This window comes from Cygnus olor, chromosome 20, assembly GCF_009769625.2.
Source record: "Cygnus olor isolate bCygOlo1 chromosome 20, bCygOlo1.pri.v2, whole genome shotgun sequence".
Lineage (NCBI taxonomy): Eukaryota > Metazoa > Chordata > Aves > Anseriformes > Anatidae > Cygnus > Cygnus olor.
In genome coordinates this window covers 5,665,063-5,731,823 of record NC_049188.1, presented here as the reverse complement: position 1 = coordinate 5,731,823, position 66,761 = coordinate 5,665,063, and the positions used below count along the sequence as shown (strand labels likewise).

General features: G+C 57.4%; 3 protein-coding genes across 3 annotated transcripts; 1 reads left to right on the top strand and 2 right to left on the bottom strand.

Moving 5' to 3' along the window:
• Window positions 1-1,203: 1,203 nt before the first annotated feature.
• On the bottom strand, window positions 1,204-2,645 carry LOC121057891 (C-C motif chemokine 3-like). The gene is made up of 3 exons (XM_040532616.1): window positions 2,275-2,645; window positions 1,824-1,941; window positions 1,204-1,477 (listed from the first exon to the last, which is right to left on the bottom strand). The coding sequence occupies exons 1-3, from the start codon at window positions 2,345-2,347 to the stop codon at window positions 1,378-1,380; spliced, it is 291 nt and encodes a 96-aa protein (XP_040388550.1). The 5' UTR covers window positions 2,348-2,645; the 3' UTR covers window positions 1,204-1,377.
• A 562-nt stretch (window positions 2,646-3,207) lies between these two features.
• Window positions 3,208-4,470, bottom strand: LOC121057890 (C-C motif chemokine 3-like). Its single transcript, XM_040532615.1, has 3 exons — window positions 4,314-4,470; window positions 4,045-4,159; window positions 3,208-3,852 (listed from the first exon to the last, which is right to left on the bottom strand). The coding sequence occupies exons 1-3, from the start codon at window positions 4,384-4,386 to the stop codon at window positions 3,747-3,749; spliced, it is 294 nt and encodes a 97-aa protein (XP_040388549.1). The 5' UTR covers window positions 4,387-4,470; the 3' UTR covers window positions 3,208-3,746.
• A 20,718-nt stretch (window positions 4,471-25,188) lies between these two features.
• On the top strand, window positions 25,189-48,263 carry TMEM132E (transmembrane protein 132E). Its single transcript, XM_040532568.1, has 9 exons — window positions 25,189-25,703; window positions 35,578-36,490; window positions 37,343-37,483; window positions 39,219-39,411; window positions 39,723-39,866; window positions 43,218-43,423; window positions 43,680-43,959; window positions 44,042-44,233; window positions 44,972-48,263. The coding sequence occupies exons 1-9, from the start codon at window positions 25,640-25,642 to the stop codon at window positions 45,998-46,000; spliced, it is 3,162 nt and encodes a 1,053-aa protein (XP_040388502.1). The 5' UTR covers window positions 25,189-25,639; the 3' UTR covers window positions 46,001-48,263.
• The last annotated feature ends 18,498 nt before the right edge of the window (window positions 48,264-66,761 follow it).

Here is a 66,761-nt window from a genome sequence, read left to right as displayed (position 1 = left end):
GAGATGCCATCCCTGAGGCTGAGCCCCAGCACTGGTGGCAATCACCCGCACCCCACCACAAGGGTCCCATCCATGGGGAGAGGGACTGGGCTCTCCACCTGCCCCTTACAGGGATGGGGCACCCAGCCCCAGGGAACACTGTGACATCCAGACTCACCAAGATGGGGAGCAGAGGGCCAGGAGGAGGAGAGCGGCCAGGGCGGCTGCAGAGACCTTCATGGTGCTGCGGGGACCGAGTGGACGGCAAGCAGGGCTGGAGGTGGCTGCAAGGCTCTCCTCTGCACGATGCTCAGCCCCTGCTGCCGTCTTTTATCCTCCGGCCACTGGGCAGGCATGGAAATTGATGGGTGCATCGTTCCTAGGAAGTTATGTCAGGATACCCGATTTTTGCTGAGCTGGAGAAGGCGAGGAAGCCGCAAAAGGGGAAGCTCCAGCCACAAGACCACTGCTTTCGGATTCCATTTTGGTGCTCGTTGGGGACAAAATGGAGCCCAAAGCCCCATGATGAGAGCCAGGCTGGGACACAGGGCTCCACATATGGAGCTCTGATGGGAATCGGGTGGATCAAAGCTGCTCCATCCTCCCTGTGCTCAACCTGCTCTAAAGCATCCGTGGTTTCCATCACTTGGAGCGTAAGGACTTTGGTGACATCAGTGCCCACCACCCCCCAGTCCCATTTCCTTCGTCCTTGCAGCAGCCTGCTGACCGTCCGATGTCCCTGTTGCCGCCTTGGTGTGGCGGAGGGGCTCTGGTGGGAAGGGAAGGATTGTCCCCGCCTGATGCTGGTGTCTCCCAGGCTCCAGCGGGAGTGGGGCCACCCCGGGGTGCCCATCTGCAGGGGCCCAGCTGGGGCTAAGGGACAGTGCCAAGCCCCCAGGCCCCCTCCTTCTGCAGCCACCAGCGTTTAACTCCCGGCTCCTCTCTGGGGAAAGCAACAACCCCCCACAGATCCTCAAAATCCAGCATTTCTCCTGTGTCTGCCTAAATTAACATCCCACGGGGCATCCTCACCATCCTTAAACCCACAATGGGGCAGAGGCTGCTCAATGTGGGGGGGGCTTTGGGGCCAGCCTTCATCTCCACCTTCACCCCCCTGGTTTCACAGCCCCACCGACACCTTCTGGGCTGTTCCCCAGTCCCTTTGGGGATGCCAGCCTCTCCCAACCCCTCTCTCCTCGAGCAGGATTTAAGTCTCACTCCAGGTCAGGACATGGCTCTTTATTAAGGCCACCAAGGGCTGTACACGGGTGTGGAGAGGAACAGAGGGGGGACAAAGGGGGCAGGGGCTGGGGCTGGCCCCATAGGTTAACGAAGCACGACGGACACGGGCAGGTGGCGGCGAGGCACAAATAAATAGGGCGTGTGGCGGCGGCAGCTTCACACCAAGGCATTGCTCAGCTTCTGTCTCTGCAGGTACTGCTGGAACCAGCGCTCCGTGGGGTCCACGCAGAGCTTCTTGCCCTTCAGCAGCTCCACTCTGGGGGCAGAGGGGTGGTGTTAGATGGGGTGACCCCCCCTCCAGCCCCAGCACCCCCCTGAAACTGCTGACTTTGAGCAATCTTAAATTTCTTTTAAACCCCGGCTTCCTTCCCATTTTTATTGGTGAAACAGGGGGTTGGGGTTGCAGGGACATTCGGAACAAAGCAGTGTGGGGGGGGCACATCTCACACAGCACCCGGGGGGGGGGGGATTACTCATTTTGGGGTATCCCTGATGGCAGGTGAAGCTGCAGGGAGGGTGGGCAAGCGAGGGCGAGGAGCATGGTGGGGAGAAAGGCTGGGGGAGGGAGACTGGGGGAGGAAGACGGAGACCTGGGCACTCACATCACGGCTCTGTGGGAGCAGTGTGGGGACGTCTCCTGGTAGCTCCGGATGAAAGAGGCAGGGATTTCCTTCTTGATGAACATCTTCTTGTAGCAACATTTGGTGTAGGAGCTGCGGACTGAGAGCAGGCAGGGCTTGGTGCTGTCCCCAGGGGTGTCGCTGCTCCAGGCACCTTCCTGCTCCCCCTGCTCCAAGGGTTCCTGGCGTGTACCCAGCTCTGTGGCTTTGCCCCGGGGATGGACCCCCCTGTTTCTGCCCATCAGGAAAGCCCTAGGAACAAGCCCCTTCCCCTGGGGCATGGCCAGACCCCTCGGCACCTGCTGAAGCTTTGCCTGAGCCTATTTTGGCTCCATTTAACAGGAATGTGACACCTCCAGCACCCCAACTCCCCAACAGGAGCAGGGGCCGAAGCTGTGCCCCCGATCCCAAATAGCTCTGTGTCGGTACTTACAGGACATGCCCCAGCTTTCAGTCCAGACAGCAGCGAGCAGCAGGGCGACCAGGGTCAGGGAGAAAAGTTTCATGTCCAACCTGGCTTTGTCAGCTCCAGCGACCTGTAGCTCTTGCTTGTTTTGTGGCTATGGTGAGCTACCTGCCTCTCCTGCCTGCACCTCGGCGTTATAAAGCCCCCGGGCAGCATTTCCATGACACCCCCGGACTCTCCCCGGTGGAAGAACCGCTCGTCGGTGTTCATAAAGGGCAAGTGGTGAATGGAAATTCCTCCCTCTGGCTGGTGCTGCTCCATCCCCTCCTCGCACCCAGCCTACGGCCTGGGAGGACGGCTGGAAATTCTGGTGAGGAGCCACAGCTCTGCGCCGCCGGTGATGCGCAGGGGCCAGCAATCTATTTTGGGTTCGGCTGCTGCCACCGCGACAAACCACACAGGATGATGCTTGCGCTCAGTGAAGCCCTGGGAGAGCTTCTTTTCAAAAGCCATCCCAGCTGCGATGCTGCTCTTGTGGTTCTTCACGGGGGCGAGTGGCTCCCACCAACCCACTCGAGACCCCATGGCCGAGTGCTGGCTGCCCACAGCGGTGGCCGTGCTACCCGTGGTGCCACCTGTGGTGGTGGCTGTGCCCATTGCATCTCCTCGTGGCAGCCCTGGTGTGCGGGCTGGCACCGGGGCCGGATCCTGCACCCCCGAGGGGCAGCTCTGGTTGAATTTTGGCCGGGGTCTCCATGGGGACAGCTGGTGGAGGAGCACGGGGAGCCCCCTCCTAGCAGGTTGGCACCGACCCAGTGCTGTGCCCGCCTCTCGCCCCTTTTGCTGGTGGCTTCCCCAAAGCCCACGTGGACACTTCTTGACCCCGTGCACCCCCTGGATCCCTCTCCCCCCTTCTCCCACCCCCAGGACACATCAGGAATGGCCAGGACTTCATCTCTTCCCAGTGCTTTAGCGAGTCCAACGCTCACAGATGTTCTTTCACACACAGAGAAAGCCAAGAGGAGGACCTTGCCTGCTCCCCAGACACTCGCACAGCCAGTTGTTTGCATGCATAAAGTTCCCTTTAATTCCATCACCGTGCCGTACAAAAAACAAGGATGAAGCTATTCCCTCTTAACCCCTATGCTGCAGGAAGCCTGGTGAGCGCCGTGCCACCGAAACGCCAGTGCTGCCACCCGCAAAGCAGTTGTCCCCCGCCTGAGACCCCGTCCTGCCTTGGTCCCAGGGTGAGGGACAGCGAGAGATACAGGAGGTACAGAGCTGCCTGCGTGCAGAGCTCCAGGGTTTGGACGCCCCAGTGGGACTCTGGATCCAGGGATGGAAAAAACCCAAAGAGGTGATTGCTGGTCAGCCTGGAGCCGGGCATGGGGCTGCGATGGGAAGGACAGCCTCGATGTGCCACGTTGCCCCTCATGTCCCCATGGCCACCTCTGCGACGGGGTCACCCTGGAGGGCCCTGCGGGGTTCCCACAGCCACGCTAGCTGGGGATGGAGAAGGAGCTGACTGGGAAGCTCTGCTGGTACCTCTTCACCCAGGCCCTGCCCGCCTGGGCACAGATCTCCTTGCCGCTCTTCACCTTGAAGCTGGGCAGAGAGAAGCAGAGGGCTTAGTGGGGATGCACTACGGGGCTGCAGGGCTCAGTTTTGGGGGGGCTCGGAGACGCCTCATGCCCCATCCCACACCTGGGCAGCAGAGGAGCAAGTCTGGTCACCAAAAGGAAAGAAGCAGCAACGCCTGTGTCCCTTGGTGCCACCCGAGGGGCAGGGGGTACTCACATCACTGCCTGGTGCGGGCACTCAGGGCTGGTGGCGTAGCAGGAGACGACGTTGTCCCTCTTGATTCGTCTCGTCTGGAAGTTGAAGCAGCACTTGTCGGGCACGGCCGGGGCTCCTGGGGAGACAGCGAGAGCTCATCTCAGCCTGGAGGCCCCCATCTCCCTTCCAACCCCCCTGCATGAAGCAAACCCACCCCCATGCACCCCCTCCCTCTTCCCTGGGGTCCCTGTGCTGTCCCTGTCCCCAGTCCCGCGGATGTCTGCGCTCACTTTGGGCCAGGCTCTGGCAGCACAGCACGACGAGGAGGAGGAGGACGCAGAAGGCCCCGGCTGCCTTGGCCATGGTGGGCTGCAGGAGGGCTGCGGGCTGCTTCGTGCTCCCTCCTGCTTGGGATGGGGCTGCTTTTATGGGGCTGCTTCCAATGGGGCCAGCGGTTGCGTAGACAGGGGGAGGACCTGGTCCCTGGCCATGTCCCAAAGCACAGAGGGTGGGGGATATCCTTCCTCTCCCAGAACAGCCCAAGGAGGAAAAACTGCTCCTAGAACCCAATGGGGTTGGGATTTTCCAAGCTACTGCCTCCAGCATTGGGGCTAACGGGTGGGTTGCTGCCCGAATTTGGCTCCGCACACCAATTCCCAGGCGGGTTGCAGGGCATGTAGGGCAGGACGGTGTCTAGGAGCTCTGCAGGGTGCTGGCAGCCGGATCCGCTCCCTGCGGCCATCACAGCTGGGAGCAGCAGCCCCGTGTCCATGGGAGCAGAGCAGAGGTCTGCATCCCATCACTGTACATCCCAGCATGGGGGCCGATGGCCAACCCCCGTGCCAGAATCCCAGAAAGCCGTAGGGAAACAGCCTCTGTCCAGCTGCAGAAGGAACATACGTGGCTCCTGCTGTTTTTTTGGGGGGTTCTTGGCTGTGACAAGCTGGGAAACAGCAGAGGCCAGACTGGGGCCTCCCTGGGGGTTTTTGCCTGTCCCAGCTGTCCGACCCCTCCCCCCCCCCCCAGCCTGGAAAAATCCCAGGGCTCCTGTTCCAGCTGATGACAGCCGGTGGGTGGTGGGCTGCAACCCACCTCCGCATGTCCCCGTGGCTCGGGACATCTGCAGCGGGCTGCAGGCACTGGGGTGGGTCCAGGCTGCCCCCATCCCCAGGGGAACCGGGCCCCTCCATGGCAGGACCACACCACCCTCCTGCCTCCCTCCGGTGGCTCTTCTCCAGAGCTGTTTCCCAAGGAACCAGTCTTGAGTTTTTGGCTCCCAGGTTCCCTTGATGGGGCACATGCATTTGGGGTGTGGCGAGGGGGCTGCAAGGTGCCCCGGTGTGCAAGGAAGGGGGCGTTTCATGTCTCTGCCTGGCAGCAGCCCCTTCCCATCACCAGTTTAATTTCTTCCAGCTTGAGTTGACCCCCGGGAGTGGAGGAAAAGGGATGCCTGGCTCCACTTTCCCTTCCCAGATCCGTCCTTTCCCCTCTCTTAGCCCCATGGCCTGAGGTCTCCTGGCCCTGCAGCCCCTACAAGGATGGGCTGAAACCCCACTAAGCCTGGCTCCTTCCCCGGTGAGAGCATGGCGTGGCTCTGAAATGATGACCTGCTCTCGGCAGCGTGGCTTGTGCTGGACGTGGCCACGGGAAGTCTGGGCTGGATCCTTGCAAGCACCAGCTGCTTCCACACAGGGAATGTTCAGCCCCCAAATTACGGTGTTTTCCCGGCAATGAGAACAAGAAACAGAAACGCAAGGAAAAGTTGTTAGACTGGGAAAAAACCCTTCTCAGGACTCCCATGCATCAGGCCGGGGAAGTCCAAGGATGATGCTCCCAGCACCTGCGGCCGCCTCCGCCCCGAGCCCCAATAGCAGGCACCAGGGTGGGCGATTTTGGAGCCCAGTGAATTTTCAGCCCCTATCGGGCCCTGAGGATGGGAGCACCCCACGCACTAGGTGACTCCGTGCAATTAATCCCCAGCAATGTCACCATTTACCGTCTGTCTCGGCTTTTTCCGGCCTTCCTGGTGCCTCCGGGGTCGCTTGGCCTCGGGACAGAGGCAGACCTCCAGCCTCCGCCACGTGGAGGGGGGATGTGGGCACCACGGAGCGGGTCCAGCAGCCTCTCCTTCCCTCCTGCGTGGGGCTTTTGTCCCTCTCCTTCATTGGGAGGTCCTATGGGACGCAGAGAAAGGCAGATTTGGGGACTGCAGAGGGGTTTGGGATCCCTGATGGTGCTGAGCTCCTGCTGCAATCCCCCTGCCAGATCGCGGCGTGCTCCCTCAGCCCTGCGCCGAGCAGAATTCATCCTTTAGAGATGCAGAGCAGTGAAAGCTGCTGGGGCAGGCCGGCTTTCCTCCGCGGTGACAGCTGCTTTTTCAGCTGTGTTTCCACAGGCGTTATTGATGCCGCGGCTCGCTACTCGTCCCAGCTGATCGATAAACCTGGGGGACGAAGATCTAAGCGCAGCACCTGTGGGACGGGATGGCTGCTGCCGCCGGGGCAGCCAAAATAATGACTGTAATCAAAGCAACTTCACCAGGTCGGGGCTGCTTTCCATAAAGCTGGAAGGATTTGTTTGATTGATTCCTCTCCCTTTTACCTCTCTGTCGCGGTTGGAACAGATCAGCATTTCCATTACCTTGCCAGGGCTGATGGTGAGATAAGCACTTAATGCACACCCCACTCGTGAGATTTCCTTTCTAAAGGCTGACACGGACCCTGCTGTCCCTGGCCACCCTTGGGACTTCCCCAGCCACCGGGGGAGATGGTTTTGCTGAGCCTGGCATGAGACCCGTCCACCTTCCCCTGGGATGAGGTGGCTTTTAGTCGCCACAACCTACACCCCTGCAGAGAGCATGGCTGGAAACCTGGAGAGGTGCCATCATCTCCCCCAAAAAGTGGTGGAGGGTTTTTTGGTCTGAGGCTGGAAAACCCTATGGAGGCTCACTCCGAAACCCGGAGCCTGGCACTGGGAGCTGCCCCGAGGCTGCGGGGGTGGGCTCATCCCCTGCTCCCAAATGCTGCTGCGAGGTGGAATCGTAAAGAAATGGGATGGAGCAGATGGCTTCACCCTTGTAGGGGGGGAATTCATTCACTGAGTCATGGCTGAGTCCGTCAGGAGCGAAGGCACATCCCAGCTGAGGAAACTGAAAACTGGGCAAAGCCAAGGGAGCTGGGTTGAATTCCTGTAAATCCCTGGTGTTCTGGGCACACCTCTTGATTTTGGGGTCAATGGCTGGTGGCTGGACTGGGGCATTCCCCCTTCCCAGTGCTGGACTGGGGGTGTGGGTCCCCTCATCCCACAGTGGGGAAAACAGCCCCAAAGGGAGAGGTTTTCCACCCAAAGCAGCAGCTGGGTGGCCTCGGGGGGTGCAGTGAGTTGCAGGCTCGGGGATCCCAAAGCAGTTCCCGAAGCCCCTAAAATAAAGACAAAAACCTTTTGTCTAGGATGATGGCTTCTCTCTGGACAGCTTGGGGAAGGGTCTTTGCTGCTTCCCCCCTTGGGATGCTCTTCCCCCAGAGCTCTCCTCCCCAAACTGTCCCTGGCTGAAGTCCCTGCTCGCCCCGGGCATCCCCACGGGTGTGTGACTCATTTCCGTGTCCTTTGGTCCCCAACATCCTGGCTGTCACCGAGCAGCCCTGGCTGAAAAGCTGATTTCACACCAAACTCCTCTGCTGGAGATAACGATCAGGGCTGGGCTGCCTGAGGTGGGTGTTAGCTTCCCCCTCCCTAACCTTGGCCTTTCAAAAACCAAGAGCTGAAAACTCAGAGAAACCCAAGGCACTCCCTGCCTCTATCTGCACCCTGACTTCTGAGCCTGCAGGCTGCACGTGCATCATTTCCCAGCAACCCGAAAGGCAAGAAGCAGCATTTATTGGTGGAAAAAAAATAATAATAGAGAAACCCCAAAAGATAAAGTAAGATGCTCATGAAATGCTCTGCACTGGGAGCTGGGGTAAAAAAAAGAGTCAACAGCCTGGGGACTTGTTGGGATCTCCGTGTGCCTCCAGTATTGCTTCTGGGTGAAGACTGCTGGTGCCGTTTAAAGATCTCGATGTTTTTTTGCTTTGGGTGGATTTTCTGCAGGCACAAGAGCCCAGGCTGGGCAGCACTGGAGGGATGCAGGGAGGTGGTGGTGGGGAGCAGAGAACGGCATTGATGGGGAGCTCGGCTGGGTCGTGTCCTCGGTGTCCTCTTGTGTCCCCCGGGAGCTTTCCCATAAATGCTTCTGCAAGTGTTTTGGGGGAAGGTGGTGGGAAAAACCTTCCTCCCCTTCGCTCCTTTGGCTAGGCATGTCGTGCATTGAAAAATTAAAGCCAAGGGTTGGTGTGCTAATTTTTTGAATTATTTTCCAGTTTTGGGGCTGCCCGTGCAAGGCTGGGGAGAAGCGTGCTTTGGTGGGAGCCTTGCTCTCGGGCTGGAAATCTCCCCGAGCTTCGGCTGCTGTTTTCCCTCGGTCTGGCAGAAGATGTCAGTGCTGCCCAAGGAACAGCTCGCTCCGTGCCCGCTCCTCCTGCCCATCACCCGCCTCGGGCCCTGCTGGGGACCCTTTGGGGTTTTTGGGGGGCTGGAGAAGATGGGAGGCTCCAGCCAGCCCCACAGCCTCATGGCCCTGTCCTTTGGAGACCCCAGGGGGCTCCCAACCCCATGGGAACCATCCGGGAGTTTCTTGGGATGGAGGAGGTGGAAGGGATACGTCCTGACCCCGCATCCCATTGGGTCCCACCAGCACAGGAGCAGCCCTGCTGGGGATGCTCAGCACAGGGGAAAGCTGCTCCGTCCTGGGGAGAGAGAGATGAAAAGGGATACGGGGGTAAAAGAAGCAGGGGATCCAAAATGAAAGCTTCTATCAGGCACACGCGGAAAGGGGGAGAAAATCCTCAAAAGAGTGTTGACAAGTCTGGAGGCTTCTGGGACCTCGGGTGACCAGAAAAATAACACATCAAAGACCCCGCGTATGCCTGAAGACAGATAAAAACTCGGAGCCAAAATGTTCCATGAATATTTAACTGCCATCAATATTTAATTAGGAGATAGAGAGAGAGATTAAGAGCAAGGATACCCATCCCCTGCGCGCGTGCCAGTGCTGCTGGGCTCGGGGCAGAAGTTGGGGTGCAGACACCCTGAGGGAAGGGGAGAAAAGTCCCAAAGGGAGAGAAGAGGCTCAGACACAGCCCTTCCTGCAGCCTGGCTGGGGCATAGCAGGGTGAAGGATGCTGCCAGGGGACACAGCTGGCCCTGGTCCACCCCATTCAGGTGCCAGCTGTGCTGGTGGCGGCGCCAGGCTGTCTGCGGAGGTGCTTTAATTTGATAACAGCCCCTGGTGGCGCGGAGATGGGTGCTGCGGGCCCCAGGGGGATGCAGGGTGCTTCCCCCCTCCCCAGCCTTCATCCCTTTGAAGTCTCCTGCATGCTGTCACAGCAGTTCAGAGGAGCGAGGAGATGAACTGCCCCAGAGCTCGTGGGAAAGGGTGAAGGCTGGGGTGGGCATCCTCCATCGCTGTCATCCCCTCTGCCTGCTTGGGTGGGCAGAAAGAGCGTGCACTGGGGTCTCCATCCTGCCCAGGTGACAGTGACAAGGTGTGGTGGGGCAATGACCCCCCTCCCTGCCCCTCTTTTCCTTTGTGGGACATTAAACCAGGGCCACTGAGGTCCCCAGGACAGGGTCAAGGAGGGGGACACTTATGGGGTGCATCCCCCCTGCACCCCACAGGCTCGCCTTGGGGCTGCAGCAAGAGCTGGGGTCCCAGCACAGATCAGCCCTGGGCTGTGGGGACCCCCTCAGTGCTCTGGGCTTGGTTCCTTCTTGAGGACCTCCCCAGCACCTTCCTTGCCCAGTGGCTCCATGTGCAAGCCGTGAGGGGGTCCAGACCCAGTACCTTTGGGGATGAGGGTTTGGGGCTGGGACCAGACCAGGGACACACCGCACTGCCCCATCCCTGCTGTCTGTCCCGCTGCCGGTCCCCATGCCCCATCCTGCTGGGTGCTGAGCCGTGGCAGCACATCCTCATGCAGCTAGTGGCATCCCTAGGGCTTCAACCTGAGCTTTGTGCCCACCGTGGTCCTCGAGCATCTCTTGAATACCGCCAAGCATGGGGCTACTCCACCTCCGCTGGATGCCACCACCTGAACAAACCCACCCACTAAGCATGACGAAGGCTCCTGGACCTTGCCCTTGTCCCCACCGACCCTGAGCGGTACCCGCAGTGTGCAACCAGCACCGTTCCACCAAGCCCCACCGCCTCCACCCACCGCACGCCCTGCCGCCACCCGCCACGGCACCCAGGGAGGACGGATGGATGCAGAAGCGCTGGGCTATAAAATTGCTTCTCGTGCAGTCCGTCAGACAGGGGAAGCTGCCAGCAGCTCTCCTCGCCTCCTCGGGACCTGCCAGGCCGGTGATGCAGCGGTGACGGCTGCTGCTCCCCCGTATCTGGGCCATTCACCACTCGAGACTTTTAGCGCCCCGAGCAACGGCATGTACTGCTGATGAGTTCTTTCTGCTCCAGTAATTACAGTGAGGAATTTGTCGGAACGAGCTTTCTAAAACCTTCTTGTCTTGTTCTGATTTTACCTGGAGTGTAAAAAGTCATTAGTATGGTAAAACGGAGGCTGTGCTCAGCCAGCAAGCCATCCAGATAACGCGGTTTACATCCACTACACTCTCAATATGCAAAATAATAATAATAATATAAAAAAAAAGCTGGCTTTATGTTTTACCCAGATAGAGTTTTCCTCAATTGAAATTAGCAGGATGGGAAGGAAAGTAGAGAAGGAGGCAGGGCTGGGGGTGTGCGGGGTGTGCTGCTCTGGCTGGCCACACACTGTAATTTTGGGGCAGTTTGGGTTTCATCTGCCTCATTCCCTCCAGGAGCCTTCTGGTGCATGTGGCATGGTCGGAGCGGTTCCTACAGCCCCAAACCCCTGCCTGGCCCACTCTGTCCCCATGACACATTCGTGGCACTGAGCCCATTGCAGCCAGACTCCAAAATGCATCTCCTACACCGCTACAACCACCAAAACCTCACCCAGGTGATGCCGGAGCCACCGAGCATCCCCCAGCCTGCAGGGAGCAGGGAGCAAAAACCCCTCCTGGCCCCACCACAGCCCAAAAGCCTCCTCGTGTGTGGCTCCCGGTCCTCCCAGCCCCTTTTGGCTCCCGTGCCGGTGTACGGGATTTAAGCAGATGTCAGGGAGCGTCTGGGGCTGAGCGCCTGGGGAGCTCAGGCTTGAAATGAGCCAGGAAAAATAAATAAACAAATAAAAAATCATCTCTGTAGGGAAAAAAAAAGGAGCTGAGGTCAGGCGGAGTTGCGGGGCGTGTGCCTGCAGCCTGCCTGATACTTTCAGCCGGCAGCTGCTGAAAAATTAAAAAATAAATAAAAAAAAATATATTCCAGCCAAAAAAATAATAACCAAAATTTAACACGATAGAAAAAGTGGTGAAGGGGATTGTACTGAGTGGGTTTTTAGTGGGAAGAGGTGGGTTTGTGAGGCAGAGCTGCTTTGGGAGAAGAGGGACGCGTGATTTCTCCCATATCCCTCCTCAGTCTCCAGCCAGAGGGTGCCACCCGGCCAGGTCCCGCCTCTGTCCCCACTGCTGTGTCACCTCTGCTCAGCTGGGAGCCCCATGGGAGCCCCCACCCCTGTGGTCCCTGGGGTTTTGGCTGCTAGGAGTGTTGGGAAAAAAGAGATGCTTCTGTCTTGGGCTCTAATCAAAGCGTTTGGGTTTGGATTTAATTAAATGATAAGGTTTTGGGGGCTGAAAGGAAACCCTTTGGTGGGAGCCGCTTGGATTTCAGGGTATTTCCAGCCTCCCCAAAGGCTGCTTCAAAGAGAAAAGTGATTGAAAGGCAGAGCATCCATCTGCCCATGCAAAACCCAAAGCATTCTGATTTCCTCAGCTTTTATTTTCTTTAATGAACTACTTGACAGAACTCAAACAAGTTTGTGATTTTTTTTTTGGTATATCCAGATCCATCTTGTGGGCCCAGAAAACCCAGGGAAAGGGAGAAGGTTGGACACCAGCATTATTTACGGGGGAAACAGCAGTTCCCCTGCCGGTGTGCCAGGCTGGTATTTCGGTGCTCAGATGGGTATCAGGGAAATGATGTTTATAAGCCAAGAAACAGACTTATCCTCTTGCACAACAAAGCTCAGCTTTTGCTTTTCCCCTTCCCTTTTCTCCCACGAGCTGTTATAGGGTGGGCAGACCCCAAATTGACAGGTGGATAAAACCAGGAGCTCTCTGCGCCGGGAGCACGTGCGGCGTAAAAGCCTTAACTGGCGATTCCCAGAAAGAGCAATGAAATAATTCAATGTGATTTGTGTGAGGCCGGTACGTTGGAGCCAGGCTGGCACCAGGGCTTGCCACAGCAGGGGGATTTGGGTTTTGGGGTGCTGCCAGACCCAGCTTCAGCTTTGGTGGTGGGGAACAGCAGCGCTCATCCGGCTGCTGGCTTTAGTAAGCTGAAAAAAATGTGGGGTTGGTGGGGGAAACAAGACACCAACCCAAGGTTGAGCTCCAGAGGGTTTGGCCAAAAAAAAAAAAGAAATCAGAAAAAAGTAACCCTGTGCGGATGGCTCTGTGCTCCCGGGGCGGGGGGATTCGCTTTGGGCTCCACCTCCCCCCCCCAAATCTCCCCCAGCCGGGGGGCGAACGCCGACGAGCCCCATGCCTCCTTTCTGCAGAGCCTGCGAAGAAATGCAGCGTCATAACAGCGGCGACCGCAGCGCAGGGGAGGTGTGAAGAGACGATAAAGGAAGGAGCACCTGCCCGGCAGGAAGCGGTTTGCAGAAGAAAGCACAGCACCGTGACGTGGGGGTGGCTTGAAGCTCCGCTGACAGCGTTTTTCCTCTCCCCGCCATCTCTGGGTGGCTCTAGGGAATTTTGGGTGGTTTTACGGGGCTGGGATGGGATTTCTTTTCCCCCCCGACACCCTCCGAGACCCTTCTGCACCCTCTGGGCAGTGTTAGGGCTCTGGGAGTGGGAGAAGGGAACTGAAGTGGCTGGAGAATGCTTCCAGCTAGACACCGAGACACTTTGCATTCTCGCATTGTTTCCAGTAATAAAGTCAGGTTATTACAAAAATCTATTACCATCAAAAGATGCCGATAAACCTCCAATCCTTCTGCGGCGAGGTTTTAATATTCCTCCTGGAGAGCTTTCCGCTCTCCGTGGCACCGGGTCCTTATCTTCCATCAGCCCACCTGAGCGGGCTGCGCCGCTATCAGATCCTATTTGGCATTTGTTGGGGTTGGTTTTTCATTTTAATCCCCAGTTGATTTCTTTTTTAGCGTTCCTCACTTTCTGGCTCCCGCTGGACATCGGGGCACAAAGGGCCATGGGTTGTGTGCATTGGGAAACCAAACCCACAACCTGAACCCCATTAATTACGGAGATTTTATTAATAGAGAAATTATCTGCTGCATTGGGAAAACAAACCCACAACCCAAACCCCACTAATTATGGAGATTTTATTAATAGAGGAATTATCTGCTGGCAAAGTGCAGGACTCCAGCCCTGGGGCGCGGGGGCTCCTGCAAAGAGCAATGGTTTTGGGGGGGACACTGCACCTTGAGCAGGGCTGGAAGCAGAGCGATAGGAAATGGGATTTGTCACCAGTTTCTGACAGTGTTTAAAAAGGGAGAAGAGGAATTTGTTTTGGGGTAGTTGGAAACTGCTGCTGGTCCCCCCCCCCACCCCCCCCAAATTGCCAGCAGGTTGAAGGGAGGTAGAGAGCGGCTCAGCTCGGTGCCTGCAGACACTGCAAATGCTGAGTTATGTGGATTGGGTGGGGATCATCAGGACAAGGCAATCTCCCGAATTTCCCACTTCCAGACACACAGTTTCACATTTGGAGGGAGGAGGGATCCTCTCCCCACAGCAAAATCCAGACAAATGCCCCCAGCTACACTGTTGGTGCCAACTGCCCATCCTTCAGCAGGGAAACCATGGTCCCCTGCACGAAATGGGAAAATATTCATCCTGGGGAAAAAAAAAAATCATTTGTTGTTATATACTGGGGCTTGGTGGGAGTTTATTTCCTTCTACATGAGACTGTCTGTCCTTCTGACATGGGGAAGCACTTGTGGACATGATGGGCTCCCAGCCAGCAGCAGGAGAAGGGTAAGTGCAGGGCACCAGGGCAGGGTTTCTCAGCCTTTTCCATTTCCAAGCCTTCATTTTCCAGCACAGGGGAAAAAAACCCTAGTCAATATATTTGTGAGACCTATGAAACCTGCGGGCCGCAGGGTCAGGACGGGCACGCAGCGCTGCGTTAATGCGTTGCTGTTCCTCCTCTTAATGCTCTCCGTGCCTGTGCCTCCCTGTGGGCATCCCAAAGCCAGCCCGCAGCGAGGGGAGGGCTCGGGGCTGCCGGGAAGCACGGAGCTGCTCCTACCGCCCGCACCAAAGCATCGGCAGGTGCTGAAGTGGCAGAAGATGCTGAAGGAGCAGAAGCTGCTGAAATCCCAAGCCGCCTACAACATCACCCGTTGCATGCAGGGGAAGACAAACCCCGTGTCTCCCTGCTATGGGATCAGCTAGGGTCAGCCTTAGGGGTGGTGTCCCTACCAGAATATGACCCCCTCAGCTGGCCCCAAAATTTCTCTTGGGGAGATGCTCCCAAGGCTTTCCCTTGGCTTTCCCAGGGCCTTTTCCCTGGATAACAGCACCCAGAATATTCCTGGTCTCCAAAGTGAGCTTGGAGCAGAGCATCTCCATGTGCAGAATGATGGAGATGAGGAGTAAGGACATGAAGAAATAAGGAGATAAGGAGTAAGGAAATAAATAAGGAATAAGGTATAAGGAAATAAAGAAATAGGGAAATAAGGAATAAGGAATAAGAATAAAACGTTAAGAGTAAAGCATTAAGAATAAGGAATAAGGAAGGAATAAGGGACAAGGGATAAGGGATAAAGGATAAGGAATAGGGAATAAGGGATAAAGGATAAGGAATAGGGAACAAGGGATAAAGGATAAGGAATAGGGAACAGGGAATAGGGAATAAGGAATATGGAACAGGGAATAAGGAGTAAGATAGACCCATTCCCAGCCTCACGGACAGGCACTGCCCTGCTGCTGGACAGCCTGAGCCCAGCAAATCCTCCTGTAGCCAGGTCTCGGGGTGCTGCAGGCGCAGCGCAGGGTGCTGGGGGCTGCCAGAGCCACTGCTCACTTCCAACCCAGGTAAATGGGAGGCTGGGATGGAAGCTTAAGTGAAAAATTGCCTGCTTTTTAGTGGCATTAAAAATAGCCGGCTGGCTCCTGGGATGGCACTAACGCTCTGCCAGGTCTGGCTTGTGGTCGCACTGATAACTGCGGCGCCGGCGAGTTCTCCGGAGGGCTCAGCGCCGGCAGACGGGGAGTCAGTGAGCCCCCAGGGCTGCCGCGGTGGGAGACGGTGGGGGGGGGGGAGCCCGGGCCAGCGTCAGACCCCGTCGGACCCGGGGGTGCATCCCCATCAGGGGCTGCTGCTAATTACTGCTAATTGCAGGGCCCCGCAGACGCGCCGGGGCAGCTGTTTGGTACCTCTAGGAGACGTCTCCGGTGCTTTTGGAATATCAGATTGCCAATAAAAGCTGTGCACAGTGCTGGAAGCAGCTCCTTGGCTTGATGCCGTGTTTTTATGCCCCGATTCGGGTGCTGGGTCCAGCTTGGGGCTGCGATAGCTTCGGTGCCACGACCCTGAGCAGCCAGCAGCAAGTGCTGGGCACAGCAAAGGCTTCACAGGCAGCGGGGCTGGAAATCTTCCTGCCCCTCGGTTAGTGGGAGAGACAGCTCAGGGCTCGCGTCTTGCACCAGCTTTAGGTTTTCCTTTCAGAACACCAAGAAAAAAAATAAATAAATAAAGCAACGCTGTGAGCCGCCTAAGGGGGAACCCCTGCATTACTCCTCCCAGCTTTTTGGGGAGAAAGATGCTCAAAGGGGTGAGAAAAGGGTTGGACCCCCCTAACCCTGTTCTTTCCACCCTCCTGATCACCATCCAGTGCACAAATTAGGTTTTGAAGCTTCTCCCTCTGGTGGCCAGGGGCTGCTCCCAGTTAGGCGGGTGCTGGTCCCAGTTTGGGGGGCTGCAGCCCCCGAGGAGGATGGAGACCCGTGGGGCTGGGCAGGTCCGTTTTGGGGGATTTCTCTTGGGATTTACCCAGAGCTGACTCAAATCGCCGCTGTGCACTGGACACAGCTGGTTTTGGGATCCCCTTGCTCGGGGCTCAGACACAGCCCTAGCATCTCAGAGGCAAGTTATGAAGAGGGGTAGTGCAAGGGGGTGCCACCTGAATTAATTGGGATGATAATTAATTAAGATCACTAACGGGTGGGGCTGGGCAGGTGCTTTCCCTGCAGAATAACACTGCTGGGGGGGGATTTCTGCCCCCAGCCCCTGGCCCAGCTCTGTGTCTCCCCCTGCCTTGTGTCCCCGCACCCTGGGAAGGGCTCTGGGGACCATCCTGGTGGTGCTCAGCACCTGCACCGAGCCGACCTGGGGCCTCTTGACAGCTTCTGGAGGGGGAACATAAATCTTTCAAGGCTGCAAATGTCTTTTTTTTTTTTTCTCCATTCTGGGTGAGGAAAATGGATTTTTTTTGCAACTCCCTTCAATGTCACTGGTAGCAGGACACGCTGTTGGTACACCGCAGACCCCCTTGCTGCCCAGCCGAGCGGAAACTTGCTGCCTTCCCCTGCATGGCCTTTGGATGCTTTTTCTTTTCCTTGCTGCCTCGTTTGTTTGGGAGCATTTGCAGCACCCCCACTTCAGGGCTGCCCTGAGCTCGGGGAAAACCAGGGGTTACGGGCAGCTCCGGGGTGGGGAGAGATGGACCCTGGTTGCTGCATTGTGTTTTTTGGGTTGTTCTCTGCATGCTCTGATGTTGTAAAGTTGATAACTTCACCCTGGGTGATGCCTGGTGATGTGGAGAGGGAATTGTGCAGCTTTGGTGCCACGCCGTCCCCTGGGACAGCCCTGGGCTCCTGCACTGCAGCCCGCAGCGGCCACCAAGCACAGCTCCTCTGCTCCGAGAAGTGCATTAAAAAGATGCTGCAAAGTTAAAATTAAATCATCTGCTGCCGGGCTCGCAGATGGGGGCTGAAACCCAGGAAGGCACCAGGGAAAGGGCAGAGGAAAGCTGGCAAAGGGGGTGCACCCGTGCTGATTTGGGCATCCCCCACAGACTGTGAGCAGGGCTGAGGCAAAAAGAGGTGATAAAGGTCACCCTGCCTGCCGGTGGCAGGGTCTCAGCCCCTTCGCCTGCCACTCGCAGAGCCCTCAGGGCTGTTGGAGCCTGCAAAGCGTGGGCACGGGGCGCTGGAGCAGGCGGGGAGCAGGCAGCGGGCAGCAGCTCGCGGTGGAGCTGAGTGCAGGGAGCCTGCGGTCTTCAGCTGAGTTATGGGAACGCATAAAGGGAGATGTTATTTGAAAGCTCTGGATCACCGTGCTTTTTTTTTTTTTTCCTTTTTCCTTTTGGCCTGTGGCTCAAAGCTGCAGTGAAATGTGGATATGGATCTGGCAGCCGCCAACATGTGAGAGGAGGTGGTGCTGGGTGCATTGCTCAGACGGCCTCTGGGAGGGTGGAGGAGCCTCTCCCTCCGTGCCCAGCTCCAAGAAGGGATGTGATTGCCCATCAGACCTCAGCTTGGTCCAAAAAGGCTGTGTTGGGCCCCCCCAGGATGAATTTTCCCCACCCCAGAAGGTGTTGGGGCCCCTCCTGCTGCAGACCAGCCCCATGTCCAGCCCTGTTTGTAGGGTGGATGCAAAGGGCGCATCAGGCACGGCACTGAAGACATCGGGGGCTTAATTGAGATGTGAACACCTTTTAGCCAAATACTGAATCATCTTTGGCCAGATACTGTCAAGGTCACAAGTGCTCTGCTCAGAAACCGCTGAGCTCTGAAAGAAACTGTTGCCAGAAGTCTGAACCGCCGGCTTTTTCCATGAAACCATTAGCCTTTCCCTCCTGGCCCCTAAGAGACAGCCTGTAACGGGTCCCAGCAGAAAACAGACCCTTTCTCCTGATTGTTTCCCATCTTTTCTACTACACCCTGGCTTTCTGGGGGCTTTATTTGCTTTTCAACAGCTGCTGCACATTGAGCAGTGAAGGATGCTCTGCTGAGCCCAGCTCTGTCACCGTGCCGGACCCCAGCGCCATGCGGGCAGCTCCAGCTCCTTTTTCCTGACACCCCCAGCCCCAAACCTGGCTGGGCAGGAGGGTGGATAAAACCCCACCTTTCACACACCCCCCAGTCCAAAATCACAGCCTCCCCTGAGCCCAGCAGGGCTGCCGAAGGGGTTAATCCTCTTTGCGCACAAACAGATGGGAAAATGTTTCCCTCTAATGCTGCTAAATAGGCTCCTGAAAAATGCATGGCCCTAAGTGGTCTTGTAGGGCTTTTACCCCCCTGGGGAGGGTCGGGACAAGCTGCAGAAGCGGAGCTGGGGAGGGGAACAGCCCAAATCCCTAAGGGGGGGCTGCTAATGGCACCAAGCAAGGGGTTTCGTGGGGTTCGGCTCCAGATGGGACCAGGTGCCCCCGGGACAGCGGCGTGGCCATTAGCGGGGTGGCCATGGATGAGTTAGCAGCTGCTCCATCCTGATCCCGCTGGACACACAAGCTGGGCAGGCACTGGGGGGGCTTGGGGAGATTTTGAGGGGAAGAACTGGGCTGTGGTGCCCTCCGGGGCTGTGTTGGATGGCTCATTGCTCACAATTAGCAGCTCCAACACCCCCATTTATTGAGGTCCCCAGGAACAAACACCTCTGTGGTCACTGGTCAAAGACCCTTTGCATGGGATGGGTGGTGGCAGTGGGGAGATCCCACGAGGCTGCGGGTGCTGAGCTGGTCTCCATCCTTCTCCTAGCACTTCCCCATCCCCGCCGAGCACAGTTGTGACAGGTCCAGTGAAGGGGAAAGGGAAGCCCTGCTCACTGCCGGGGCCTCTGCTGCTCAGCTGGCGACCGCCCCGTCCCCAAACCTGTCCACATCCCCATGAGGCCGGGCAGGTGGCAGAGGGGGGACACCAAGCCGTGGGTACAGGGTCCTCACCCGGAGAGGGCACAGTGGCTGCAGGGAGGGAGCAGGCATGGGATGGGGAGCATCGGGGTTGTGGGGTGGTGGAGGAAGGGGGGGATGGAGGAGAGGTGGGGAGTGGGGTGAAGGGAGGGATGGAGGGGATAGAGGGCCCTTTTTAATCTTCATCCCCACCAAGCATCCTTCTTCTTGCAGTTCCTAGCTGAACCCATCCTAATGATGGCCACAATTCCCTGGGGGGGGCATGTGGAGAAGCAGGGCTGGGGGCGCTGTGACACGGGCAGGTACGGATTTGGGGGACACAGGGTGGCACCCCCGAGGTGGGACAGCCAGCAGTGGGTGCTCGGTGCTTTGGGGACAGGTTGGAACTGGCGGAGCTGTGAGCTTGTCCCTGCAGCACCAAGGACCGCCCCCCCCAGCCCTGCCCCGCAGCCCTTATCTGATTAGGGACCGGGGGAGCCTCCGGAAAATTGACCTGCCTGAGCTGAGCCAGCGAGGGGGGACTGGGAAACCAGAGCAAATGGGCTCTTCTCCTCCTCTTAAGTGCTTTTCGCTGTCTGTCTTTCCTGCTTGGCCAGAGAGGCAGGGAAAGGGGGGGGAGAGAGGGGGCAATGCGGGTTGTGATGGGCTGGAGTGCCCCGGTGGGAGCATGGGGACGGGTGATGGGGACAGTGCCCTGTCCTGGGGACACACTGCCACCCTCCTGCAGCCTGCATGGTCCCGAACAGGACCACATTCCCGGACAATATATGGGGAAAGAGGCTGGAAAAGAAGGGACCCTGTATTTGTTTCCTATATGTAATATATGTATGTATGGTGATGGGGTCTGGGTGGCCAGAGGTAGTAATTACCCTACAGCGGGTCCCTTTGTGGGCTGGGGTCGCTCACACCCGCCCCAAATCCCCGCTGATTGCAGCTTCTGAGCTATTTGGAGATGATGAACACCCCCCTTGCCCCAGTGATTGTGCTTATGTTCCCCGGGGCTATAGGTCTGTCTCCTGGGTGCCGTGGCTCTGTGTGCTGGACTTCGCTCCGAGGTCTCCTGCGGGCTCTCCTGCACCCCAGGCACAGCAGGCACCTGGGCAGAGGGGTGCTAAGCCCCCGGGGGGGCCTCGGGATGAGGCTTTGGTGATCGGCAGGACTCAGATGTCACAAAATCAGGCTTTCTGGATGCCAAATTTCCTTTTCCTTAAGGCTGATTGTGTTGCCTCTGATTTTCTGGCCTCTGCCGATTCCGTCGAAGACTTGTTATTTGATTTAGGTGATGCAAATCCCCTTTCCCTCTCCGAGGTGACAACAAAATGACACCAAACACGGGCTGGTCCCCACCTGGGGATGTCCCTGGTATCCAGCACCACCCCGCACCGTGCCTCCCCCCATCGCTCAGCGATGATTTCGGCCGAATCTGCGCCAGGGTTTGTCTTTGGGGGAAAAAATAAATAAAAAAAAACAAAGAGCAAGGAAAGAAAAGAAAATCTATTGCTGGCCTTGCCGGCTGCCAAGATAACCGCCCCCTCCTCTGTAGCTGCTGTAATTAGGTGCGTGAATCCCCGGCGCGGGGAAATGCGTCACTCGTGGGTTTTCTGTGCGGATGCAGGGCTGCCTCCATCCATACGGGGCATTGCACCGTGTGCTGGTGGCTTGCCCATGCCAGAGTTGCCCCATGGGGTGAAAATTTGGGGAAGGAAAGAGGAATAAATCAATGCCAGTCTATTGAAATGTTCCCTTTCAAAGCAGTCACTCTGCGGGGTTTTTTGCTCATGAGGCCGCTTCGTTCCCCCATGCGGAGCCCCAACAACTTTGGTAATGCTGACTTGTTATGGCAGATGAAATATTAAAGGGCTATGATACAGCCCGAAATTAATATTTCAACAGAATGTAAAAGGAGAGGCAAAGACGAATCCAAACAGTAAAGCTGAAATGAAATGTTTTTATCTCACAAGACCAAAATGGCTTGGCACTCCAGCTTTGATTCACCCTTCCCTTACTTTTATATGCTATTAAAATATTTATTGGAATAGTATAAATAGTGCTTCTGATGCCCCGTGTGCCACTACGCTGTTTGGGGTAAAACCTAAGCAATTTGTGGGCCATGGGGCGAGCTCTGGGCTCAGCAGCCCTCGTGCCATAACCAGATGGAAGCAAGGCTTTGGGGACGGCCACCAGCACTGCCTTGTCCCGTAGCATCCAGACGTGACTCTTCTCCCTGTTATCCCATGTTCTGGGACTGGTCATGTACTGTTTTAGGGTTTCTACCTCCTGTTGCCCTCCCTCTTCCCCTCAACTGTATCTCCAGTAAGAGAATAAACCCATCTCTGCCCATTTTCCGCTTTACCCACCCATTTTGCTCTGTGAGCATCACCCCAGCGAGACGGAGAGCTGTGGGGTGGCCATGGGGACTGGTGACGGGGACGGTCCCCGAGCCGATCCCATTGCTGGTCATCCCAGCAGGCTCCTTTCCCATTCTCCATCCCTTCATGGCTGAAGCCTGCAAGAACCTCGTGCCCTTTGCTTAATTTGTATGGGATCGGCCAAAGCTCACCCCGACCTGGGGAAGAAGAAGGGGACAGAGCCATGGATGCCCATAGGGAGCCACAGCCACATGGTGACACAAACCAGGGGGGGAACCAGCTGGACAACGAGTTACAATAAAATCCTCCTTTTTCTTTAGAAATAATAACATAAAATGAATTTATGGCGATTACGGGATTTCTATACTTATGTCATTATCAGAACTATATAAGGAAAGTTGGCTGATATGAATGTATTTCGGGCCCTGCTTCCAAGGGGAGGGCATTGATATATATATTTTTAATCACGTTCCGGGCTCATTAATTCCCCGCCCGCACAGAATCAGCTGTGGGGCCGGCTCTGAGCGCTCCGGCTGCTACCAGGGCAGCTGCTTTTAGGGTGAGGAACTCCCCTGCCTGCAGTAATCCTGGCTGAAAAATAGTCACAAAGCAGGAGGTTTTGGCTGAGGCTTTCACCTTCCTGGGGTGTTCCCCCCCCCCTTTTTTTTAAAAAAATTTGATTGTTTTTTCTCTTTTGTAGGCAATCTATCAGTTTTGGAGGCTCCTTGGGGTCAGAGCATGAAAAATAGCAGCCCGTGGTGTCCCCCCAGGTGCAAACCCTATCCCTGGCCCTTTCCTTTTCTGTTAAATCCCTACAAAAGGACGGGGTTGGCATCCCTGTGCCTCGGCCCCGTGCAACACCTCTGCAGCTCCCACAGGGATTAGGGCTGGATTAGTGTCTGCTGGCTGCTGTTATGCTGGCGATTAGTGCTGCCCCGGGATTAACAGCAGGTGAAATGCAGGCCGGGGATTAACGAGGCCGTCCCGTGTAGATGCTTTCAGAAATGCTTTCGCTTGGCGTTTGCTCCTGCTGCTGGCTGGGTTTGGGATCTGGGAGCATGGCCGGGATGTCCCCATGCCCTGGGAGCAGCGGGGCCACGATGCCCCCCGACATGATGCAACCTCAGCCCAATGCTTTGGTCCTCGTCCAAGACACAAGGATCACAGCCACCTGCCCTTGCCCACCCCAGCCCCTCCACCTGCCAAACCGGAGCCATAAATAAAAGCCAGGCGGGGTGAAAATACTGATTTCTGTAACAGCTGAAAAATATCCCGGCGGCGGTTCCAAGAACCTGCCAGAAGCAGGGAGCATGGGAGCACCCTGCTTTCAAAGCCCTCATCTAGCAACAGGGAAAGGCTCCTGAGATGGATATTATGGGATGCGTGGTGCTGACACCGGCCCTGATTCCCTGCCCCGGGGCCAGAGTGGGGAAACTGAGGCTGTGCCCCACTGCCCTGGGGACAGGCTGCGAGGGATGAATCACGGCCGTGCCACCGCCTCTCCCTGCTGCTTCGGTGTCCCCGGGGACTGCAGCCCGTGAGTCAGCCCTCCCCTCCTCAAAGCAATTGGGAGAGTGGCTTATAAATCACGGGATTTTTCTGAAAACCTGCGGCCGTCGCCTGCCTGCTGGGGCTGGACCCGTCGCTGCAGCCACCGGGAATTTTGGGGACTCTGGACACCATGCTCTGCCCTCCCAGAGGGGTCCAGGGGGTGGGTTTTGGGGCAGACCTTACCAACCCATGGTCCCAGCAAGGGGTGGCCCTCTCCTGTCACCCAGCATGGCTTGCAAAGCCTCCTGGCAGCACCCAAAGGTGCTGGGTGCTCGGGGGATGGCTTGGGGTCCCTCCTCCCCCCGTGGTGCTGCTGCTCGCCATCACAACCAGCGGGCCCTTCTCAGGGGCTTCTTCGGCTTCTGTCACTGCTCAAGGTCAATCCCATTAATTGCTGTGAATTATTTTGGCATTAATGGAGATGTCTTACGCACTTCCCCTATAAATGAGGCTTCCAGGATGAACGCGCTGGCCAATATTTCCTGGTGAAGGCAGAAAGGAAAATATATGGCAGGGGAGCAGGAAGGGCTATGGGGCTTGGGGAGGTGGCAGGGGCAGGAAAACGTGGGGAGGGGGTGTGGGAGCCGCGTGGGGGGTCTCGGGATGGGGACGTGATGGACGGACATGGCCTGGCCTGCTCTGTGCTGCTCCAGCCCCGTGCCATCGGGATGGGGCAGGGGGAAAGCGTTGGGGTCCCCTGGGTGCAACCTCGGCATCGCGTCCCTCTGCTGCTCGGGGTCTGGGGGTGCCGGACCTGCTCCCTGCCCTCATTTTTGGTGGAAGCACAACTTGGTGTGGTGCTGGGGGACCAGGGCCTGGACATTGCTGCTTGGCACCATGAGGGGAGCGTGGCATTCCCCAGGTGTGCTGGTGGTGGTGTTCCCCAAAATCTCATTCCCCCCCCAAGGCTGATGGGGATCCCTGTGGATCTGTGACCCTGTGCCGTGAGTGTCTGGGTGCCCCATGGGAGCTGCTTGGGGTGCATGAGGCAGAAGGGAGCAGGGTGAGCCCCTGGGTGATTCCCCAGCCCTGGGGAGCACGGGGGGGCCCCCAGCTGACCCCAGCCCATGTGGGGGCTGCAGCCGGGCCCTGTCTGCACCCCCCCCCCCCCCCCCGAGCAGCACAGAGAGGGGTCTGGGGAGGAAGGGGACCCCCCAGCCACAACAGGGATGGGGAAGGACCCCCAAACCCCCCAGATGGCAGCGGGGGGGTGTGAAGCGGCCAGACCCAACTGCCCCTCTCCACCCTAGGGTGCTGACGTGTGCCCCCCCTGCACTCTGCGCCCTCCACCCCTCTCCCCGTGCCCTCCTCCCCCAACCCGCAGCTTGCCCTATTCTTTTCTCCCATTGCAGGAGGGAAGGGAGGGCAAGGCTGGCCCCGCAGCCCCCCCCAGGCTGCACCCATGGGTGCTGGGGGGGGGATGGAGGCCGGCTGGGAGGCTGCTTGGGGGGGGGGAGGGGGGAGGGAAAAAAGGGGCTGCATTGCATCCGCTCTGCTCCCAGCTCCTCGCCCGAGGAGGGGGAGGAGGAAGAGGAGGAAGGCGCCTCCCCCTGCCGCCCTCCCCGCTCTGACCCCCCCCGGAGCCCGATGCGGCTCCAGCCGGGCGAGCGGCCACGGGAGCGCCCAGCAGCGGGGCCCCCCCCCGGCACCGGGGGGTCCAGAGGCGGGGGGGAGGGGGGGACAAGGAGCAGAACCCCCCCATTCCCACCTCCTCCCGCCCCCCCCTTTTTGCTTTTATTTACAAACAGCAGCGGGGCACCCCCCTCTTTAAGCCGGGGGGGGGGGCGGAGGAGGCGGGGACCCCCCCTCCTTGCCGTGCTCATGGCGGGGTCCCCCCGCTTCCAGCCCCCACGGGGGGGCAGCGGCTGAGCCCCGCTCCCCCCTCCCGGCCCCGCTCCCCCCAAACTTTGCCTTCGGATGCGGGGACTCCGCCGAGCTGCTCCTGATTAATTGCATCTGCCTCGGATTAATTATTCACCCTCCTGCTGCTTTTCTTTTTTTCTCCTGTTTTCGTCGTTTTTTATTTTTTTTTTATTTTTTATTTTTTTCCTCGGGGGGAGTGCTTTAATTCCGATTTTCTGGGGAAGAAGGCGCTTGGAGACAATATATAGATTTTTCTTTTTTTTTTTTTTTATTGTGCAGGGAGTGGGGGGGGGCTGGAGACTTGCTAGCCCTGCAGCATCATCCTTCATCGGCGCAGCTTTTATTCTATTATTTTATTTTTTTTTTCTTGGGAGGGGGGCACACGTGCTCTTCTCCCCCCCCTGGATCCCGAGGAAGAGGAGGAGGAGGAGGAGGAGGAGGAGGAGGAAGAGGAGGGGGGGACCCACCCGGCTCGGCGCGCCCCCGCTCGCCCTGCAGGCATCGGGGGGGGTTGCGGCAGGATTGGGGTGCGGGGCCGGGGCTGGGGTGCTGTGCCCCGTGAGCTGGGGGGGCACCGAGTCCCCTAACCCGAACCGGGTCCTCCCCCCCCCCCTAAATTCCACCGTTGGCTGCTGCCGCCGGCTCGCACGTGGTTGGATTTAGGGGATTTCTGCGGGTATATATATATATATATATATATATTTGGTGCTTGGCTTGGATTTTTATTTTATTTTAAATTTTTTTGCCACGGGGGGGTGGGGTGGGCTCGGGGCCTGGCTGCTCCTGCCGCTGCCCCCCCCTCCCACCCCCCCACATCTCGCCATGGGCTCCCCAAAGAAGATACCCCCGGGGCTGGCCGCCCTGCTCTGCTGCCTGCTGCTCCCCGGTAAGTGCCGCGGGGGGGGGGACACGGGACGGGAACCTGCAGGGGGGTGCGTGGCTCTGTGTCCCGGGGGGGCTCCCCCGGTGTCTGCCCCCAGCCCCTGCCCCTCTCTGCCTTAAACCCCCCCCCCGCAGCCGCTACCTCCCCTCGCCCTCTGCGCCCCCCCCCCCAAAATGAAATGGGTGAAAATCAGAGTTTTTTCCTGCTTTAATAAAATGACAGCTTCACGGGGTTGTTTGCTCGGGTGGGGAGAAGGGGGTCGCCCCCTCCCCAAGGCCCCCCCCGCCGCGGCCTCCCCAATGCTTTCTCCTCCTCATGGGCATCGCTTTGGGTTGGGGTGCGGCGATGGGCGTACAGCCTCCCCTCTCCCTCTGCTTCTTCCTCACTCCTTCCCCCCCCCCCCCCCCCCCCAAATAAATAAGGATTTGGGGTCGGGGGGGTCCCAGCTGGTGCTGCTGCCCCCTCCCCGCCTGCAGCCTGAGCAGGGGGGGCCCTGCTGCCTGCGCTCACTTTCCCTGAGTTGCATTTCAATTGCTGCTGTCACCCTACCGGTGACATCCCGGCCCTGGGGACCGTGGCACCTGCTGCAGGGGGCTTTTTTTTGCGGGGGGTGGCACTTTTGGGGGGGCTTGTGGGGTAAAAGCGACTCCTGCCAATGCACCAGCCGAAGCGCCTTTCCCCGGTGGTTGAGCAGAAAGTGGGGGGCTGCTGGTGTCTAGGGGTGCCGTGTGTACCCCTCGGCCAGCCAGGGGTTCTGGGATGCCCCCAGGGGTTGGGGCTATGCCACCAAAGCCGGGGGGGGTCTCAGGACCACGTCCCAGCAGCCCATGGATGAAGCGTTGGGGGGAGCTTGGGGGGGCTTGGGCAGGGTTCCCAAGCATCTGCAGCCCCCCGAGGCTCTCAGAGGAACTTGGGGAGCTGTTTACCCACAGCAGCAAAATAATAATAATTAAAAAAATTTATATATAAAGAAGGGGGGGATGCTGAGAGTGCTGCAGGGGCAGGAAGGGTTTGTTTTTCCCCTGACCCCCCCCAGCTCCCCCCAGAGCAGCAGGAGCAGCGATGCTCCTGGTGCAGCACCCGCAGCACGGCGCTGCCTCGCTGGGCACCGCAACTTTATCCAGGGGCTGGGGGTGCCGGGCCCCCCCTGTCCCCCCCCCCAAGGCACCCCAGGAGTGGGTACAGACCCACGGTGCTTCCCCGGGCACTGGCTTTTTCGGGACCAACAGGTAACAGGGTTAGCAGCCGGCGGGGGAAACGTGCTCATCCTCCTTTCCTCCTTCCTCCCCTGCCTCAGTTTTGCCTTTAGGAGCTGCGGGTGGCTGGCTCGGCATTTCCCCATGGGGGGGGGAGGGAACCACGGCAGGCGTCTGCCAGCTCCGCTGGGGGATAAACGCTCGGAGACATCGGGGGAAATCTCCCGTCTTCGCCAGGGGGTAGTGGTGTGGGGCTGGATGCGGCCCCTGCTTCCCCATCCCTTCCTTGGGGGGGTTATTTCTGAGCCTCTAGGAGCAGGCAGCAGGGTGGGTCAGGCTTCTGCTTCATGGCAGGGCTGGATTTGGCCCCTGGGCCGGGGGATATGATGGGTTGGGGGGTCCCCAGCAGGAGGGGTGCCAGGAGCTGGCGCTGCGGTGCTGGGGCTGGGAGCTGGGCTGCCGGCAGGGTGTGCTGGGGCTGGCACGGGGCTGCTGCCGACGGGGCTGGCATTATAGGACCCCCCCCAGAACCCACTCCCCACTCTCCATCCCTCCTGCCCACCCGGCCTCATCCAGCCCATTAAGGGATGGGGGGGTGGATTTCCCAGCCCCAGCACCCCAAAATCATACCCCCTCTCCCCATGCGCCCGTGGGCGAGGGTGGCCCCAGGGGCTGCGGGAGGCTGCTGGGACCCCTGCGAGGCGCCTGCCATGGGCTTGGGGCTCGTTTTGGGGTGTGGAGCTGCCCTCGCCAGCCCCTTTGGCCTTTCCTGGGCAGCTGAAGGTCTCGGAGGGAGCCACAAAAAGTGGCCGAAAGCTCCAAATTTCCTCGGCCTTCCTTAGGAATTGCTCTGGCTGCCTGTTGGGCTCAGCCTGTGGCTACACGGTGTCCTTTTCTGCTGCCCGAGGATGCTTTTTCCCTGTTCCCTTTTTTATTTCTTTCTTTTTATTTTTAATAACAACCCTCGGCGGCAGCTTCACCCCGCTTTGTGCTTCTCTGCCGGTCTGGGGGCCCCCCGGGAGCCCCACTTGGCTGTGGGCCCCGCATCAGCTGCTGGAGAGAGGGGATTTTGGCATCCCCGCATCCTGGGCTGGGGCGGCCCCGGGGCTGCGCGAGGGTTTTCCGGAGGGACGGAGCTCGGGTGCTGGGCACGGCGGAGCTGCAGAGCTGAAAGAGCCCTTTCGGGATGCGGCACAGCGGGGATTCGCCCGTCGGTTTGTTTGGTTGGGTTTGGGGTCAGCCCCTGCGTCCTCTCCCTGCTGCTCGCTGAGCCTCGGCCCTGCTGCGTGCCTCAGTTTCCCCTCTCCTGCAGGCGGAGATGTGGGGTTATTTGGTGTCTGTCCCCGTGCAAGGCAGGCCTGGCTTTCCAGCTGGCTTAGTGCCGCTTGTTCGCCCTCCTGAGAAGTGTGAAATAAAAATAAAGGATGACTTTTGCAGCCGTGCCGTGGAGGGGCAGTAACCAGAGCAAAGGGGTCCCCGCGCAGTGCTGCTGTCACCTCCGGGGCCACCCGGGCTGGCTCCCCCGTGCCTCCACCCCACTGGGGATGGGGCCATATCCCTCTCCCTGCATATCCCCCCTAATTCCCAGTGGGTCCGAGCCCCGTGTGTAGGGCTGGGGGTGTAGGATGGCCGCGGGAGCTCCAGCCAGCGCACCCCAACGCCAGTGGGGTGCGGACCACCTCCCGGCCCCATTTCGGCATCGAGCATCCCCTGCCTTGGGGATTTTTCAGGCCAGCAGGTGGAGATGTGCCATAACTTGCTGCCGGAATGGGGAAAACACACCCGGCATTTGCTCACTTACCAGGTCCTGGGCGTGATGTTGGGTCTCAGGGGCTCAGCACCCTCAGCATCAGCCCCGGGTAGGCGGGGGCTGGCAGCACCTTGCCTGCCTGGTGGGGTAGAGGGCAGGATGTGGCCCCTGGGTCGGGCTGAACCAGGCAGGAAGGGGTCACACGAGGGCACCCAGGAGCCAAAATCCTTGTTTCCAGCTCCAGGGTGCCCTTAGGTGACCCCAGCTCTTCCCTGCTGCTTTTTCTTCCCCTCGGGTTCCTAATGGGGTTTAGACCCGAAGTGGGGTTGCCGCCCGCTGGTTCAGCAGCCCAGCAACAAGTTGCTCCTTTCAGAGAGCATCAGGTTTGTCCCTGCGTGCTCACAGGGGTGCCTTGAAACCCCCAGCCGGGGCTGTGCTTGCCTGTGTGTGCGTGACGAGCACGGGGAGCAGGAGCTGGCACATGAATTGCCCCAGAATTTCGGGACCAAGCTCCCCCTGCTGCACCACCCAGGGAAACTGAGGCAGGGCACCGGGTAGACGCAACCCCACAGCAGGACGTTGCACAGCAATGCTACATAATTCACCCCACCATGGCCAGCTGCCATGATCCCTCCTCTCTAAACCTGTTTCCTAAAAAAAAAAAAAAAAAAAAGGGAAGGAAAGGAAAAATCCAACCCAGCCCCAGCAGAGCATCCCCTGACATTGTGTGGGCACAGCCCAGCTCCGTGGCGCAGCAACTTGCCTGTCCCCATCCATCCCATGGCTTCTGGCAGTAGGGGTGCGCAGGAAAAAAAAATCCTGGGAAAAGCAGGGATTTAAAGGGCGAGGGAAGGGGTCTTTGCGTGGTGTTACCCGATTTTTGGCTCTTTGCATTACCAGAGCAGCCCAAAAGGGGTGGCTGGAGGAATTGGTGTGTTCCCCTCCCGTGTGGCGCTCGTCGCCAAGTGAGCATCCCATCCATCTGGAAAAGGTCACTCTGGCTAATCTAATCAGCGTCTTTTATTATTAAATACAGGGCTCTGCTAACGAGCTGCCCCCCCCCGGGAGGGAGGAGGGGGCTGCCTGGCGCCAGGGCCGTGCTGCCTTTGGGGTGGGTTTGCTCGTGGGGAGGTTGTGGGATGGCAGTGAGGGGACCGGTGCGTGACGGGGCAGGTCCTGGCGCTTCTCGCCGTCGGTAGAGGTGCTCTGAGCTCAGGGTTTCCTTGTGAATTGGAAGAAACAGGGTCCTCAGAGGTGCTCTGAGCTCACTTTTGCCTTCAAACTGGGAGAAATGGGGTCCTCCAGCTAAATCTGATGGCAGCCCAGGATGCCTGCTGCCAGGGGAAGGCACAAACGTAGGGCTTGGGGATTGAGTGACTTGGTTTTTCACCAAAAGATCCTGGGTTTGTGATGCTGCTCTCGCCGTGCCTGGTCCCTGCCTTTCCCCAGCTGCTTGTTGCTGCTCCCAGCCCTTCCCTCCCCGCAGCGCCGGGTCAGAAGCCCGCGGCTCGCTGCTGTCTCCTCCCCGGGAGGATGCTGCGATCAAGGCACTTCTGTTTTCCTCCTTGGTCTCCTTCCATCTCCTGCTGGCCAGTGTTTTCCCCTTGCTTGTGCAATATTTGCCGTCCCGGATTTTTCAATAGCTATGCCGAAAGCCCAGGGTCTCAGGTGCTTTGCGTTCCAGCCCTGGAAGGGTTACGGCGGCAGGTTGTGCTCTGTCCTGCTGCCTTGCAGGGCTGACAAAAGTTCTGCCTTTGGGGCTTTCCCTCTGCTCTCGGGGTGCTTTCTTGTTGATGCTGGGCCCCATCCTGGCTCCTTCACGGCTCGTTTTGTGCCTCTTGCTGCATCCTGCTACAGCTCAGCACAGGCACAGGGGAGAATTAATCGGTGCCGCATCAACCCAAAACGTGTCCCTTGGCACAACCGGGGGGACAGAGATGGGATGGGGGCTGTGAGCAGGACAGGTGCCTTTGGGGGATCACTGCCACCCCACACCGATGCTGGCTCAATCCTGGGCTCAACAGCTGCTGGGTTTATCCAGGGCAGCCCCCTGCTGTGCTGCGTTTTGGAGCTCCGGGGTGTTCCCGTGGACATTCATGCTCGGGCAATTCCTCGTCCTTTTTATTCTTCCTTTTTTTTTTTTTTTTTTCCCTCACCTTTTAATTCATTTCTTCATTTTTCTTCCTCCTCTGCAAAGGCCCTCTCCTCCCCAGACCCTGGCCTGTCCCCCGACGTGATTTGTGGAAATTGCTCTAAAGTAGCTGCCGAGTAAAAGCCTCGCCTGCTCCGGGAATTTATGGCAGGCTGTGCCTGAGCGCAGCACATCCCATTTAGCCCGTATTTATTTATTCCTTTAGGTTTCTTTCCCCCCCTCCCTTCCCTTTTAATAATTTCCTGGGGAAAACGCAAGGCTCAGCACTGCAGCCTGGGGTGCCCAATGTGCATTCCGCCAGCATTTCTTGGGGGGTTACTTCTTCCCAGGGTGCTGGGCTGGACCCGGGGGTGCTGCTGTCACCCAGGGGGCTGCTGCATCCTGGTACCAGCCACGATGCTCTCGTTTGGGGCTGGTGGTGGAAAGAGGCATCCCCAGGTGGGAGCCAGGAGGAGGATTTCTAAGGATGCCCCCAGACACAGACACCCCTCTCCTTCTCCTCTGGGACCTAAAAGAAGGGAGAGTCATCAGCACAACCCTGTATTAGACACAGGAGAATCCACCCTGAGCACCACTGCTGCCTCTAGTCAGACTCGATCCTCTTTTCCCAACCTCCACCCACCCAATTCTGATCCTGGGGTGCTTTTGGGAAGCCCCAACCTCACCAACCTCCCAGGACAAGCACTGGGGTCCCTCTTGCTGTGGTGCCTCCCAGCCCCACCGCCGCCACAGGGCAGCACCGGGGGCCGCGGGTGGCCCAGGAGCTTCACGACCCCCCTGTCACAGCATCCCCTCGGCCGTCTCACCGCCGCGAGCCAGGGGGAGGTGCCGGTACATTTGTAACAATTATTCACTTAATTGAGTTCCAATTAGCCAGGGCTGGAGACGGAGGCTCGCACCGCGTCGGCGGGCGCAGGGAGCTTGTTGTCTTTCATGTCACCGAAAACAATTTCCAAGGCTTCGGCTGATGGGGAGCGTTTCCGAGCTTCCCCACGAGGGCCAGGTTTCCCGATTCGGCTCTGGTTGTGCTGCGGGGGGGTTCCCCAGGCTGCATCGAGGCACAGAGCACAGGGGGGGTCTCCCCCTGTCTTGTCCCCGTGGACCCAAAGCTCCTCGTGCCGGGGCTGCGCCCAGGTTTGGCACTACCGGGGCTGAAGCTTTGAGTTTTGGGTGGAGGTGCAGACCTCTGTTCCCCATTTTTATTGCTTTTTTTTTTTTTTTTTTTTTTTTTTTTTTTTTTTTTTTTTTGCTGTTTGGGGGTCAGACCCTCCGTGGGTGGGGTTGTAAGGTGGTGGGGGTCAGTGCTTGGGGGTGGAAATGGACATGGGGAGGTGGGCGTGAGCCTGGCTCTTGCCTGGGTCCCCCTTTGGCTGGAGCATCCCGGTGCTGGGACACCCAGATGTGGGGCAGCCCCGGTGTGTGGAGCTCGTGTCCACCCTTTGTAGTTGGCCCTAATGGCCATGGGGGTGAAGTATGGACGTGGGGGATCTCACGCTGTAAGTTTTGGGGCTCTGAAGCTTTGACTGGGATGCAGGGGGCATCCAGGGGATGCTCGGGCGCAGTGGGGTGGTTTCACGCTGCCTTGAAGCGAAGCTGCAGCTGGGACATCTGCGGGTGGCTTCACGGTGGGAGCACCCCGGGAGGCTCGGTGCGGTGCTGGAGACGAAGGCAGTGCCCTGGGGGCTGCCCTTTTTGGGGTCCTGGGGCCTATCCCACAGCTCTTTGACCACTGCTTAAACCCTGGAGCTTTTTTGTCCCCGAGGGTCACCAGGGAGTGCTGGAACTCCTCCGGAGAAGCACCAGCAGAGCTTCAAGGCAGCGTGAAGCCATCTGTGGGGGGTCAAGGAGGGTTTTTACCAGTTTCAGCCACATTCCTTGCATTGGGACAACCCCTGCAGCCTGCCCCGAGTTGGGGAGCTGGGCTGTGGGGGGACCAGGCTAGGGCACAGCCCCCAGCTGCCCCCCAAGTCCTATTTTCCCGTGTTTTTCTCTGTGCTTTTCCCCTGCTAAGTGGGGATATACGTGCTGGGAGCCCCCTGCTGCAGCCTGGGGGATAAGCCGGGATCAGGATCCCCCCCGGAGTGTGCCTAAAGCGATCCCTATGGCAGACAGCTGGGGCTGGGGCTAAGCCGGAGCTTAGCGCTGGGTATCGGTGCTGGGTGAGAGGAGGAGGAGGCTCTTCAGCATCAGAGCAGTTGGGTTGGAGCTGGCAGGATGGGGGGGCTAAGGAACACTCCCCATGAGCCCCATTTGGTCAGGATTTGGGGTGAGAATGAAGGCAGGCAAGCCAGCATCCCCCACTAGCCATAACCATGGCCGGTCTGTCCATCAGCCTTTCCGTCTGTCTGACCCCAAGCAGGGAGAACAGAGCAGGGTTGCCCCTTGGGGATGGGATTATTTCAATGCCAGAGACCCCCAGAAGCATCAACCACCTCGGATGGGGGTGTCTCTTGTCTGCAGGGCAGTGGGGTGGGTGCTGCCACATCCCACACCGCTGTCCCCACGTGCCCTCGTGGCTGTCCCTGGGCCCATCTGGCCGTGGCGATGTGGGGCACATCTGGCCGGGCAGATGTGGCTGCCGGGGGGGGGTCACTGCGTGTTCCCACCTCCCTCTCTGCCCCCTTTCTCCTCTCTGTGGGTCACAGCCCCACCCTGGCCTGCCACGGATGGGGGTGAGTGTGGGTCCCATCCTGCTGTGGTGCTGGGCAGGGGGGGAATTTTAGCCAAGGGGTGGGGGGGGGCTGGGCAGCCCCCAGGCTGGCTGGGTGCAGAGATCTGCTTTTTGCTTGTGGTGCTGAGCCGCGAGGGTGGAAGGACCATATGGTCCTCTCTGCGCCAGCCTAATATACCCGGCAATGCGGGTCAGGCGCCGCAAATCCCGTTAACCGCCATGGGCCGGTGCGGGGCAGAGCCAGCAGCCGGGGCTTAACCCTTCTGTCCCCCCAAGCCCAGCCGGAGGTGGGGGTGCCAGAGCTGCTGGCCCCCCAGGGGGGCTGCTGGAGACCAGGGCAGGGCCTGGGGACAGCCCAGGGTCTCCTGAGGGTTTTCCTTCCTTCCACCCTTCTCTCCATCAGTCCTCCATTTTTTCTGCTGCCCCAACTCCTCTGCTGCCATCCCATGGCATGAGGCTGGGCTCTGAGCATGGTGCTGGGCTCTGAGCGTGGTGCTGGGCTTGGTGCCACCCCAATTGTTCCCCCACAGTGCACTCAGCATCGCCATCGGTGTCCCTCGGTGCTGCCGGGAGCTGGTCTTTGGGTGGATTTCCTTTGTGAAATGATCCAGTCCTTCTCCAAACACTGGATTTTTTTAAGGAACAAAGATGATAAGGAAAAAATTTGCACTGTTTCAGTGATTCAGTGTTTAACTTGAGCTTTTTTTTCCCTGGCTCCCGGTGCCTCATTCGCTCTCGTGGGTATTTCATCCAACGTAACTCTGGCTTGGGGATCTTTTCTCAACTCTGCTTTCCAGCGGGTAATATCTCATCTTGGAAAAAAAAAATCCCTCTTGTTGAAAATCCTGGGAAAACACCAGGAATGGCAGGAGCAGCCCTGGCTGCATGGACCAGGACTGTGCCACAAGCGGGGCGGTGGCTTCACCGGCAGTGCCACCACGTCCCCAGCACCTGCCTGGCCCCGGGGACGAACCGCAGCTGCAGATGCTGTCGGTACCCATATCGAGTGCTAATCCTTTTAGGAGCCTTCCTAAGCCTCTTACCCCCCGCACCCTACTGCAGCGAGTTCCCGGGTGGGTTGCGGGGTCTCGACTCGGCTCCGAGCCTGTGTCTCCGTGGGTCTGGCCACAGCGATGCTCCAGCAGAAGAAAATCCTGCTTGGGCATTCTCCCATAGCCCTGGGTAGGAAATAAGAGGAAAGGGTGAGAGCTTAGGGGAAGCCCCCCCGGCATGCTTCTCTCCCCCATCGGAAGCCCCCAGGCAGGTGCCACGGCAGGGGCTGAGCTGTCACATCAGCGCCTCTCGCCGCCCGTAATTTGGGTGCTGGCGGCTGCTCGGAGCTGCTGGGGCCGCTGGGGAGCGGCTGCAATCAGTGCCAGGGCCGCCGGCTGCATGGCGGGGAGATGCGAGGGGGGGGCCCGGGCATCCTGGGAATTGCTGGCAGCTGCGGATGTGAAGACCTTGAGATGTCTTCCAGGCTCCTACAGGAGCGGTTGGGTATGCGGGCTATGGATGGGTTCAGCTGGGTGCTTCTGCCCCTGCCTCCACCCAGCCAAATGAGTGGGGCCGCAGGGGCACTGGGGCCGGTTTGCCCCAGGTCACTGGGGAGGGTTGGTAGCAGTGGGACGAGCGTGTCCCCAGTCAGTGTGACCTCCTCGCCTCCCTCTTCGCACCCCACAAGCTACCAGTGTCATCATCACCTTTGCATTGGGCTATGTCCATGGCTGGTAAAATCAGGGCTCACAAGCTGGACCTGCTGCTTGGTACTGGGGTGCTGGAGGAGCTCAGCACCCTTTGCGCCATGCACCTTGGGGTTTGGCTAGGAGCTGGGGGTGGTTTGGGGGATGAGTTTTTGGCTGATTTGGGGGATGAATTCGTGGCACGTGTCCCTGCTTGCTGGACACCCCTGTCCCATGTTGAGGATGGGTTGGTGGAAGGCTGGAGCCCGCCAGCAGGAAGCACAGTGACCCCCAAGGTGCCGGGGGGTTCTCAGCAGGAGGAAAACCCAGCCTGACTCCCTCTTGCGAGATGCACCTCCTTGTCCTCACCGCAGGGGCTCCAGGGGGCAATGCCCTGCACTAACCCCCCCCTCTCCATCCTCTTTACAGCCCACGCCAAGGGTCCAGCCCCCAGCCCTGAGCCTGCCGAGCCCCCTGGCGCCATGATGCTGCCGGTGAGCTACCGCCTGTCCAACACCCGCCTGGCCTTCTTCCTCAAGGAGGTGGGGGCCAGCCCCCCAGGCAATGGCAGTGCCCCACTGCAGCGCTCCGAGCCCTTCGTCGTCTTCCAGACCAAGGAGCTGCCTGTGCTCAACGTCACCCTGGGACCCTTCAGCACGGGGCTGGTGCTGCCCAAGGAGCACCTGCAGCCCTCCAGCACCCTGGAGGTCCCCGACCGCCTCACAGTCAACTGGAAGGTGCGCGCCTTCATCATCCAGCCCCGCCTGGTGGCCAGCCAGCCCGTGGTCCAAGTGCTCTTCTACGTGGCCGGCCGGGATTGGGATGACTTCGACGTGACCGACCGGCTGCCCTGCGTACGGCTCCATGCCTTCCGCGACGCCCGTGAGATCAAGAGCTCGTGCCGGCTGCGGGGCAGCCTGGCCACCTGCCTGGTGCAGGCAGAGCTGCCCCGCGCCTGGTTCGGCCCCGGCGCCGTGCCGCTGGGCAGGAGGAAGAGCCCCGAGAGCGTGGAGGTGCCGGGCGAGAGCCAGCAAGCCGAGCTCTACTACACCCTGCATGCCCCTGACGGGGCCGGCCAGTGCCTTGGGGACACAGTATTGTCATCATCCCCCCGCCGCGGGGCCGCCGGGGGGGCCAGGACCGAGGGGCCCACACAGCACCCGCTGCTGCGCATCGGCAGCGTCAGCCTCCTGCAGGCGCCCCCCGCGCAGCCCATGCAGGAGCACCACCTGGACGGCAACGTCTTCATCCGGCTGCCGGACAAGCCGCTGAAGCCTGGCGAGGTGCTGAGCATCCTTCTCTACCTGATGGCCAACTCCACGGTGGAGCACTTCACCCTCAGGTAGGGGCCCGAGCCCGGGATCGGCCCCAAAAGCGGCCCCGTTTTGTAGGGGAGGGTTGGTTTGGTTGGGGTGGGATAGAGGAAGGGGATGGGGAGGGTGCTTATGGGGTTTTGAAGTGTTTTTTGGTTTTGCAATGGGGTGTTTCATGGAGGAAAGGGCCTTCCCCTGGGGTTTTCACAGCATTGCTGCTGTGGTGCAGTGCTCCCCGTTGCACTGGGGTTGGGGCCGTGTCAGCAGCAGTGGGATTTGCTCGCCGACACCTTGGGGATGAGATGCAACCTGGTCGTGAGGCCAGGAGGGGCTCCCCCTGTGCCCACCATCCCAATGCCGGGGCAGGATGTGCTGAGCACCCCAGGATGGGGAGGTGCTTGGGGGCACCCCCCTTGTCCTTAAGGACAAGGGGATGTGATGGGGACAGGCTTAGACCCTGCTATCAGGGCTGCTGGCTGATGATTCCTCTATCTAAAACTGGCTCCATGGCAGGGCAGAACTCGTGCTTCCTGGGAGGGAAACTGAGGCATGGGGGGCACACGGGGAAGCCATTCCCACATCTCATCAGTGGGTGTTGGCAGCGAATGACTGTGACCTCCTGGCACAGGGGACATGGTGCTGGATGCTCTCCTGTCTCTCACCGTGGGGCCAGAGGCCCAAATTCCTGCTGGAGGGGTGATGGGGGGACAGCACCTCATGGCAAAGAGGGGCTCAGGTGGGCTCAGCCCCGCCTGGAAGCCTCCACCACGGGGGATGCTTCTGAGAGTTGGGAGGAATTTGGGGTGAAAAATCCCCCTGCAGCCCCAGCAGGGCAGCTGGGGGGGGGGGTCGGATCCAGCCCTGACCGTGGCTCTCTGCAGGGTGAAGGCCAAGAAAGGCGTCAACCTGCTCAGCACCAAGTCAAGGAGTGTGCAGTGGCTGGTGAGCTCGGAGCTGCTGACGGGCGGCAAGCACTCCACTGCCACCGTCGACGTGGCCAGGGCGGAAGGCGCTGGGCCCAGGTAAGGGACCCTTGTCCATCCCCAGCCCCAGGGCAGCACCGAAGGGGTGATTTGGGGAAGTCTTTGGGTTTTGGTCCAGAGCCGGTCTTCGCCTGGTTGGCACTGGTGGCCTGTGGGTGCTGGGGGGGTCAAGCGATGTGCTCCTAGGTCACCAGGACCATTTTGCAGCTGCATCCCCATCTGAGCTGGTAGCACCCGGTTGTTTCAGGTGCTCATGGGCATTTATGGGGGATTTTGAGGCTGAGTTGTGAAGCCATGGTGGATCTTTCAGATTTGGTGGAAGTATTTCAATTTTTGTAAAAGTTTTAACACCACGGGTGGCAGCAGCTCTTTGCTGGTTATCCTGATCCCCGCTGAGAGTCCCTCTGGGGAGGAAGGGGAGCGCCCCCTGGGCACAGTCCCCTCTGGTCCCTAAGGTCACATCTCCATCACCTGGTATCTTTGGGGTCAGGGAGGCAAAAGCCTCTGGGAGCAGGGTTAGAGCGAGCTGATGTTCTCGAGCTGTGTTGGAAAATGTCAAAAGCAACCAGAGCAGAGGGATGTTGGAGCCCACAGCTGACATCAGCGTGTCCCCATGGCCACCAGCCACCTTGTCCCCTGCCCGGACACCCTGTGCCCACCCCGGTGCCACCCTGGAGCCATGTGCGGGCTGGCGGGGGGGGCACCCAGCTCCTCTCCCCTTCCCCTGCCCCCTCCCTGCCTCTGCCGCCGACTCAAATCAGCCTTGAAAGGTTAGAGACGGGAGATGAATTTAAAGTGATTACCATCACCTTTTAGACAAACAACTCGATCAAATATTAACGTAATGGAAATGATGAATGACTCAAAGCCGCGTCACCCTCCGGGCCCTGTAAACATGAGCGGTTTGCCTCGGGGGTGGCGAGGACTGGAGAGGACCCTGGAACTTTGGGGTGATATTGGCCAATTTTGGTTGTTTTGCACCCCAGCAGCTGCCCCCGGAGTCGTGCCCCAGATCTGGGCAGCCTGGCTGTGCAGGGATGCCCTGCAGCAAGGAGTCCCTTCTCCTCATTGTATATTTATGAGAGAAACCTCTCGTGTCCGGCCTCCTCAGATCGATGGGGCCTTCCCTACGGCTGCGGCATGGCAGGATGAGAGCGGGGCCGTTTCGGCTTTCCTCCTTCCCTTCATCCCCCTGCTCCAGGGAGGTTCTGCCAGCTCTGAGTGGGGCTCAGTGGGCCCTGGGGTGTCTCCTGGGGAGGCTCCATTTCTTGGGACCCTTGTGGCCCTTTGTTTTAGAGGGATTGGCTCCCCAGGGCCCAAACCCCAGCGCAGCCCATGTGTTGCCCCGTGGGATGCTCAGGGTTTGACATGTGGATGCAGAAGCAGCCCGTGGTGGTAAATCCAGCTGGGCTGCCAGAATGATGGAGCCCAGGAGGTGAGGACAGAGCCTGTGGCCATTTGCTGTCCCCTCATCCAAGTGCCCGTCCCATGGTTAGTGACGCTGGGCAGGTCCAGCACAGAGTACTGATATAGCACCCATGGGAGCTGGCTGAGGCTTTTCTCCCACGGGGGATAAGCAGAAAAAATCCATTTCTTTTCCATTTGTGTGGGTTTCCTCTGAGCAGCCCCCCTGCTGTTTTTGGGCTGACCACCATGGTGGTGACCACCCCCGAAGAGACCCCCTGGAGATGCTCTGAATGGCTGGACGGGACCACCCAGTGCTGGTCCTCCGGGACACCCAGCTCACCGTGTCCCCCCTCCTGCTCCCTGCCAGGGACGGGGACACCTCCTCTGAGGTCATGCAGCTGGATTTCGAGATGGAGAACTTCACCAGCCAGTCGGTGACGCGCCGCATCATGTGGCACATCGACTACAGGGGCCGTAACCCCCCGCCCGACCTGGAGAAGGTGGTGACGGAGCTGACGGTCATCCAGAGGGACATCCGGGCCATCGTGCCCCTGGCCATGGTGAGCGGGGTTTGATGTTCCTCCAGCCCTCTTGCTTAGCTCCTCTGGTTTCCTGCTGGGGGTGGGTTGATGTCCCCCCAGGGATCTGTGGGCAGGGATGGGTGGCGATGTGTTCCCCTACGTTCCTGGCTCTCCCACCAGCCCACTTGCACCATATCCCCCCCTGCAGCACCTGTCCACCCACACATCCCACCCCAGCTCTGCCCCAGGGCTGCTGTAGGAGGGAGACCAGGCAGGATCTGGCCCTGGGGCTGGCGCAGGACAGCGAGTTGCCCTGTTACAGGACAGTCCCCTTTGTGCCCCGTCCCCAGGACACGGAGATCATCAACACGGCCATCCTGACGGGCCGCACTGTGGCCATTCCCGTGAAGGTCATTGCCATCGAACTGAGCGGCATCATCGTGGACGTCTCGGCCATGGTGGAGTGCAAGTCCAACAATGAAGACATCATCAAGGTGGGGGCTCGTATGGCCCTGTTGAGGGATAACCCCACAAAGGATCACGCGCTGAGCCTCTCCTGGGGCTTCAGTCCCCGTGTGACTCTCCCCAGCCCTATGGGGTGAAGGACGGGGCCCTTTGTCACTGCAGGAAGCCACGGGATGCTCTGGGGCTGCAGACACTGGCTCCAGGCAGCAGCAATAACTAAGGGTTATCGCAGCACTTAGCGCCCATAGGTAAAATATTGTCACCTGGCAGTGCAAGCTGCACGTTTTCATCAGCGGCTTCACCTGCGCTGCTGGGCGATGTTCATCTCCTGTGCGGGCTGATGTGGGGTTGGGGCAGAGGTGTGGTCCCGGAGAGGCATTGGAGGGCAGAGGAGGGGATTGGGGACGATGGGGGACAGTGGGAGGGATGTGGAGAGGAGCGAGAAGGGTGGTGTGGGAGAGGGGCCGGGCTGTGAGTGCAGAGCATGGCAACAGTCCCCTGCTCCCCCCAGCTGATGAGGCAGCCTCCGTCTCGAATCCAGCTACAGCTGTGCATTTTCCATCGCCGTAGCCATTCATCCTTATATATTTTCTATCACTGTATGTATCCATCTCTCCGCCCGCCTGCATTTTTCTATCACCGTACTCATCCGTCCGTCCATCCATCCCCCCCAGACACCTCCCCTTCTCCCAGCGGGGCAGGGGGTGATGGGCAGAGCCCCGGCCGGGCTGGGACCTGCTCTCTCCTGGGGTCCCCTGGGAGCCAGCAGCCCCACGGGCAGGTGACAGCCGGTGTCACCGACTGTTTACCCAAGTTCTCGAACAAAGCCCCAATCCATGCGATTTACCGTGCCGGCTCTAATTTATGGAGACCGGTCCTCCGCAGCGTGATAAAACACTGGAGCAATAATACACTTCAGGATGGACTCCAAGACACTTAAACTGTTTAATGTGCTGTCTTTCCACTCGTAAATCTATTTACACGCTGTCCCCAGACCTGGGGGGAGCAGACACATGCACGCGAGCGGGGATGAATAATGCATGGAGCAGCCCTCCAGCACCACTCGCTCGCCATCCGGAGCCCCGCGCAATTTCTTGCTGAGTTATTTTGTGTTTGTGCTAGGGATTCGTTTCCGAGGGAGCTCTCGGTTCCCTGCTGAGATTGGGGAGTATGATTATGGTGCCAGGGCTATAAACCTGTTACATAAATCAAAGCTTACATGGTGGGATCCGCTATCTGTTACTGTAAATAATTTAGCGTTGGGGAGCGGGGAAGGGATGCTTCTCCCCAGGTGGTGTGTGGCTCGCTGGGGGTTGATCTTGCATGGAGGGGAAATGTTGTGGACCTGGTGGACATGGTAGTGAAGATGCCACCCCTGAAGGCTGGTGGGTGAGAGCTGTCACCCTGATCCCTGCATGCGGTGACGCAGGGAAAATCCCTGCGCTCTGCCCAGAGAGAAGGAGGTGCCTATCCAAGGCAGCGTGGAAATAATCCCTGGCTTCAGGGACAACACACGTGCTGAGGGATGTGGAAGGAGAGAAGGTTTCACCTCTGCCTCCGAGGGAGAGGCTCAGCCTCACCCTCTCTGTGAGCCTTCCTTAGGAGCCCACCACCCGCCCCTGCTTGAAGACCCTCCAGGAGCAAGTCATCTCATTGGGACTGCAGCCCCGGGGACATGGCCACCCCCAGAACCCCTGGCTGGCCCACTCTTCCTGCTCCTGAGAGCCTTGGAGGTGAATTATCCCCTTTATCCCGCGCTTGAGGCCGTGCCGTGCAGAAGCAGAGATGGTGGTGCCTTGGCTCAGAGCCCAGGCAGACCTCAGCCTCTCGCTTCCCGACGCCTTGCTGCAAATCCGGGAAGTATCTCCCAACAAGCGTGCGCTTCATTTAAAAGCTAATCTGCAGTCACTCCATCATCAGGACAGGCCCGATGTGCTGGTATTTTTTGTTGTCAAATCCCCCCCTGTCCCCAACCAACTGAAAAGCAAGTGGCCCCCAGAACGAGGTGCTGGGGGGATTTATTAGGTAAGGCAACACGAGCAGCAGCCCATCATATTTATTGTGATAAATGGCACAATATCTAGTGCTGGAGGATTCGCCCAAGAGCTCATCTTTATTCAAACGCTGCCTTGCCAGAGCTGAGATTGTCTTTTCATGGAGGCTGAGCTGATACAAGAGCAAACCCTCCTGCATGGCCCTTCCCTCCCTCTGGCTGCGGAGCGGACGCTTCCCCGGGAGTTCCAGGTGCAGCATCCTCCACCACCCCCAGGGAACACGGGGCTGGGAAGCACAAAGCTCCTGCAGTTGGATGGATGTACAGGCCCCAGGATATGATAGGGGGGGATGCAGGGATGCCTCCTCCTGTGCTGGCAGGCAGCGTGGACTCAGTCCTTTGTCAGCCATCAGAGAATCCACGTGGGAGAGCAGCTTAGTGGAATTTGGGTTTTCCACGCTGTTGAGGTGCTCGATGCAACTGAGAAGAATGACTGAGATGCTGAGTGAGCAGAGATCATTATTTCTTTTCCAGCTGCAAACAATTCAGGTGTAATTCCCAATGTTTTGGGGGCAGAGCTGGGCACAGGGAACGCTGCAGATGCGAGGTGGGAGCCCCCAGCCCCGCTGCCCCCAGCCCTTGCTGGGCAGGGGAAGGTGCTGTCGACTCCACTGCCCTGAGCAGAAGCACTGGCGATGCTTTAGTGGCATCCTCTTAGCTCCTTAATTGGCTTGGATTGGTCGGTAATAAGTGGCCCCCGCAGGATATGTTTGTTTTATAGCAAATTTAACTAATGGCATTTGCATAAATGGGAATTAAAAGAGGAAAAGAGAGAGAGGAGATGAATGCGAGGATTCGGGTGGACTCTGGGAAGCGCTCTCTGGTGTGGGCAGGAGGGATGGGGATGGGGATGGGGACGGGGACGGGGATGGAGATGGGAACGCGTCCCCTTCTGTGGTGGGCACTGGTGGGTGCCAGGACATGGGTATGCAGCTGGTCACTGCGTGCTGCCTGTGCTCCATAGCCATGGATGGGGGAAATCTGGGGCAGATGGCCGGGGTGAGCAATCTGCAGCCTCTGTGAAGCACCAGTGGGCACATCTTGATCACACATGGTAGAAGGGCACAATTTGGTGTGTGGCCAAAGGGGTTGAAGCACCAATATAAGGTGCCTGGGGGAGCTGGATAGGAGGGAAATGTGTGTTATGGACGTGGTGTTTGCAGCTCCATGTCTCTGAGCAGGGACTTCAGGGAGGAAAGAGCATCCCTGCTCACTGGTCTGCCTTTAACCAGCTACATGCACAGTGTAATCCTGCTCCTCTGAGATGTCCCAGCCTCCTGCCAGGCTCTCTGGAGTTTTACAACCCCCTGACCTTCCCTCTCCCCAGGTCTCCAGCAGCTGTGACTATGTCTTTGTCAGCGGGAAGGAGTCGCGGGGCTCCATGAGTGCCCGGGTCACCTTCACCTACGAGCACCTCTCGGCCCCGCTGGAGATGACAGTGTGGGTGCCCAAGCTGCCGCTGCACATCGAGCTCTCAGACACCCGGCTGAGCCAAGTGAAGGGCTGGAGGGTGCCCATTCTGCCAGACAGGAGGTGGGTGCTGTGGGGGGGGCTGTGTGTGGGGCACCCCAGGGTGAGGGAGGTAGCAACGTACTGGAGGAGGTCCTCAGGGGGACCCCAAGATGTGGGGTGTGCAGGGAGAGGCTGGAGAGGACAAGGTGAAGGTGACGGGTTTATTTAATGGCCGTGTTCAGCTGGTTAATGAGGGGGTATCAAAAATGACGGAGCCAGACTCTTCTCAGAGGTCTCTCTCCCTGTCTGCCACCACTCTCCTGTCCCCATCTCGCAGGTTGGTGCGGGACAGTGAGCACGAGGAGGACGAGGAGGAGCGGAAGCAAAGCCGGGGTTGTGCCCTGCAGTACCAGCATGCCACGCTGCAGGTCTTCACCCAGTTCCACACCACGGCGGCGGAGGGCACGGGGCAGGTGGTCACCATGCTGGGGCCCGACTGGCTGGTGGAGGTCACCGACCTGGTCAGCGACTTCATGCGCGTGGATGACCTGCGAGTGGCCCACCTGGTGGACAGCTTCACGCTGGCAGGGAGGGAGCCGGGCACCACGCTTTTCAAGGTACCCCCCTGGCCTCCTTTCCCCCCTTCCTCCACCGTGGCTGGGGGTGGCGGAGTGGTGACGGTCACCTCGACCCCCGCAGGTGGTGTCCCCGCTTGTGGAGGCGGTGCTGGGTGAGACGCTGGTGACGGTGGCGGAGGAGAAGGTCAGTATCACGGACCTGAAGGCCCAGGTGGTCTCCAGCCTCTCGCTGTCCCTGCACCCCAGCCCTGGTAATAGCCACACCATCATCGCCCGGACGGCAGCCCAGCAGACCCTCAGCTTCTTCAAGCAGGTGAGGCCAGGGGTGTGCCTGGGTCTAGGGGGGATTTGGGGTGGGGTGGGGTCTCCACCTGTAAAAACCCTTTTCCAAATCCTGACTGAGGTCATCCCGGGCTCCCACAGCACCTGCTGTCCTCCAGATACCCCAAATGACCCCAAAGCAGCCCAGAAACCTTCCCACAGACCCATGAGCCCTCCCTGCCCACCCTTGGCTTGGGGACAGGGCCCAGCCATGGCGACAAAGGTGTCTGGGAGAAATCCCATAGAGTTCCCAGCTTGTAGCCTCTGGGGCTGAGGTCGGGGTGAGCCTGGTTTTCTGGAGGTCCTGCCTGTCTGGTGGCCTCCAGCCTCCAAGCCTCAAAGCTCCTGCTGCCCCCCAGGGCTCTCCTCCATGCCAAGCCCCGGGGAACAGTGGGGAAGGGACTGAGCACCTGGACCACCCGACAGCAGGCCGGGGGGAGCTAGAAAGTTGCCCGCACCTTGTCCCAACCCCCTGGCAGGCCCTCGGTATCAGGAGATGTTCAGAGGCCCCATCCTGCTTCAGCAAGTATGGGGAAAATTGAGGGGGAGAATGGTCAAAAGAGAAAAACAAGGCGATGGTGGGAAGGAACAGAACAAATCGATAGGTGGGTGGGTGAAGATTATGTGGGGGAAGGATGAGAAGGAGGAGGGACGGATGGATGGATGGCTGAGCGGGTGCAGCTGGGACTGGCATCGTGCTGGGCAACCGGTGCCTGTGTTGGTCCTGCAGGAAGCGCTCCTGAGCCTGTGGATTTCCTACAGCGACGGCACCACGGCCCCGCTCTCCCTCTACGACCCCAAGGACTACAACCTGGTGGTGAGCAGCCTGGATGAGAAGGTGGTCTCGGTGACCCAGGACCGGGCCTTCCCCTTGGTGGTGGCGGAGAGTGAGGGCGCCGGAGAGCTGCTGCGGGCTGAGCTGGTCATCTGCGAGAGCTGCCAGAAGACCAAGCGCAAGAGCGTGCTCTTCACGGCCCTGGCCAGTGTGCGGGTCCATTTCGGCTCCGAGGAGGACCCGACCTACGACTACGACCACGTCCCCAGCAAGCCGGGGCCGGCGGAGCCGGGGGCGAGCACCACCCTGCGGGCAGAGGTGGAGAGGAAAGCGGAGCCGAGTGAGGACAGTCGGATGTCCAGCGCGTCCCACCCCACCGAGGACTTCCCCACCATCCCCACCGGCTTCGTCCAGGTGACCAGGGGGCTGACGGACCTGGAGATAGGCATGTACGCCCTCCTGGGCGTCTTCTGTTTGGCCATCTTGGTCTTCCTCATCAACTGCATTGTCTTTGTGCTGAAATACCGGCACAAACGCATCCCGCCCGAAGGCCAGACCAACATGGACCATTCCCACCACTGGGTTTTCTTGGGCAACGGGCAGCCCTTGCGGGCTCACAATGACCTCTCCCCCCAGCCCGAGAGCCCCGGGAACCCCTTGGAAAACGTCCAGACCTGCTGCCATGCGGACCACCACAGCAGTGGGAGCTCGCAGACCAGTGTGCAGAGCCAGGTCCACGGCCGCGGGGATGGTTCCTCGGGGGGCTCCACGCGGGACCAGAGCGAGGACCCCCTCAACTCGCCCACCTCCAAGCGGAAGCGGGTGAAGTTCACCACCTTCGCCACGCTGCCCACCGACGAGCTGGCCTACAACTCCATCCCCATCGCCGATGAGGAGGACTTGGAGTGGGTCTGCCAGGACATGGGGCTGCAAGACCCTGAAGAGCTTCACAACTACATCCGCAGAATCAAAGAGATCGCTTAACGCAGGGGCAGAGGGGATGGGGCGGGAGGGAGGGGGCTGCCACACTGTGCCACGCCACGTCATGCCACGCCACGCCAGCTGCTTCCTGGGGCCGGAGACCCAAATCGGGCTCTGGCATCTTCCCGTTCGCACATCTCACATCCTCCTCACCCCATCCGGAGGCACCCCCGGGGGCCTTTTTCTTTTCTTGCCCTTTCCCGTCTGGTTGTTCCCAGGGGAGGCAAGGAGCACACGCACAGCCACCAAGCCTGCTGGTGAGCGGGGGGGCCACGAGGGAGGCGAGCCGGGGGTTGGAGATGGATGAGGTCAAAACCTGAGCGAGCGTGATGGCAAACACGGCAGGATGATGCTGTGGGTCCTGTGAGGCAGAGGGTGGAAGAGTGAAGACATCCCGGGCCTCTCCCAGGAGCTGAGGAGGGAGGTGGCGGGTGGGGGGTCCCCAAAGGCATCCCCACCGTACCCGGGGGGTCGCACAACCCCCTTTGCTGCACCTGGTTGCACAATTTCGGAGGTGAGTGCTGGTACAAGGATTTGCCATTCTATGGCTGTTGGGGTGTGGGGTGCACAGCCCAGCCCCCCACCCCAAGCCCGCTGTCTGCTCTGTGTGGGATGGTGACATTAACATTTGCCATCATGGCATCCCTCGGGGACCACGTGCCTCTGCCCCAGGGCTGCTGGTTTCTGGCCTCCCAGCACTGGAACATGGTTGGGAGATGCTGTGGGGGCTGTGATGCTGGGAGATGTGTGTGGCACCCACCTTGGTGCCAGCCTGGTGGGGACCGTGCCCAGTCCCAGCCCAGTTCCCCCAGTCCCAGACCAGCAGGGATGCCCGCAGCCAGGCTCAGCCTCCGTGGTGCCTTCTGACTGCCATAACCTTCCTGGCCACCCTGTCCCCAGCCCCAAAGGCACCCCCATCATGGAGCATCCTCAGCCAGGCTGACCCCATGGGGACCACCAGGTACCAGGGCTGGTGGGTTGGGGGGTCCCGAGCATCATCCGGTGGAGGGGGCAGGCGGCGGCTGGCAGCGGATTATTTCTGGATCGGAAGTTACCCACCACTGTGTCTATTTTTTTTTTTTCTTAAATAAAAGACTAGAAAAAGAAAAAAACAAACAACCCACAATGAAATGGAAAGCCAAAACCGAAAGGCGCTGCAGCGCTGTGATGGCTGCAGCTCTGCCGCAGTGCCCTGTCCTATGTCGGGGCAGGTTTGGAGTCACCCCCCAGCCAGGTGGGCTCTGCTGGAGGGAACGGGCGCACACAGCACTGTCTGCCCCTCCCCAAAACCCCAAGCCCATGGCAGAGCCACTGCTGGCAACCTGGGGGCATCACTTGGCTTTGATGCCCATCAGAGCATTGAGAACTTTGGGGACAAAGCTGTGGATTTGGGGCTCCCCCCTCCCCAGTCCTCCCCACCTTGGCAGCCCGATCAAAGAGGGGGTGATGGCACAGCCTCATCTCGCCAGTCCCCGTGCCTCAGTTTCCCTGGCAGGACAGCAGCAGCCTGGGGCAGCATCTTGAAAGTCTCTTTAAGGAGTTTATCTTTTTGGGGCTATGGAAATTTCTCCCCCGAGTGGCCTTAAAACTTTCCCAATAGCTCTATGCTGGTTTTATATACACATATCCATATATATATATGAGGGAATTGAGATGTGCTCAAAGACCAGGTGGGTGATGCAGTTATGTTTTACTGTGCCCTCTTATCTAAAGGACACAGGTCTGGCTGTGCGAGCTGCCGATCTGATAGCGCTTCTGAGCAGTAAAATTAATACAGCCCAATTCCCTGCCTGGAGCCACCAAACCTCCTCGTTAAATTAACATATATGAATATTTGTTTAAAAAAAAAAAAAAAAAAAAAAAAGGAAGGAAGAAGAAAAGGAGCAGACAGAGGTAAGAAAAGTGCATAATAACATTTTATAACTGTAATAAGCCGCGGCAGCGCCCGACTCCTGCTCCGTGAGTGTGACCTGGGGCTGAGGCAGCTGGGAGGGGAGGACAGAGTTTTGCCCCCTTTGCAGCAATCCCCATGAGCTGCTTGCCCGCTGCCTCCTCCCAGCAGTGGCATTTTGCCACCCAGTCACTTTTGCACAGGGTTTTGCCCCTGCCCATGTCACCTCTGCCCCCTCTGCACTGGTAGAGACGGCGCAGTGGCATGGCGAGGGACGCCGGTGCTGGCCCTGGTGGCAGATGTGCTCAGGGCATCTGAATGAAGACAGCAAAACCTTCTAGATATCTACAGCTATTTATTGATACATAAATATGTATATATTTATACATTATAAGTACAGATGTATATATATGCATATACAATGTGTGTGTATGTATATATATAACTATATATATAAAGCTATATATATATAGAGAGAGAGAGCTCTGTGTGCATTCCTGTTACTGGTGCCAAGGGCTTTGCTCAGGTGTACGGGTGCACATTTGCACCTACATAATATACTCACCCATATGAACAGGCACCCAACACCCACCCCACTTGTCCTCCAAAGGCCCCTCTGGGCTATAGGGGCATGAGAAAAGCGACTTCCCAAAACTGTGTTTGGGCTCCTAACACCCTTGTAGGCCCTTAGGAAACATGCCATGTAGGCACTGGGTGAAATTCTGGGGTCAAAACCCAGGAAAACAACATGGATTTGGCACAGATGTTATAAGATTTGTCCTGCTCCAGTGGATTCTCTCTCTGCCTGGTTCACACTCCAGCCCTTTCTCCTCACTCCCATTCCTGGGATTTTTTTTCATGCTCAGAATGAGCAGCTGGGACACGGGCTGGGGGGGGAAGCAGGAAAGACCCCCAAAAATATGTGGGTTGTGTACATAGGCTGCAAAAGGAAGGGGAGCTGTGGGGCTCCCACCACCCCCTGGACCACCCTCGTGGGGGTTGTTGGCACCCGCTGGGGGAAGCCACCCACAGCCAGTCCCAAACCAGCACTTTCCCTGCTTGCTGCTCCAGTTCTCATAAATAAAGCAAGCAAACAGCCCTCCAGTGGCCAAATCCCAGTGAAGAAAAATGAAAGAGGGGATAGTAATTAAAAATAAACCTCTATTCCAGCTCCCCTCCCGACCTGCCCTCTGTTTATTCTCCTCTGCCTCTTTCTTTTATAGGGTTTTACTCTCTGCTCCCAGCAAGCAGGCACAAACGTGCTGTGTAACACGGTGCTGAGGGGAGCACAGCACCTGGGGGGGCAGAGCTGGGGACTGACACCCCTGCACCCCTCCGAGGCTTGTTTCCCCCCCAGCCCCCACCTTCCCATAAGCCAAATATCCCCCTTAAACAATATCCTATAAAAAAAACAATCAAACCACTTGAAGCAGCCCAGCCCTTCATGCAACAGAGAGAGCAGGATGAAATTTTGGGGTCTCCCTGCACCGAGGCCACTGGGTGCAGTGGTCGTGGTGGGGCCTTCCTCCCCATGGAGGTCAGACCCTGCTATGCCCAGGTGTCCCACCACCCTCTGTCCCCTCCAGCCATCCCCTCCATGGTCTCACCTGCCTTTTTCTCCCTCCCTGGGTTTTCTCTTGACGAGTGACAGCAGTCGGGGCCCTTCACCCTACTCCCACCCCAGCGCATCCCTGTTGTGCTCCCCCTCAAGATGCCTCTGACTGCCATCAGCGCCATCCGGGGGAAGTTTAATTAACACAGGACCTGCCCCCCCCACGCCTTGCTGTTGACATTACCAGTGCGCAGCAGCTGGGATAATTACTTTGGTAATTGCACTGCTATTTCTGGGGTCTCTTGGCTCCTTATTTTTTTGCCTGGCTCAGCAAGGAATGTAGATGGAGGATAGAAAAGCCCATAAAACCCCGGTATTCTGGGGCTGCTCCGTGCTGGGAAGCTTTTCCCCTGCTGCTAACCTGGGGCTGCCAAAATACACCCCCTGTGGCAGGGAAGATTGGGGATTTGGGTTTGGAGCCAGGCAACAGCAGCCCTGCGCTGATGGGAAGCTCTGGGGGAGCCCCCACGAGGTTTTAGCCCTGTGAAAGCCATAAATGCCCATGGGGGAACATTTCCTGGGTTGAGGCCCTTTCCTTGTGTTTTCTAGGAATTTCCCAACAATTTACAGGATTTTACCATCGCTTCTCATAAACTCCAGGGTCTCAAGCTGATTTGCAAACTCTCAGCTTAAACGTTAGATAACAGCATCAGGGAAATGGCTTTAAAAGGTGACTTCCTTGAAGATGCTATCAGGGTGGCGTTACGAGAGGCAGACCCACTGTTTTAAACAGGCTCCATCACCTCCCGTCCTGTAAAACCTTCTCTCACTGAATCAGCAGCGGGGGGAGCAAATTCCCAAAGGGGGCTCCCACCCCACTGGTGGGATTGTGCCCTGCTACCCCTCAGGGGGATGCCACCAGGGTTTGTGGAGGTGAAGTGTTGGATGCATGGCATGGATGTCTTTGTTTTGGGCAGCCAGGTGGGGCCACCCTGACCTCGGAGCCTTTGGTGGGTGCTGTCGGTGGAGGACCTGTTCTCAGCCCCCAGCTGCAGGTTTCCAGCCCCGGCAGCTCCTGCAGGCTCAGCCCAGCCCACGCAGCAGATGCTGCTGGCGTTCCCGACAGCACAGCCCAAGGAAGGCCCCAATTTTGTTAGTTCATGGATTTAAAGGTCATGAAAACCGTCTTGGCTGACCTCCCATGACGTGGAGCAGCAAATGTCACCCAGTTACCCATCTGTTGAGCCCCTGCGGCATGACCGATAGAGACGTTTTCTTGACTGTGGTGGAAAAGAAGGATGCAAGAGATGGCTCGTGGCTTTCTCTGTCGGTTTTCCCCACAGGCACCTGCTGAATATTTCGCTTTTGTGGGACACCTGGGGGCTGTACTCTTGTGGGGCCAAGACGCTCAATGAATCTGGTGGCAGCCCAAGGAAAACGAAGCCTTGTGGCCACGCAGGAAAAATCAGGAAAAAAATTAATTAAGCACTGCTAATTTCCCCACCCTATGCAGTTTAAAGGTCTCATTCTGTCCTCTGCAAGATGCTGTTTAGGACAGCAGAAATGCCAGCTAAACCTCAGAGAGAACTTAAACCTTCCTTGGCCCGAGCCTACACCCAGCTCCAGCTCCAGCTTTGTCTGCTTTGTTTGCCAGGCAGTCAACGTCCCTGCGTGCCAGGATCCTTTTGCTCCCCCCGACCTGGTGCCGTGGCTCAATTTTGGCTCCCCGTCTCCGCACAAAGCTGCGGTTGCCCCAGCGGGGCCACCCGGAGAGTAATTGGAGGCAGCACGGATCACAATAACGCCGGCAAATCCAATTACCCAAGGGTTAAGCACTCCGCTGATGAAAACCAGGGGCTCAAACTGCTGAGCCAGCAAAAGCTCCACGTCGATCGATGCCACGTAAATAATATTGCTTGTTCCTGGGAGCCTGTCGCTTTCTCTTTGGGTGGTGCAATACGTTTAGCCTGGCAGAACCCAAGGAGCAGATGAGCAAACGGCTTGGTGTGCACGGAGAGGAGCCTCCTGCACGAGCCGTTAAACAAACCCAGGAATAATTGCTGCTCACGTCGCGCTCGTGGCCGCTATCGAGTGAGCCCAGGATTACTCGGTGAACACGAAGCCTTCTCTCAATCATATCTGTAGCGGATGAAAAAAATGCCATTTCTGGGTCGGTGTAATCCCATCATGGGTTTACGTGCCCGCGGTCCTGGGGGAGCGCTGCGGTCTCACCGGCAGCTCTGAGCGCTGGGTGCTGACCCTGGATCAATCCCGCACCTGTCCTCCCCCCACTCAGGGGTCCCGCTGTGGATTCTCTAGTGGCTACAAAGGGTTGTGCTTGGGCTGCTGCCTTCCTGTGGGGATAAGTCGCCTCTTCTCCACCCGCCCAGCCTTTCTCCCCACATTGCTGGTCCCAGTTCCTCCCAGCAGGACTTCTGCCACTCCATGCCCTGGGTTCAAAACCATCTAAAAACAAAGGCAGAACAATTGGGAATCAGCGTGTTCCCTAACTCCCTGCCCCGCCTGCAGGGACCTGCTAAACACTGCTGCTTCTCTGGATTAGGCTCAGCAAACACCACCGGATAAATAAATAGTGGGAGAAAAAAAGTGCAAATGCATTTGCAGAAGTGGTGGTGGGAGAAAACCCGTCCAGGCAGACAACTTGCCCACAGCTGCTGGACAGTCCTTCGGCAGCGTGGGAAGGGCTCCTTGCTATTCCTGATCGATCCCTGACTGCTGCTCATGACATTCTGATCCCAAAGGGTGAATATTTCCAGAGTGCAGGGAGCTGGGGCTGCTCCATCTGAATCACCTGGATGTGCTTGTCCCACATCACCCAGATCCATCCCTGCTGTGCCCGATCGCTCGTGGGTGAAATATCAAGGCACTCCGGGAGACAAAGGGAAGAGAAACCACATTCAAAAATGAAAATATTTCCCTTTGACCTGTTTTCTTGGCTTGCAAGAAGCCTCTTCAATCTTCTGATCTGAAGTTTCTTCCCCCTTGACACGTCCTTTGATTGCATTTATTTATTTTTTCGCCTCAGAAAGCTGGAAATCAACCCGAGTCCTTTTGATTTCAACTGAAAGGGAGCAGGAGCACAGATGATGTCTCTGGAAAGTGATTTTGTTTTTCCTGAACCACTCCAGAACTGGGAAGAGGAAAAAACCCAAATAAATCTGTCGTTGGCACAGCAGAGAAGGAGACGCCGAGCGCGCGGAGGTCTGCAGGGGGTGGCCTCAGCTCAGCCCTGCTGCCACCCAGTGATGCCAAAATGCCTCTGACGGAGGCTGGAGGGGAACAGGAGCGTGGGACCCTGAGGTATGGGGCACAGCGGGGATGGAGGAGCCACCCGCAGCCCAGCTGAGGCTCCCCAGCACGGGAATGGTCCTGTTTTGGGGGCAATTCCAAGGATTCGATCTTGGCACGAGGACAACCGTCTGCCCCGGCGCAGAAAGAAATAACGCTGCTGTCGATTTTTTCCTTCTTCCCCCCCCCCCCCCCCCACCCCCGCCCAGGAAAAACGGAGCCTTGGGGAAGCTTTTAATTTGCATGTTTGTTTTTAGCTGAGATATTTCCCTAGGGGAGCTTTGCTGGGTTTTGGCTTGCGCGAGTAACCCGCAGAAGCCTGGGCAGGTTGGGTTTGTTTCCCTCTGTGATGGTGTGCGGGGATGAAAGCAGGGCTGGGCAGCCCTCCTCTTCCTCACTCCTTTCACAGGAGAGGTTTTTAAGAGGAATTGTGGGGTTTCATTCCCCTTCCCACCAGTGGTGTTAGGGCTCACAGCATTTGGGAGCTGTTGGAGGTGTAAGGGAGACAAGTTAGGGTTTTCCAGGAGCAGGAGAAACAAAGTCAGTGCCATTCCACCAACAAAACGCCATTTCCTTGTCATTTAGCAAGGAAAAAGCAGGTCCAACCAAACATGATGGTGCTCCCTACCTGGCTGGAGGCTCGTGCCATGACTGCATTGGGGGGATGAGCCCCCGTTAAGCCTAGCTGCCCCAGGGCCCCCGGCACCAGCTGAATCATTTTGCTGCCCGTGTGTTTTTAAAACCATCTTCACTGTCGATCTCAGCTATCCGTTTTATAGCTGGTTTATTTTCTCTCCATACACCAAGTGCTTGCAGACATTTCAAATCACTGCAGCACACAAATTTGCCAGCTTTCCTCTGTATTGCCTTCTTTATTCGGGCTTTGTGTTGCAGGCTGTGATAAGGAGATCTCTTCATCCTTTAGCCATGCAAGCAAACCTTATTTGGGGCAGCTCGCTGTGCTCTTATGACTGCCCAGCTGGTGCCAGCAGCTGGCGATGCCACCACCCTGACTTGTGCTTGCGGGATGGGGTCATTCCCAGCTCCAAACACCAGAATTCCCTTCTGGGTTATGATGAAGTTGCTGGAAACTCATCACTAAAAACCACAGCCCTTAGCCGATGGCAAAGCTTTGCCACCCTCCTCTTTGGCTCTGCACATCTCCTGTCCCTGCCTGACCCAGGGACCCTATTCCTCCTCCCGGGACCCCTGAGCAAAAGACAGATCTGTAGGGTCTGGTACATGCAATGTGGGGCTGTGGGGAGCACCAGCCATTGTTCTGTCTGATTTTCCCTCTCTATCCCTCCCTTCCCGCTTTCCCACCCCTCCCGGCACCACGTGATGTATTGCAAGATAACAGCTCCAATTGCTCCAAATTGCTTATTGAGGACTCAGTGGTAAATCAATGATTTTAAATGGGATCACAGAATAGCAATCCTAACAACAGCAGAATAAAAAAAATATAAAATAAAATAAAATAAAATAAAATAAAATAAAATAAATGGAGCTGGCCAGCGGACGGGGAGGAGGAGTAGTTGGGCTGGTTTCCTTCGTTGCCGGCTGTTGGTGGGGAGCTGGGGCAGGGCTGGGCACGGGGAATACTGGGGTGGGATGGAGGGAAGGGGCTAACCCCCCCCCCTGTGGTGCACACATGGGTCCTTGCATGCCGTGCACAGCCCGGTGTGGGTTTGCAGGCAAGGTGTGAGCACAGCCGAGGTCGTACAGAAGCTGCTATTTGTTCCCTCCAAATCTAATTTCCAGGCGAAAATCTCCCCAGAACGACCGGCTCGATAGCTGCTGAAGAACATGAGTTATCACGTCCTTAAATAGCCATTTTTGTGCTTTTAAGAGCCTGGGTTCTCCAAGATTGTGTATATGAGAGCGGCAACACCGTCACTAAGCAACCTCCCAAGTTTTGAGGCTGCGAAGGGAGGTGGTGAGGATTTTGGGTGGATTTTTGTCTTTCTTCTGCTGGAATCTCCTGGTCGGGCTCGGTCCTGCAATTACTGCCTGTGTGTCTGCGAGGAGAGACAAAATGAAGATGCAGGCAAACAAAAACTCCATTAGAAACGTCAGGGAGTGGATGAATGAAGGCTCTCCCCTCTGTGTTTTTCTCCCCCCCTTGATTAATGCATTTCATTTGCTGCATTAGCAAGCACACCTTCATCTGCTTGGTTAATAAGGCAAGAAGTTCCCTGCCTCAGCACGGACCAGAGAGAAATGGGATAGATGGAGGGATGGATGGATGGAGGGAGGGATGGATGGAAAGCTGAGCTTTTTGTACCTTTGGTGCTGTCCATGATGCCCTACCTGGCAGAAAACACATGGGTTAGGTGGGCATCACAGGGATGGGACTGCAAGGAGACCAAAGAAATCACAGGACAAGTTTTCTGTTGCCCTCCACGGTCATTTCCTACCTCTGTCCATACAAAGGAGCATGTCAGGCCATACAAACTGCTGCAGGATGACAGGAAGAGGCACCATTGGTCCCAACACATCAAAACCCAAGAGCAGGCTCTAGAGGAGGTCGTGTGAGTCCCAGGGCCACGTAAATTAACTCAATTTCCCTGCAGGATGGGATAAGCTGCAGGTTAAGAAAACATTTGGAGAGCCGAGGGCATGGGGTGGGCTCAGGACAGGCTTCACCTGAAGGCAGAAGGAAGCTGAAGGGGGCTCAGGACCCCTGGCTCTGGGATGAGCACCGTGGGCTTTGGGGTAAAAAGCAGGGGCAGACAAACCTCCCAGGACATCCCCAGGGCAGTGATGTTGAGCACTGTCAGTGGCCATTATGCGATCGCTAAAGAACGTTCCTAATAACTAATTGTTGGTTATTTAGGAGGCGGGAACTCGCCCAGTATGCACAATGTGCAATCAGCTATATTTAAAGGCTCTGCCGGGCCGAATTTAGCAGGCTCGTCCCACCCCGATCAGCTCGCCCAGTTTCCAGCAGGTCCCCGTCTCGCTGACTGCAGATTAAGCATATGTCTCGCCATGTTGCTTGTTCGGCACTTGATTTATTGACTGATTTATTTAAAAATGTAACATAGCACTGCTGACAGCTTGGGCTTCAGAGACCTGTCCAAGAATAATTTTTATGAACAGAGAAGGAGGCAAAATAGAGCTCGGCTGTGAACTGATGGGATGAAGCCGTCAGTCCGGCAGTGTTCATGGGGTGGTGACCTCGGCATGGACACCAGCCTGGGCTGGGGTTTCCCAACTCTCCGGAGAGGTTTTTCCCTCTTGGGAGCCTGGAGCTGGACCTTAAGGACAGGAACGGAGACCGAGAGGGTGTTGGTGGAGATCTGAGAGCAACCTTGCGATGTGCAGTGCCCGCACCAAATTCAGCTCCCATCCCAAAGAAAGACAGGGGATGGGAAGATTTAAGGACTAGATAACGCCACGGGTCCTGCCAAGGCTGGAGGCTTTGCTGGTGTTTCTGTCTGGCTGAAACAGGCTCACTGCAAAACCGAATTGTGCGGGGAAAAGCCACATCTGCAACCCCTTGAGCTGCTGCCGAAGCCAGGGACAAACTTAGCAAAGTCTCTTCTCACTTTGCTGCTCTCCCGTCTGTAAATACTCGGAGATAGCAGCCGTAAAAGTACCTTAGAGAGAAGGCAGCGGTAAAATTACATCAAGCCTAGGGGCTTAAACTGATTGAAGGATACATTTTCCAAGCTGATACAGCGAAAGCAGCAGCAAAGCTCTCGTGCACCAGGCAGCCTGTGCGGTTTGATCATTTTTTGTCCTTCTAACTGGCCAGACAGCTGGAAAAAGCCCCGTGAATATTTTGGGAACACGCTCGCGAGGAGGAGTGCAGCCATTGGGAGCAGGGGGAATGCGTTAGCCAGAGGCAAAAGGCCTCTGCATTTTTCAATGCAAACAACCATGGCTTGGAAAAAGCAGAAATAGCGTGGTGTTGCAGCCTGGGCTGGTTTCTGTCCCGCAGAGGGGTTTCTGTATGATATTGTGCAAGGGGATCGTGGTCCTGGAGATGCTGTTATTGGGACAGAAAGGGACAGGGATGAGGTGGCCATCCCAGCAAGGTCACACTGGCATTTGGGAGCCAAAGGCATGGCTCCAAGATAAATGCTGCCTTAAATAAATAAAATCCTTCTGCACCCCTCTTCCCCCACCAATCACCAGCCCTCCTGCCTCCCCCCTGCCCTGCTGCATGAGCCCAGCTGGGGTCGGTTTGCTCCGACCCGCCTGGCACCTCTAATCAGTATTAATGGCTCTGACAGTTATCTGCTTGACTTCTGCTCTGCACCCAGGCCGGATTGCTGACCTGCCCCGCGCGCCCCGGGCCCGCGCTGACACCAATAATCGATCACGGCGGCTGTTGGCTCGCTGCAAGCAGCAAAGATAAAGTGCAGCGAGGGAGGGAGGCTTGCTGTGCTCTGATGGGGGAATTTCCCAGAGGGCACGGATAGATGTGCCAAAAAAATCCTTAAGCATCCTCGCTTACCCCATTGAACCTTCTGGGGGCTTGCCGGGGGTTGGAGGGGGTTGGAGGGGGGGTTGGAGGGGGCACCCCAAACCTAAAATTGTGAGTGGCTCGTGTCATGCAGCCTCCAAACCTTCCCGGCTCGCCCAGCCACAGCAATCGGGATGTCAAAGGCATTAAACATCCACTTTCGCCTGTGAGGGATGGGGGGGGGGGGGGGGGGGGGGGGGGAGGGACGCAGCACCACATCACACGTTCGCCTGCCTTCTCCCTCCCAAATCCCCCCTGCTCACTCACCCTTCCCAAGGACAGTGATGGTGTTTGAGCTGCTGGTGCCTGGCTCTGATCGATGGGCTTGGGGACAGGTCACAACTCAGAGGTGCCTGAGCACCCCCTGAGCAACCAACCCCTGGTGCTGGCTCGCTCCGTCGTTCCTGAATGGGGGCAAGAAGAGAGCAGGAGCAGGAGTGAAGGCTAAAATCACCTCTTTTGGCAGCAAGGAGGGGGGGGGGGGTTAAAACAGCATTACCCAGTGTCTACTTACCTGATGGTGTCACCTTGCAGGGAGAAGGATGAGGCTGGGGAAGGGGAGCCTGGACCTGGCACCAGGACAGTGCTGTGTAGGATAACACCGAGACCTGGGGCATGAACTGTATGCCTGCAGCCGAATTTCGCTGCGGGCATGGTGCTGGCATGATGCTGTTGTGGTACCCAGAAGGGCTGTAATGATCTGGGAGGAAAATAAAGGCAGGCCTCCTGATCACTGCTCACGCTGCTCTCCAGCACTGCAGCTCATTGCTGGAACAAAGCGCAAGGTTACGCTGGACTTTGCTAAACAACACAGAGCCGGCAGTATGCTAATAAATGCTGATTTAAGTTTGATGAAAGCCAGGAAGAATTATCCCAGAATGTATTAATTAGTGCGATGATGAGGTGCTTGCAAAATGAAAATGCAAAGCAGTGGCTATAGGGAGCAGAGGCGTTTAGGGAGGGAGAGCCTTTGAAGAGGTGCCTGGAGAGGCGGCTGTGCTCCCGCGCTGCTGGTCCCGCCTGATTGCCCCGTAGCAGGGCAGGGAAATTGCTGCGAGCACCGAGATCCGTCCTCAAGGATGCTCTCAGCAGCCTGGGACCCTTGGGGTGGGGGTCACCTCACTGCGACCACCAGCACCAAAGCTGAGAGATGGTGATACAAAGTGCCCTGCACGCAGCCTGAGAGCAGAGCAGTGTGCTGGGGGCTGGCTCCAGAGGGGCACGCACGGGTTTTCCCAGAAGGGGAAGAGGTTTTCAAAGTGAATCTTTAAATCCACCAGCTGATGGGCAGCCCTGGCTGATTTCCTCCTTCCTCTCTTTTCATTATTGATGTTTTACCTGGCTGCTAGTTCCTCCAGCCTTCTCCCAGCTCCCCAAGCCACACAAAGTGCACTGGACTCATGCAGCAGCCCCCGTGAGGGGCTGGTTCCCCTGGCAGAGCATCTCCTAGGTATGAGATGGACGATTACACCCTGCAGTCATGGCAAAGGCCCTCTGTCGCAGGTTGTGTGACCCTCCCAATGTGGATTTCTCACTTTTTGCTGCAGGACAGTGACAGTGACGGCTCCACAAGCAGGCTCGGACCACTCAGGGAGACCCCACCTCTGTTCAGCATCCACCCGTGCCATATTCACCTGCCCCGTGCCCAGTGAGAACGGCAGGATGGACAAGGGATGGATGCTTGCCTGGAGGAGGCAAGGAAGCACTCACGGGGACAGGCAGAAAGCTGAAAAACCCAACCTGAAAGATTCCTTTGCTCTGAAGCATCCCCCTGCTGACAGCACTCCCGTGCGCAGCCCTGGCAGGCGCATGGTGCACACGGGAACAGAGACAGGATATCCCCAAGCTGCTTCCAGCTGCTCCTTACCAGCACGTCTCTGCCGCAGTCCCCTGCTTAACCACATCTTGGCAAGCATAAATCCTCCCAGTTTCCCCATTAAAGCCCAGTTCTGTGCCTCGGCTGGTGCCATTAAGAGCCTCCTGACTCCTCTGCCCTGTTCGCGGCAAGAAATGCTCAGCAATATCCTGAGCTGTCACAGCTCCGGAGTAAAGCGTGGAGGAAAAGACCCTGGAGCCACTTCCCTTGATCTGTCAAAAGGCAGGATTTTAGCTAATGGGCTCTCATCGTTATTCAGCAGTTTGTCCTCGTGCATCTGCCTCTGCTCTCGCCTCCCTTTGCAGAGCAGAGCTGGAGGTTTGCACCGGGAAGGATGGAGCCTATTCCTGGCCAGAGACAAAAGTGATGGGAAAACACAGCATTTGTGCATTTTTTAGGGTGCGAGCTGAGTGCTGGGCCGAAGGGCTGGGGGGGTTAAGTCCCAGCCCCCAGATGGGCTCCCTGCGGGGGATGCTGCCCAGGCACAGTGGTGCCTTGCTATGGACCCGCTGGTGGGATCAGCTGGGTTTGAGGGGAGCCATGACCACAGCTGGGATTTTCTCCAAAAACACCCAGGTTTTAGGCATTCAGTTCTATGGAGATTTGCTTAGTGTGGAGGCTAGGCAGGGAGGAATAGTAGTGGAAGCGTATAGCTAGAGAAATGCCAGCTTGCTTCGTGCCAGAGCTGCCTCAGACATTACTTTCCTGTCCTTTTCCTCTAAAAGAGTTTAAAGAAAAGAAAATGTTCCCAGCTGCCACCCTCTTGGAAGGCTGCAGGTTAAAAATATCCTCCCGGATAAATAAACAAAAATAAACACTCATAAGAAAAAACAAAACCAAAACAAACAGAGCCCATCTACAAACCATCATGTCTCCAATCCCATCTTCAAAGCTGAAGGCATCAAGTACACCTTTCCACTCCCCCCAAGTAAATCCTTACATTTTGTGGCTTTCTTGTGAAGATTTCCTGCTGTAATTCATTCCTATTCCCCCACCACCCTATTTTTTTCCCTCATTCTCAAGCAACCCCTACAAAAGCAGAGCTTTGCCACCAGCCAGCCTTGCTCACCTGCATACGGTGAAAAACCAACTCAGGGGGCTTTGGCTGTCAGCGCAGCTTTAGAGAAGGTAATGATAAAAGGGGTAAAAAATAAAGACAAAATTTCTGAGTGGCCAGATTTGGAGGATGTGAAAAGCTTCAGGTTAAACACGAGCACCTGAACTTGATGCTGCCCTCTTCTCTTGGGGGCGAAGAGGCTGGGTCTGAGCTATGGGGTCTGGGAGACGCAGGGCACCTCTTGGATGGCCTCATCCTCTCCTCACCCCCCCGGCACCACCATCACGTCCTGTTGTGATGGAGCTGGGGGTTTACACAGGAACCAAGCTCACCAGGACATCAGTGGGAGCAGGATTTGGGACAGCTTTCTGTCACCGAGGTGGCCCCAAAGCTCCAGGTCCAGATGTCCCTTGCAGTGGGACATCCCAGGCCTGGATGAGGGTGGCAAGGAACGGTCCCAGCACCAAACTTTTTGCCATTTCACCGCCCTTCACCCAAGTCACATCTTGGGGAAGTTCAGAACGAAACGGCAGCGCGTCCCCACATGGCACGGGGCTGGCTTCTAAGGGAGAGACATTGATTCAAAGTGACTGCTCCTTTGGAAATTTCCTCCCGCTGAAGGAGCAAAATGAACAAAAACCCTTTTCTTCAGGAAAAAAAACAAAACCCAACATGGAAACAAAGCTCAGATCAGCACCCGGCCACGTAATGGGAGCAGACACAGTCCCTGCCACGGCTGCTCTGACCGCAGACAGATTGTTTCGGGTCAGTGCAGAACAACACAGGGGGAGCGGCGGGGATGGGGAGGCTGTGATGGAGAGGGAATTTTTTATTTAATTAGCCCTAAATAATTAGGGCCTCTATCCTCTGGAGCATCAGCGAAAGCAAACATGTTTGGTCAAGGAAGCCCTGCAAAGAGGGAGTTGGCTCGTGGCTGAGCTTTGGCAGCCCCATCGCCTCCCACAGCCCTGCAAGGTTACTCCAAGAAGGTCCCAGGTGTCCCACCAGCCGATGGCAGGGACATTGGGGACACCGGGGACACCGAGGACAGTCCAGGAAGCTGTTCAGGTGGGCACGCGTGGCTGAGAGGAGGAGAGCTGCGCTCAGATGTGGAGAACTCAATAATCCATCAGCATCCCAGCACAGGCTCTGCAGCATGCCGTTAATAGACTTATCTTTACCACAATAATGTATTTTATTTTTCCCGAGCACATTCATTATTCACACGCTTATTTCCCCGCGGATTATGTATGTCGCCCGAGCTCTGTTCTCCTGCCTTATTTTCACAATGTCGGCTCTGGTACCTACTTATTTTTACAGCATTGTCACCTGCAAACGGGTTTCTATTTAATCGCCCAAACTAATAATACGGCTCACTGGAGATGTCGGGAGGAGGATGCTTGCTTGCTTCTAAAGTCTCTTGTTTGAAAGAGACCAGCTGCTGGCACTGAAGCATCCTGCACGCGGCGAGTCCGGGGGCTCTCAGCCCAACTCTTGCACGGATCCTGCTCTGAGATGGGGAAACCTGGCGGCTGTAGCACCCAAAGCACCAGGAGGGATCCGACGGGAGGATGAGGGTGGGATGTGCCATGCAGCTGCTAGGGTCAGGGGACATGCAGCGCCCGCTCCAAGGCACTGAGGTCGGTTTGCAAGGATCGCTTCTGCACAGATCTCCTGAATGAACCAGACCTTGGGAGCCCAGTTTCTGTCCCTTCCTGATTTCCAAGCTCTTGGTGTGTTAAAGCAAATTGAGTTCCCTTGGCACCGCCTCACTGCAAGCCCGATACCAACCCGTGGTCCTTGGGGCATAAAACACATCTAGCACGGGCTGCTCACAGCCTTCCCCACACATTACCACGCGCTGCGATGAAAGCATCGACCCCCCTCAAAGCCCTGATGAGCTATTTATTTTTTTTTAGCTGGATCTTGGCTGTTTTTGGCGTTTCGGTGTTTTTCTTGTGGAGGATGGTGATTTAATTTTGTCGCTTTACTTCACAGGGAGAGGGAGGTTACTTTGCAGTGGGGGATGCGAGGGCTCATGTTTGCACGCGCGCCTTTCCATGTCGGGAAGCAGCAACACAAACACTGCTTCTGCAAGCTGTGCGATGCTCTGAAAGCAGAGACAGAGACTTCTGGCTTATGCCTGAAACAGCTCTGGGGGCTCAGATGAGCTGCACGGTGGGCTGGATGTGCCGTGGGGGCAGCTCAGCACCTTCACCCCAGCCGTCTCCCTTTGCCATTTCCTGAACCCTGCAGTCGGGACACTGAGGATTGGCTGAGCAAAGCAGAGCCCCTGGGAACTCAGGGGGTGAGTTTGTCTCGTGGGGGCTTTGTCAGACCATCTGCAGGGCTCTCAGGAGGAGCCCTCCTGGTGGTGCAAGCACCCAATGCTCCCCATCCTTCCCCTCCCCATGGGGGTCCCCGGTGCCTTGAAGGATGCTCCGGGTCCTGCTCTCCTCCCCTGAACCTCTCCTTGGGGCCCAGCTGCCCCCCAGGTCCTGACCCCAGCTCCCAGCCCTCATTCACCACCAGATTCCTGGTTTCCCTTCAAGATTTTAATATTGCGGCTCCAGAGTCGTGCTTCATCCCGAGCCTTCATCCCCAAACCCCGCTCCCCATCCAGGTCCCTGTCCCCGCGCTGCTCCCCCACCACACCCTGGCTTTGCTGCCAGAAGTTCCTCCTCTCCCCACCTTTAGCCCGTGCGTTATTCTGCCCACGTCCCTGCGCTTGCTCCCTTCAATGAGAGTCATAAATAAGGCATAAGGCACGCTAAAAAGGAAGAGAAAACATCTGATCTTTTATTCCAGCTTGTTGCAGAGTCACGATGGATTTGGATGCATGTTCCCCGCAGACCTCTTGGCCCGTGCAGATATTTTTGCAGACGTTGAGCACCAAAACGCAGCCGGCAGCCTCATGGAGAGGTGAGTGCCAAGTGCGGCACCCCACAGAGGTAATTTTGGGGGAAAAAAGAAACGATCCTATAGCTGAAACCCACTTTTCATGAGGTCCTGATGTGGAGGGCAGCTCCCACCCTGGTGCTTTCACCTTGTGGTGCTTTCAGCTGAGTTAAAAAATCAGCAAATGGCTTGCTGGGTTGGCACAGGAGCGTCTCCAGGGATGGGTCCCTGGTGCTGGGCTTCTGCCGGGAGGATTTTGGGCAGCGCCACGAGGCCATGCACGAGCATATCTGTGGGGAGTCATCGCAGGACACCTCCACAGCCACCCTGCCGCCACCGTCCTGCAGCGATGCCAGGCTGAATTTGCTGAATTTCTAGGAAATAATAATAAAAGGTATATTTGTTTTCTTTAAGCCTGGCTTCCCGAGGAAGAGAGGTTTGTGCAATCACATGCCCTGGGTCTGAGACAGCCGTTGTTGCTTCTTCCTGTGGAAGTTTATAGCTTATCAGCCAACTTCAAGCAAATTTCATGGTAGTAATGGGGATCTGAAAAGAATTGTGTTACTACAGGCTGGGAGAGGATCCACAGCCCAGCAGAGCGGTGGAAGATGTAATTAATGGCTCAGCTGAGAAACAGGCGGTGATGTGAGGGTCTTCTTTGCAAGATGCCAGAGAATCCACAGGCAATTCAGCCCAGCTCTCACCCCTCTGGTCTCCTCATGGTGACCACACTGGGCTGCAGGACGCAGCCAGCTGGCAGCGGGGCTGGTGGGTGTTAGGAACCAGTCAACCCCACTAACACACTGCCCTATCTCCCAGCGCTCTGCTGCCCTATCCCTATCGCCAGCTGAAGGGAAGGCTTTGTTTGCCTCCAGGATTAAGTGTTTCCCTTCCCTTCAAGCCCCTTGTTTCAATAATGGCAAACAAAGCTCTTTTGCCACAACACTCATTGTCTCATCCCAATTTCCTGCCTTCTGATCTGAAATAATTTGCTGAAGCTGGCAGCAGTCCCCAAGCACTCCGTTTCGGGGCCACCCCCCCCTTACCCAGGGTCAGGGATTTTCACCCAACAATCAGCTTATTTGGGAAACTCATGAGGGGCTGAAGCTGGGTGTGAACAGTGGGGTTTTGGCTATAAAACAGCTTGAAAAGTAAAAACCAACGACCTGCTCTGCATGGCCATTGCAACGCGTGCCATCCTTCGATGCTCACCTGAGACAGATGTTCTATGAGAAATAAAAGGAGCAAAAAAGAAACTGGGAGGACGACGGATGCAGAAACCTGCACCTCTCCCAGCCCTGCTGGGACATAGAAACCCTTCACCTTCCTAACAAGTGCAACAAACACCAAACCTGAGAGGTTTGCAAGGAAGAAGCAGAAAATTAATAAACCCAATTCCCATCACTGGAAGAGCAGCAGAGTGTGGGGAGGCTGGCTCAGCGAAGGACCGGGTGGGAATCGAATAAATAAAGGCAGAAAGAGTCAATGCAAGAGGAATTATTTAAGAGGTAGAAGAAAGCAGTCAAAAAGGAAAAGAAAAATATACCAACCCTTTCAGGGGGGTGGGGGGTCAGGGGGGGAGCGGAGTGGAAAAAAAATTTTAGGGAGAAAGTAGGCCATTTGCTAAACAATAAAAGGGATGAAGCAGATGATGACTCTAAAATGGCTGGGAAGCTGAACTGCTTTTAAAAATCTGCCTTTATCAAGAGAAATGTGGAAAAGTGGTTTGGACAATTAGGAAGTAACAAAGGCCTCATAAAAATAGCTGCAGGGAAAGAGAAACGTTCGGGAACGGGAGTGCGGTGAGCGCATTAAGGGATTAGCTATAGGGGCGACCCCATGGGACTGGGTCTGTGGGGCTCATCCTGCCCAGCCTGGCATGAGGCTGGGAGCCAGAGCTCCCAAATCCACTTCCCACATGGATTTGGGGCTTCACTTTTTGGGACTAGAAATGTGGGGGTGGGTCCCCAGCCCGGGAAGCATCCCTGGTGGAAGAGGGGTGAAGCGGGGTGAGGATCCTGCCAGACAAATGGAGCGGTGCCTCTGCCTCGCCTTACAGTGGAGGTGAATTTGAGATGGCAAAGCAAATTCTTTCTGGATACCAGGACGTGATATCGCTTCCCGGGGGGCGAAATGGAGGAAGGATGGAATTAAATTAAGAAAGGGGAAGTTAAAATTGAATACCTGAAAGGAAGCGTTGCTCCAAGTAATTCTTGGCTCTGTGGGAGAGCGGCGTCCTGGAGAGCGGCTGCAGATCAGGTCCGATCGCACCTGGATGTCGGCATCCAAAAAGCCGAGCAAGGAGGATGTTGAGCATTTAAATCACAGTTGTGGGGTCTGCTCTGAAGGGTCCCCATTGTCCAAGGGGGCTCAGACTCTGCCATGGGGGACAGGAAAGAATGGGGGGGGGGGGGGGGGGAAGGGAACAAAATTGCCCTGCACTGCCAATTTTCCTGATTTTCCTGACCCCAGAGAGCTGATGCACGTGGCCATACAGGACACCGGTCTGCTGCCTCAGTTTCCCCACGGGTGACACAGAGGAGAGAGGCCAAGACATCCCCACTTCTGTTACTGCTCCGTGTGGGCTGGTGAAATACAACTGCCACCTTCGGTCAGCCCAAAAACACCCAAATCCCCAAATCTAGTCCCAGTCAGCACCCACTTTGGAGCACGAGGCAATATCTTGCTGAACCCCAGCAGCAGGAAGGACAGCAGGTGGGAACCCACACCCTCGTGTTTTCTTTACACTTCTCCTTAAATCCCCCTGAGTCATGCAATTCGCAGCCTGAGCCATCACTTGAAACGAGAGCAGAGCATCACCAGCAGCCCCCAAAAAAGCCTGTCCCCTCTACAGCTCCAGACGGCTGACAAAAATAGCCCTGTTCCCGCAGCACCAAATTAACTCACCACCAGCCAGGAAGGAGCCCAAACCCTTCTATAAGCCCTGGGGACCTGTTTACAGGGAGCTGTGGGAGCCCTGAGCCTGCTCCTGCCCCATCCCAGCACCTGCAGGCAGCCGAGGGGCTGCAGGTGGGGCTTGGCCTCCAAGGACCAGCTTTCCTTGTGAATGCAGGGATTTAAAGGACAGGTTTTGTTCTTTCTGTTAAATTGTGGCGTATCCTGGTTTTGCATTGGGTGTGGGGAGAGGAGAAATGCTTGGTTTTGGGGAAATGAAGCCACACTCATGGCTGTTTGGGGAGGGATCGACATTGGAGTACAGCTACTGCCTGCCTGCCCAGCCCCAGGAGGGACCCCAAAAGCTGGAGGAGATCACTTGGATCTCAAATCTTTTGATGACCTAAGCTGTGGTTTAGGTAAAAAAAAAAAAAAAAAAAAGGGGGAAAAGGCTCCAGAGAGCTTCACCCAAAGCTCTCAAAGAGGATCCTGAGCCATCACTTGGGAGAACAATCCGTTGAATGCAGACGCAGCCCTTGGCGAGGAGGAGGGAAGCTGCTGGCTGTGAGCCACATGAGCACAGATCGCTGTCTGGTACCAAATGCCATTGCTCCACGAGCTGAACACGGTACGAGCAGGAGGAATTGGCCAAAAAGCAAAAATTAAGTGACCCAGCAAGGAAAACGTTGCCACTGTGGGTAAGCGGCCAGAGGAAGGAACATTGGGGTTGGCTCAGAGAGCCTTTGCTTGTAGAGAGGAGAATCCTGCCTGAGCACGGAGATGCTGAGCTGAGGGGCTGACCTTTGTAGGGG

Coding starts and splice junctions, on each gene's coding strand:
- LOC121057891 (XM_040532616.1), bottom strand. CDS start 2,347: ATGAAACTTTTCTCCCTGACCCTGGTCGCCCTGCTGCTCGCTGCTGTC. Junction 1,942..2,274: donor TGAAAGCTGGGGCATGTCCT/GTAAGTACCGAC, acceptor GCCTGCTCTCAG/TCCGCAGCTCCTACACCAAA. Junction 1,478..1,823: donor TGCTCCCACAGAGCCGTGAT/GTGAGTGCCCAG, acceptor CTCTGCCCCCAG/AGTGGAGCTGCTGAAGGGCA.
- LOC121057890 (XM_040532615.1), bottom strand. CDS start 4,386: ATGGCCAAGGCAGCCGGGGCCTTCTGCGTCCTCCTCCTCCTCGTCGTG. Junction 4,160..4,313: donor CTGCCAGAGCCTGGCCCAAA/GTGAGCGCAGAC, acceptor CTGTCTCCCCAG/GAGCCCCGGCCGTGCCCGAC. Junction 3,853..4,044: donor TGCCCGCACCAGGCAGTGAT/GTGAGTACCCCC, acceptor CTCTCTGCCCAG/CTTCAAGGTGAAGAGCGGCA.
- TMEM132E (XM_040532568.1), top strand. CDS start 25,640: ATGGGCTCCCCAAAGAAGATACCCCCGGGGCTGGCCGCCCTGCTCTGC. Junction 36,491..37,342: donor GTGGAGCACTTCACCCTCAG/GTAGGGGCCCGA, acceptor GGCTCTCTGCAG/GGTGAAGGCCAAGAAAGGCG. Junction 37,484..39,218: donor GCGGAAGGCGCTGGGCCCAG/GTAAGGGACCCT, acceptor GCTCCCTGCCAG/GGACGGGGACACCTCCTCTG.